The 70,811-nt window shown below is 46.9% G+C and overlaps 4 protein-coding genes and 1 pseudogene across 6 annotated transcripts; 1 reads left to right on the top strand and 4 right to left on the bottom strand.

Annotated features, from left to right (window-relative positions):
• Positions 1-31,784: 31,784 nt before the first annotated feature.
• On the bottom strand, positions 31,785-35,542 carry LOC136551464 (histidine-containing phosphotransfer protein 2). Its single transcript, XM_066543012.1, has 6 exons — positions 35,119-35,542; positions 34,876-35,009; positions 34,675-34,743; positions 33,354-33,425; positions 32,914-32,986; positions 31,785-32,102 (listed from the first exon to the last, which is right to left on the bottom strand). The coding sequence occupies exons 1-6, from the start codon at positions 35,176-35,178 to the stop codon at positions 32,073-32,075; spliced, it is 438 nt and encodes a 145-aa protein (XP_066399109.1). The 5' UTR covers positions 35,179-35,542; the 3' UTR covers positions 31,785-32,072.
• Positions 35,543-37,656: 2,114 nt separating this feature from the next.
• On the bottom strand, positions 37,657-39,353 carry LOC136551463 (cation/H(+) antiporter 16-like). Of its 2 annotated transcripts, none has more exons than XM_066543010.1 (2): positions 39,037-39,353; positions 37,657-38,939 (listed from the first exon to the last, which is right to left on the bottom strand). In XM_066543010.1, the coding sequence occupies exons 1-2, from the start codon at positions 39,274-39,276 to the stop codon at positions 37,785-37,787; spliced, it is 1,395 nt and encodes a 464-aa protein (XP_066399107.1). In that variant the 5' UTR covers positions 39,277-39,353; the 3' UTR covers positions 37,657-37,784. The 2 variants fall into 2 exon arrangements, with proteins under 2 accessions (XP_066399107.1, XP_066399108.1); XM_066543011.1 differs by having other exon boundaries at positions 37,657-38,955; positions 39,037-39,252.
• A 3,282-nt stretch (positions 39,354-42,635) lies between these two features.
• Positions 42,636-46,073, bottom strand: LOC136549667 (uncharacterized oxidoreductase At1g06690, chloroplastic-like). Of its 2 annotated transcripts, none has more exons than XM_066541046.1 (9): positions 45,773-46,073; positions 44,671-44,755; positions 44,455-44,571; positions 43,958-44,022; positions 43,760-43,848; positions 43,589-43,668; positions 43,383-43,494; positions 43,184-43,303; positions 42,636-43,060 (listed from the first exon to the last, which is right to left on the bottom strand). In XM_066541046.1, the coding sequence occupies exons 1-9, from the start codon at positions 46,071-46,073 to the stop codon at positions 42,878-42,880; spliced, it is 1,152 nt and encodes a 383-aa protein (XP_066397143.1). In that variant the 3' UTR covers positions 42,636-42,877. The 2 variants fall into 2 exon arrangements, with proteins under 2 accessions (XP_066397143.1, XP_066397144.1); XM_066541047.1 differs by lacking the exon at positions 45,773-46,073 and adding an exon at positions 45,240-45,572.
• Positions 46,074-46,147: 74 nt separating this feature from the next.
• LOC136549666 (monodehydroascorbate reductase 3, cytosolic) lies at positions 46,148-50,478 on the bottom strand. Its single transcript, XM_066541045.1, has 10 exons — positions 50,277-50,478; positions 49,939-50,010; positions 49,213-49,264; positions 49,037-49,117; positions 48,463-48,581; positions 48,076-48,295; positions 47,511-47,629; positions 47,295-47,420; positions 46,871-47,011; positions 46,148-46,659 (listed from the first exon to the last, which is right to left on the bottom strand). Exons 1-10 carry the CDS (start codon positions 50,328-50,330, stop codon positions 46,336-46,338), a joined length of 1,308 nt encoding a protein of 435 aa, XP_066397142.1. The 5' UTR covers positions 50,331-50,478; the 3' UTR covers positions 46,148-46,335.
• A 4,994-nt stretch (positions 50,479-55,472) lies between these two features.
• LOC136548473 (uncharacterized) lies at positions 55,473-64,383 on the top strand (annotated as a pseudogene).
• The last annotated feature ends 6,428 nt before the right edge of the window (positions 64,384-70,811 follow it).

The following is a 70,811-nucleotide window of genomic DNA, read 5'->3' as shown; positions in this document are numbered from 1 at the left end:
TTGCACGCTTTTTAAAGTTGTTTAAAAATCCTACCGGATGATCCCATAGCTAAACCGGCTATTTTATGTTAGAGATGGTGCATCGGCCTTCTAAAACAAACCCTAAGATCATGCCACTACTTAACCCATTTCACCCATAAAAATTGTCGAACCTAGCTTCGTCGACCCATTTTCAGACTTACGAGAATTGACGAAGCTCCAAATGGTATCGCGTCGAATTCCATTCCCGAGCTACTTGATACACTAGCTAGAGAACCCCGTCCTCGACCGCATGTATTTTATCATCGCCTACGAAGTTCATACTACAAACTTTATCAAAGTTTTGCATAAGCATTCTATAGCATTTTTGTTCAATAAAAATTCACTTAGAACCCTAAACGATATAAAGTGACATGAAATGTAGCATTTGTTTCTTGTTTCATATGAACATTTCAAGTGTCGTATATTGATTTATACCCTAGATTACACACAAGTATGATGCTCATGCGGTGTTTTAGAAAAAACTGTACAATGTAACACTGAGGGTGTTACAAGGTTACAATCGAGGGCATGTACACTAGGATCGCCGTGGAGGTCGGTCAATGCCAAGAAGAGGTCTGGTGCGGTGACCCGGCAGTGCAATGAGATGCATAGGCTTAGGGTGGATGTGAACTATAAGTCTCTGGTTTCCCTTGTTGTCTTTCTCCCTGAAATCCATGGTAAGCCTTTTGACATGGTCGGTACGTGACTTGGGTAGGTCTCGACGACAAGCTTAGGGCGGAGGCAGTGAAGAGCTGTGGCCTAGAGAAGGAGATCAGCGAGATGAAGGACACCCTCTAGAAGGAGAGCGATGAACATGGCAACCTGTGTGTTGCCGTCTAGCTGGTCTATGATGAGCTCGAGCTAGCCCTAGATGTGGCAGAACCGCCCAAAATAACACACTTATGGAGGCGCTCGTCTTCCACAAGACACTAAGCGCCCTGAGAGCGAGCTACATCGGGTGGATTCCATCGAGTACACCCTAAGGGAGAGCCTGAATAATCCACATTTTTCCCACAGGATCCAATAATGAGAATGAGTTTACATTGCTTAATCCATTTCATACATCCAGAGCTCTTAAAAATTGTATTATTACATTACCAAATTCAGAGTGCGGAATATTAGGCAGCGGAATGAAAATAAACAGTAAGTAAACATCTATCAATAATAAGAAAGGATCCATTTGTGCCGACCAGAAGAATCCTTCACACAACGGCTATGTCTCAAGCAGCACATGCAACAAGGGTAAATAACCCTGAGTACACAATGTACTTGCAAGACTTATCCAACTAGTGGGAATAATTTTTTGACTCCAAGGAATATGATAAGCTTTATGGTTTGTTGGTTTCCTTTTTGTAGAAAGCAATACTAATAGTGAATCCTTATTTATGTTATTATTAGCAGTCATGATTAATTCATTATCTAGCCATTCTATGTAAGCACCTGTTCTACTTTCAAACAAGAGTTGAGCAACCAGTTCCATTTCATCACATTTCATCTTTTAGTTCATACTACGGTGCTAGAGTTTAGACAAGCCATACCGGATTGCCTAGTGATTCATGAATCAATGTGCCTAGCTAGGTACCCTAAAACACATGCCCCGCTTGTACCCTAGGCACAATAAGGACCAACTCACCACTCTCCTGTCAAGGGGTCCAGATCCCCGTCCAAACTTCTCCTGAGTCCCGGACTTAGTGCGGTGCTTAGACCTCCACCATCACCACCTCCAATCAGTCGGTTCAAAAAGAGCCAGAACCCATGACAAGAGAGCAACAAGCCTTCCCTGCGCCCATACCCAAGTATGTGCTTAGGATAATAAATCTGTTACTTGCCTAGCGTCCATTGCAATGGCCGGTCCTTAACCAACACAGATAGGGAAAAAGTGTAACCAAGCTATGCCCCGTTGGCCACAGGACACAACCTCTTACACCCACCAGTACCCAAACCATATGCCTGCTCGGTTTCCATTTTCCTTTCCACCATTTTATCATAAGTGATAATAATCACCTATTGTGAGTAACGACAGGTTACTCATGCTACCGAACTCCTGAGCATAGCAGCTACTCGACCTATACTAGTAGGACTCATAGGTAGATATATTAATGCATGTAGTTTCTATAAAATGCCTATAACATAAATGCACATCACATATATATCCAGTGATCATTCAAAATAAAGGTTATGCCCTGGGGCTTGCCTTGGGTAGGCAATGCGTCAACAAAGTTAGCAACTGATGCCTCTGGGGCTACCTCATGAACAAGAATCTCCTCCTCGTACTCTTCAATGATCTCTTCTAAGTCTTGTTCGTCCGCAGGCATGAACTCTACCAACTCATTATCTACATGCATGAAATGATGATACAACACTTAGTAATACGGCAACAACAACTCTTAAAATACGAACACACCTATCAAGCTACTAAGCTAGCTCTACCGACTAAGATGCTAAGTTACCTATTGTTACCACCAACAAGTATGAACATGGCATGTACTATCTTAGCAACTAAAGGCATTCTTGCTCTTAATACCGATTTACTATATGTATACTAAAACAAGGAGTACTAGCTACTCTATTTAACAACCTACTCAAGGGCTACAAAAATTACCGTGAGCGCATAATAATCTAATGAACCGACCGTAAAAATTTCATGGATAAAGCTATCACCAATTTGCCACAAAAATTCCTACAAATATTAAGTAAAATAATACTAAGCTCTCCTAAATGAATAAATGAATCTATCATTATCACAGATAACTATAAACTAACTATATCAATAGCTAGATAGCATTTTTGTAAACCTAACAAATTTTATTTCACTATTTTTGGACATCTACAGAATTTACTATAATTTTTTTCAAAGTTCAACTCAAAACTAAATTGAATAAACATTTACTAATTCACTGGAAAATGAAAAACCAAAATCCACCGCGTGGCCCTTGAGCGAGCGGCGTGGCCCTCTCCCACGCATCGCGCGCGTGCATGCGCAGCATATCGGCGTGGCCCACGTAGCTCGGCCCACGCGCGATAGTGGCCCACGGAGGCAAGACCTGCGTGCGCTCCGATGCCTATGCAAAAGAGCCCTCGGCTTTCAACCAAATGGACCCATAGTCCTTTCTACTATTTCCCTCTCTCTCTAACGCTCTCACTAACCCCCTGACTTACTTTTAATTCCAGTTCCAAAGTCCCTAGCCAGAACTTATTAGAGGCCGCGGCATCTCTGGCCAAACGTCGACGAGCATGGACCTCCTCGGCAGCAAACATCACCACCGTGACACTCTTCATCACAATCACAGTCGATATAGGTATAAAACACCATGATTGGTGCCGCACAGAGGTGTGGCCATGCACCATGACTAGGTTTGGCCATGGTGACACTGATGTCGGCAAAAATGTCTAGCCCCGCGCTACCATCACTACCTAGACTCCATGCCTAGAGTATTGATAACATTCTAGAGGTCCTAGATATACCTATTCTACTCCCAACCGAGCCAGCCACGGACACAACATCTACACCACATTCACTAGAGGCGGCCACGCGCTCCGGTGAGCCTTGGCCCTCACCGATTCAACCATCTACCCTAGGAGCAGGAGGGCCTCACCAGAGACAAGCAGGACGACCTAGATAAAGTTGCGAGGCTCGACAAGGTGGTTGGCCACATGCGTGGGGTTGCTCTGGTTCACGGCAAGCACGACGACCGTGTTCCTGGTGACTCACTGCACCCCTGATGACACTATTTCATAGGAGGGGCAACCAAGTCAAGGAGACACAAAAGCACCGCTCAATTGAGACAAAGGGGCAAGGAACGATGCCCTGGCCGAGCACCCACCCCGACGACCATGGCAGACCGTCGTAAGGGAAATGCTCCGCAGTACCTCGCTGGAGGATGAATGCTCATTGGGTCGACTCCAATCATGAGCTAACCACCAGAGCTAGTTGGATGCATGGTTAATTAGACGGAGGTGGATGGTGCGAGGCCAATTAGGTGGACGACGCTATTCGGTCTTAAGGGGGTCGATGGTGGGGGACACCTCAAATTGAAGCTCGACACTGTACGGCTACAGCAGTGGTAGGCTTGGCGCGAAGCTAGGCTCCAATTCAAGCTCTAGGTATGCGCAATTACATGGATCGGCCAGGCTCTGTGGGTTGGCCTTAGCGCGTCTCGGTCGACCAACGCGATGCCATTCAAGGCGACTGTGATGGGGAGCATGGCGTGGCATAGCCACTAAATGGAAGAGGACAATGGTGAAATAGATGATGGATCCATGTGCATGTATGAGGCTGGCATGACGATGTGTGACCACAGTGCCTTGACTCACAAGATGATGGCGGCCAGGCCATGTGACGACGTAGTGGGGGCGCGTAGCAGCGACAGCGATGACGTGATGCAAGCTGCAGAGACTAGACAGAGGGATGTCGTGCCACCTTGGTGGGACATGGCCAATGGCGGATAGGTGCACATGGGGAGGTGACTTGGCCTCGGGCGAGCAGCACCCTGCTAGGACGACGACAGCGACTAGGTGGGGCCATGACGTAAGCAGAAGAAAGAGACAACAACACGGTGATGAGGCGGGCCCACTGCCAGCTAGGGCTACCCACCACCGTAACTAGCCGATCATGATTGGCATGCACGCACGCGTGGCCGATGCGCCGATGACAGCACCAGAGCACGGTGACCACATCTAGACACTAACACTGGCCAGAAACGTGGCATGCACGCAATGTAAAGCTCCCCAAAAATCAAACTCGTTACTTCAGGCACCAAACCACCTTTTCTATCCTCAAGAGGGTATGTTAGACTACTAAAACAAGTCCTAACACCCCACCATTACTTAACCTAAATCTTCTACAAAAATTGCCAAACTTGACCTCATTGAACCAATTTCCGACTTAAGAAATTTGACTAAGTCTTGCTCGGATTCGCGTCAACCTCGATTTCCAAGCTACCAACCATGCTAGCTAGGGAATTCATTTCTTGATCATAGGTATTTCATCATCACCTACAAAGTTTGTACTACAACTTTATTAAAATTCTATATATACGTTCTATAGCATTTTTGCATGATAAAAATTCGTTTACAACCCTATGTGACATAACGCGACATTGAATGTAACTTTCGTTTAGCGTTTTCGATGAACGTTTTGGGTCATAGAATTTGATTTACACACTATATTGCATACACTATCACATAAACATGATGCCCATGTAGTGTTTTAGCAAAAGATTTATAGTGTAACACCAAGGGTGTTACAAATCTATCCCCCTAAAACAAAATCTTGTCCCGAGATTTCATGTGCCTATTGTGGGAAAGGAGATAGGGATACACTTCAATGTAAGCAACTACCTTAGTGACCAGAAAGAAGGTGGGGATAATGCTCCAGGATGTAACTTTCTTGCTCCCACGTTGCTTCATCCTCCGAGTGGTTTTGCCACTGAACCATGTAGAACTTTATCACATGGTTTCGAGTCACTCTTTCTTTCTCATCTAGGATCTTGACAGGATGCTCAATGTACGTCAAGTCAGGCTAGAGAGGAAGCCCTTCAATTTCCACAGCTTCATTAGGCACCCAAAAACATTTCTTCAACTGAGATATGTGGAACACATCATGTACCGCCGATAACATATCTGGAAGTTGGGGACGATAAGCAACTGGCTACACTGCTTCAAAATTTTTGTAAGGACCCACGTATCGAGGAGCTAGCTTGCCATGGACACCAAACCAATGCACCCCTCTCATAGGAGGCACCTTAAGGTACACATAATCCCCAACTATAAACTACAAAGGCCTTCTTCGCTTGTCCACATAAGCTTTCTGTCGGCTCTGAGCTGCCTTCAAATGACTCTGAATAATACTGACTTGCTCTCAAGCTTCTTTGATGAAATTGGGCCCAAAATATCCATGGTCTCCCACTTCAACCTAGTTAAGTGGTGTCCTACATTTCTTTCCATACAGAGCTTCAAATGGTGCCATATGAATGCTCTCTTGATAGCTATTATTGTAAGAGAACTCGGCCAACTTTAGGCATCCATCCCACTTTTTAGAGAAAGAAATGGCACAAGCTCTCAACATATCCTCGAGCACCTAGTTCACCCTTTCAGTTTGGCCATCAGTTTGTGGATGATAAGCTGAGCTTCTAAGGAGACGGGTACCAAGACATTGCTGTAGTTGTTCCTAGAAATGAGAGACAAAAACAGACCCTCAATTAGAGATGATAGTAGGGGAACTCCGTGTAGGGTCACAACCCGGTCAACATATATCTGGGCATACTTCTTGGCTGTATATCTAGTGTCCACTGGAAGAAAATGAGCAAACTTAGTGAGACGGTCCACAATGACCCAAATAGAGTCATAGCCCTTGGATGTTCGGGGTAATCCCACAATGAAATCCATGGAAATATCTTCCCATTTCCAAACAAGAATGGGCAAGGGCTGCAAATATCCTAGGGTACGCATGTGGTCTACCTTAACTCTCCCACAAGTGTCGCACTCCACGACGTACTTGGTGATGTCCGGTTTCATGTTGGACCACCAATACAAGTGGCGCAATTCATGGTACATCTTGTTACTGCCAGGATGAATAGACAATTTGGAATGGTGAGCTTCATTCAAAATCTTCCTTCTTGGCTCCTCATTTGATGGAACCACCGATCTATTCTTGTACCTCACTACCCCTTGCTCATCAATGCTAAACTGAGGACCACGCCCTTCGGCAATTAATTTCTTGATGTGAGGAATTTTTGAAGGGACTTGCCTTTGGTCCCTAATAATATGCTCTAGCAAATCTGAGACTAAGGCAATGTGAGCCAACACCTCAGCATGGCTGAGAGAAAAAGGTGTTTCTTCAACCTGATATGACTTTTGGCTCAAGGCATCAGCTACCACATTGGCCTTTCTAGGGTGATAATGTACCTCCAAGTTATAAACCTTGATCAATTCTAGCCATCTCTTTTGCCTCATATTTAACTTGGACTGAGTGAAAACATACTTGAGGCTCTTGTGATCTGTAAAAATGTGCACTTTGTTGCCCAACAAGCAATGCCTCTAGATTTTTAGAGCATGGACCATAGCAGCCAGCTCTAAATCATGAGTGGGGTAATTCACTTCGTGCTTTTTTAGTTGGTGCGAAGCATAAGCTATCACACGCCCATCCTACATAAGCACACATCCTAACCCTATCTTCAAGGCGTCACAATATACATCAAAAGGTCTGTCAGTATCTAGTTGGGCCAAGATAGGAGCAGTGGTAAGAAAGTTCTTCAAAGCTTGCAAGGCTTCTTCACAGACCGGGCTCCAAACAAACTTAGCTTCTTTATGGAGTAGCTTGGTCATCAATTGAGCTATCTTGGAGAAGTCTGGTATGAAACACCGATAGTATCTAGCTAGACCAAGGAACTGATGAATCTAGTGTACTAACTTGGGAGAATTCTAATTTAGCACATCTTGCACCTTTCGGTGTCAGAACATGTCCTAAGAACTGCACTCGATCTAACCAAAATTCACACTTGCTGAATTTAGCATACAGCTTGTGTTCCCTCAATCAAACCAGTACTATCTGAAGGTGTTGGGCATGCTCTCCCTTGTTCGTGGAATATATCAGGATATCATCAATGAATACCACCACAAATTTGTCCAACTCCAGCATAAAGACTGAGTTCATGAGATACATGAAAAATGCAGGAGCATTGGTGAGACCAAAAGACATGACTAGGTATTCATACAGCCCATATCTAGTAGAAAACGTTGTCTTTGGTATATCTTGTGGTCTAATCTTGATTTGATGATAGCCTAAAAGGAGATCAATCTTGGAGAACACTTTGGCACCAGCTAGTTGATCGAACAAAGTATCAATACATGGTAACAGATACTTGTTCTTAATGGTTACCGCATTGAGAGGGTGGTAATCCACACACATCCAAAGAGTGTCATCCTTCTTCACAAAAATGGCTAGACAACCCCATGGTGAAGAGCTAGGACGGATGAATACTTTTTCCAACAACTCTTCTAACTGTTTCTTCATTTTAGCCAATTCCTTTGGGGCCTTGCGGTATGGGTGCTGGGAGATAGGAGCAGTACCAGGTTCTAACTCAATGGAGAACTGCACATCTCTATCTGATGGCAACCCAAGTAGATCTTCAGGAAAAACATCCCAAAACTCACACACCATAGGAATAGAGGTAAGATCAGGAGAGGCTTCAGCATGAGCAGCAATAGGTAAGGTTGGATCTGAGGGCATAAGAAGGGACATCCTATCCTTAGAAGAAGGAAGTTGTAACTCGACAACTCTCTACTTTAGATCCAAGACTACCCCATATACATGCAACCAATTCATTCCTAGAATTACATCAATGCCTTGCCCAGGTAGCACCATGAACTGGAGACGGTAAGTGTGAGTGGCTATCACTAAGCTTACTATGTCCATTCGAGTATTAATGCACAGCTGTGCACCCGGAGTACTAATTCTATAGGCAAAAGGTATAGCCATAAGAGGTATATTGTGCCAGTGTGCAAATCCTATGCTCATGAATGAATGTGATGCACCAGAATCAAACAACACATAAGCTAGATGGGAATCAATGGTGAATATACCAGCCATCACCAATTCATTTTGTAATATTCCCTCAGCCTCCGTGAAATTAACTTGTCCAAATCGGCTCACTGGCACTTTCTTCTTGATAACTGTCCGCTTGATTAGCCTAGAGTTAGCTGAAGGCTGAGCAGACTAGGCCGTCTAGTTTTGTGGACACTCTAGGGAATACTGGCCTTCCTTGACACACTTTAAACAAGCACCAGGCTTGTTCTCTAGTCCTTGATGAGGTGGGACCTGCTATTCCTGGGGTTGCTGATGTTGCACCTACCGAGTAGGTGCACGATACTGAGTGGAAGGTGCCTAAAAAGTCTGCTAAAGTTGTCAAAACGAATGCCCACCCGAGGGCTGGTAGGGCACCCGCCTAACAACCTATACCTTCTACGCCTAGGGATGACTAGAAGACCTATTAGCCACCTACTTGTGCTTCCATTCTGCCTGAGAGTCATGTTGCAAGCCCTCCATGGCAATAACAGCATTCAACATCGCCCCAAAGGTCTGATAGTTCCTAGTATATAACTCCTTCTGTAGGCTGCAAGAGAGGCCACGATAAAAGTGGTCTCTCTTCTTCTCATCTATATCAACATGAGTCGCGGCATACTACGACAAGTGATTGAACTTGTTGACGTAGTCCATCATGGACATACTCCCTTACCGATGGTCTAGAAACTCTATCAACTTTCCGTTGAGAACACTAGCAGGAATATAATACTCTCTGAAGGCCACAGTGAACTCCTACCAGGTCACCAACAACTATTGCACCATGAAGCCCACCCTCTGCTCATCAGTTATGGTGAGCAGCAGAAACTTTTGCTCTAGAATGCGAAGTCAATGCTCCACATCTAGAGGCTCAGTCATCAGTGTGAACATGGGTGGGTGCGTCTTTAAGAAATTCTAATAAGAGTAGGGTCCCTCAGGACTGTGACCACCACCCCTGTTCCCACCATTGCCCCCATGGCATCCATGGGCGAAGCCACCGATAGCCTATGCCAACAGCTCCATGCACGGGCTAACTCACAATGAGTAGCCAACATCTCCGCCATCATCTCCGCATGAGTCATCGGAGGTGGTGGTGGAGGAGGAGGAGGAGCCAGACATGGAGCCTCATAGCTCTCCCCATTGCCATGCTCATTGCCCTGGCCACTTTCACCTTAGTCTTCGCCAAGACCGTGGCCCACCCTGGCACTGGTGCTCCCATGACTGGACCTCAGGTTCATCTGTAACAGATAGGAACCAACCACTTAGGACAACCCTCCAGATCAAAAACAAGGGATTAGAGAATTGATAAGACATTTACTGAAGCATTCTTTTAATTTATCCTATCAATTTACTAATCCAATTTATACGTGTAGGGGGAATTTAGTTTTAGCAAGATTCTCTTATCATGGTGCATGCATTGGCCTATACGCTCACTCAAGCCAGAATATAGCGGCATTCGCAAAATTTCGGCACATCGCACACCCACTTTCCGTATGCTAAGCGATTTCATATGCAACATAAGTCAGTGTACCTACAGAAAACTAATTAGATAAAACCAGTGCCGCTATCCTAGATAGACCATATTGCTAGGGCTTATACTTATTTAGATAATTTTATCGCATCCAACTTTTCACAAACTTTTGTTGGTCAAATTTTAGGTTTTGGAAAAGAGTGATGAAACTTGTAGACTCATTATTGGCTCTGGTACCAACTGTGGTAGAACCGCCCGAAATAACACACTTACAGAGGCGCTCGTCTTCCACTAGACACTAAGCGCCCTGAGAGCGAGCTACATCGGGTGGATTCTGTCGAGCACACCCCAAGGGAGAGCCCGAATAATCCACATTTTTCCTACAGGATCCAAGAATGAGAATGAGTTTACATTGCTTAGTCAATTTCATATATCCAGAGTTCTTAAAAATTGTATTATTACATTACCAAATTCAGAGTGCGGAATATTGAACAACAGAATGAAAATAAATAGCAAGTAAACATCTATCGATAATAAGCAAGGATCCGTTTGTGCCCACCAGAAGAATCCTTCACACAACGGCTATGTCTCAAGCAGTACCTGCAACAGGGGTAAATAACCCTGAGTACACAATGTACTCGCAAGACTTATCTAACTAGTGAGAATAATTTCCTGACTCCAAAGAATATGATAAGCTTTATGGTTTATTGGTTTCCTTTTTGCAAAAAGCAATACTAATAGTGAATCATTATTTATGTTATTATTAGCAGTCATGATTAATTAATTATCTAGCCATTCTAAGTAAGCACCTGTTCTACTTTCAAACAAGAGTTCAGCAACCAGTTCCATTTCATCACCTTTTATCTTTCAATTCTTATGAAGGTGCTAGAGTTTAGACAAGCCGTATCGGATTACCCAGCGATTCATGAATCAATCTGCCTAGCTTGGTACCCCAAAACACATGCCCCACTTGTACCCTAGGCACAAGTAGGACCAACTCACCACTCCCCTGTCAAGGGGTCTAGGTCCTTGTCCAAACTTCTCCTGAGTCCCAAACTCAGTGCGGTGCTTAGAGCTCCACCATCCCCACCTCCAATCAGTTAGTCCGAAAAGAGCCGAAACCCATGACAAGAGAGCAACAAGCCTTCCCTACGCCTATACCCAAGTATGTGATCAGGATAATAAATCTGTGACTTGCCTAGCATCCTTTACAACGGCCGGTCCTTAACCAACACAGACAGGGAAAAACTGTAATGAAGCTATGCCCCGTTGGCCGCAGGACATAACCTTTTACACCCACCAGTACCCAAACCATATCCCTACCCGGTCTCTATTTTCTTTTCCACTATTTTTTCATGAGTGATAATAATCACCTATTGTGAGTAACGACAGGTTACTCTTGCTACCGAACTCCTGACCATAGCAGCTACTCGACCTATACTAGTAGGACTCATAGGTAGATATATTTATGCATGTAGTTTCCATAAAATGTCTGTAACGTAAATGCACATCATATATATATATATCCAGTAATCATTCAAAATAAAGGTTATGCACCGGGGCTTGCCTTGGGCAGGCGGTGTGTCAACAAAGTCAGCAACTGATGCCTCCAGGGCTCCCTCCTGAATGAGAATCTCCTCCTCGTACTCTTCAATGATCTCCTCAAAGTCCTGTTCGTCCGCAGGCACGAACTCTACCAACTCATTATCTACATGCATGAAATGATGATGCAACACTTAGTAATATGGCAACAACAACTCTTAAAATATGAACACACCTATCAAGCTACTAAGCTAGTTCTACCGACTAAGGTGCTAAGTTACCTATTGTTACCACCAACAAGTATGAACATGGCATGTACTATCTAAGCAACTAAAGGCATTCTTACTCTTAATACCGATTTACTATATGTATACTAAAATAAGGAGTACTAGCTACTCTATTTAACAACCTACTCAAGGGCTACAAAAATTATCGTGAGCACATAATTATCTAATGAACCTACCATAAAAATTTCTTGGCTAAAGCTATCACCAATTGGCCACAAAAATTCCTACAAATATTAAGCTCTCCTAAATGAATTAATGTATCTATCATTATCAAAGATAACTATAAAGTAACTACACCAACAGCTAGATAGCATTTTTGTGAACCTAACAAATTTTGTTTCACTATTTTTGGACATCTACAGAATTTACTATATTTTTTTTCAAAGTTTAGCTCAAAACTAAATTGAATAAACCTTTACTGATTCACTGGAAAATAAAAAACCAAAATCTACCATGCGGCCTATGAGCGAGCGGTGCGGCCCTCTCCCACGCATCGCGTGCGTGCACGCACAGCACACCGGCATGGCCCACGTGGCTCGGCCCATGCGTGACAGTGGCCCACGGAGGCGAGACCCGTGTGCACCCCGATGCCTATGCAAAAGAGCCCTCGGCTTTCAACCAAATGGACCCGCAATCCTTTCTACTATTTCCCTCTCTCTGACGATCTCACTAACCCCCCCCCCCGACTTACTTTGAATTCTTGTTCCAAAGTCCCTGGCCAAAACTTATTAGAGACCGTAGCATCTTCGGCCAAACTCCGACGAGCACGGACCTCCTCGGCAGCAAACATCACCACTATGACACTCTTCATCACAATCACACTCGATAGAGGTATAAAACACCATGATTGGTGCCACACAGAGGCATGGCCATGCACCATGATGGGGTTTGGCTGTGGTGACACTGACACCAGCGAAAACTCTAGCCCCGCGCTACCATCACTACCTAGACTCCATGCCTAAAGTATTGATAACATTCTAGAGGTCCTAGATATACCTGTTCTACTCCCAACCGAGCCGGCCACGGACATAGCATCTACACCACGTTCGTCGGAGGCAGCCATGCGCTTCGGCGAGCCTTGGCCCTAACCGATTCAACCATCTACCCTAGGAGAAGGAGGGCCTCTCTAGAGACATGCAGGATGGCCTAAACAAAGTCGCGAGGGTCATCAAGGTGGTTAGCCATGTGCGCAGGGTTGCTCTGGTTCACGGCAAGCATGGCGACGGCGTTCCTGATGACTCGCTGCACCCCTAGTGACACTATTTCACAAGAGGGGCGGTTGATAAGTTTCTTTGATTAGTGAAAATGAGATCTTGAATTTGGATGGGCACACCCTTGGCATTGAGCCTTTGGATCATCTTCTCCACCTTGTTGATAAGTTTGATTGATTCTTCATCAAGGTCGGAGGTGGAGGAGGAAGATTGATCATCATCACTTGAATCATCATCTTCATCATCCTCATCTTCTTGTTCATCTTCACTTGAGGAGCTTGAGCTTGAGCTTGTCTCAACTTGCTTGCCCTTCATCTTCTTTTTCTCACTACATGCGAGATCTTTGCCTTTGCTTGATGAAGAGGCTTCTTCTTGACCCATCTTGTGTGACATTTCAAATGCCACTATCTTGCCAATGACTATGGCTGGGGTCATGGTGCTCAAGTCCTCCATGTTGTGAAGGATGGTGATGATGCTTGCATATTTCTTTTGTGGAAGCACGGAGATGATCTTCTTCACATGTCCGCATCATCTAGCTTTGTTAATCCTATTAAATGGAGCTCATTGATAATTAGATTCAAACGAGAATACATATCACAAACAAGCTCATCATCATTCATTGTAAAAGAATCATAATTTTGTTTAGCTAGACAATGTTTTTGCTCACGGACATTAGATGTGCCATCATGGAGCTCTTAAAGTTTTAACCAAATTTCATGAGTCATATTTAAAGTGAACACTTGGTTAAACACATCCATGCTAAATGATTCAAACAAGTAATTTTTAGCTCTAGCATTGAAATGCATTTCCTTTTCTTCACTCTTTGTGGGTTTATCGGGATTCTTAATGGGTTTCATCCCATCATGAGTGACTCTCCAAACACCCAAATTAACTACCTCAAGGTGCCAAGCTATTCTAGCTTTATAATAGGGGAAGTTAGTGTCGTCAAAGTGCGGAGGCCTAGAGGTATCCATCCCAACCACTCTAAATAGCGTCGGCTCAATGGCGGTTAAGCCAAAGGTCCAAATTTAGCCAACCTGACTCTGATACCACTTGTAGGGGACCATGATGCCTAAGAGGGGGGTGAATTAGGCAACTTAAAACTCTAACTCTAAACTATGGCCTCTTTTTCTAACCTTAGCAAAATCTATGCAAAAGATAGACTATCTAAATGTGCACCTATGGTTTTGCTGGTGTGTTGCCATCTCTACCGCAAAAGGAGTAATACAATCAATGTAAATGCGGAAGCTAAAGAGCAAGGTAGAGATATGCAAACTCCTGTCGATGACTTTGGTATTTTTACCGAGGTATCGAGAAGCACGCAAGCTTGCCCCTAGTCCTCGTTGGAGCCCCTCGCAAGAAATCCCTCGCAAGGGCCAAGCTCCTGGTCGGGTAACTCTGTGGATAGCCTTGAGTCTTCCCCATACGGAAGTGGGTCTCCGACATGCCTTCTAGCAAGCCTCTACTAGATGCTCCCCACCGTCTTCACTATCAAGCTTCCGGCTGAAATGTTGCGGGCCTTGTTCCCTCTAGTACACAGTGGCAGCCACACCACAAACGCAGTTGGTGTGATCTCATAAAACTACAAGCCCCTCTGATGTACAACAATGGTGCACGCAAGCACCGAGTGGTAAGAGGTATGCAAACCTCACTAAACACTAGGCCTAAACCTAAAGCAAGCACATAAGCGGTGGTCTAATCAACCTAAGCACTTCGCAAAGCACCTACGCTAATCACCTAATGAATCCCTAAGCACTATGCAAGTGGAGATCACTAAAATGGTGTATCAGCACCCTTGGTATGTTTCCTCAGCTCCACCACCTTCAAATGGCTGGTTGGGGGTCTATTTATAAGCCCCACTGAGAAAGTAGCCGTTGGGGATGAAATCCTGCTTTTCTGCTACTGACCGAACACTGATCACGTCCTGACTAGACATGTCTGGTCGTCCTAACCATTAGAGCTATGATCAACTAATCGGATGCTGCCAGCGTCTGATCACATGCCACCGGACACGTCCGATCGCAATTTTGTCGCTCTGGAACCTTTCTGTACTCGATCGGACGCTGTAGTTCTACATCTGATCATTTTGCTGCCAGTGTCTAGTCTAGCGCCAAATCACTGCTGCTGACACCTATTTGCCGAGCTTCTTGATCGAAGCATCCGGTCACTTTCCGTCAGTGTCCGGTCCAGCATCCGGTCACCTCTGTGACCTCGTTTCTTCACGATCTTGCATATGGCTTGGTTCCTATCTTCGTGCTTGTTCTTTGCTTGATATCTTGGGTCTTCTCTTGTGCTTCTAGGGTCTTGCTTATGGTGTTGATCATCGGATCATCACGTCACCTTCATCCAAGTCACGTCTTCCACCCTATTGGACTAAAAAACAATCACTTGCAAATTCATTAGTCCAATTTGGTTGTGTTGGTCATTAAACACCAAAATCCAAAGTAAATGGGTCTGGGGTCCATTTTCCTTATAGGGAAACCAAGTAAAGGAGACACAGAAGCACCGCTCATTTGAGACAAAGGGGCAAGGAAAGATGCCCTAGCCGAGCACCCACCCTGATAGCCATGGCAGACCACGGCGAGGTCAATGCTCCATAGTACCTCACTAGAGGATGAAAGCTCGTCGGGTCGACTCCAATCATGAGCTAACCACCAGAGTTAGTTGGGTGCATAGTTAATTGGATGGAGGTGGATGGTGTGAGGCCAATTAGGTGGACAATGCCGTTCGGTCTTAAGGGGGTCAACGGTGGGGGAAACCTCAAATTGCACGGTTAATTGCAGCAGCGGTAGGCTTGGCGTGAAGCTAGGCCCCAATTCAAGCTCTAGGCGTGCGCAATTACATGGATGGGCCAGGCTCTACGGGTTGGCCTTGGCACGGCTATGCCAGATGGCGTGACGCCATTCAAGGTGATTGTGATGGGCAGCGCGGTGTGGCGTAGCCACTAAATGGAAGAGGACAACGGTGCGATGGGTGATGGCTCCACATGTGCGTATGAGCCTAGCACGACGACGTGCGACTACAACGCCTTGACTCGCAAGATGACTATAGCCAGGCCATGTGACGGCACAGTGGGTGGGCACAACAGTGGCAGTGATGACACAACGCAAGCTACAGAGACCTAATAGAGGGACGTCGTGCCGCCTCGGTAGGACACGGACGACGACTGTGACTGGGTGGGGCCACGGCGTAAGCGAAAGGAGACAGCAGCGCGGCGATGAGGTCGGCCCACTACCAGCTGAGCATGACCGGCACGTGCATGAGCGTGGATGGCATGCCAACGACGGTGCCAGAGCGCGGTGACCGCGTCCAAACGCTGACACCGGCCAGAAACGTGCCATGCACGCAATTTAAAGCGCCCCAAAAATCAAACTCGTTACTTCAGGCGCCAAACCTCCTTTTCTATCCTCAAGATGGTATGTTAGACTACTGAAACAAGCCCTAATACCCCACCATTACTTAACCCAAATCTTGTATAAAAATTGCCAAACTTGACCTCGTCGAACTAATTTACGACTAAAGAAATTTGACTAAGTCTTGCTCAGATTCGCGTTAACCTCGATTCCCAAGCTACCAACCATGCTAGCTGGGGAATTCATTTCTCGATCACAGGTATTTCATCATCACCTACGAAGTTTGCACTACAACTTTATTAAAATTTTGTATATACATTCTATAGCATTTTCGCTTAATAAAAGTTCGTTTACAACCCTAAGTGACACAACGCGACATTGAATGTAACTTTCGTTTCACATTTTTTATGAATGTTTTGGGTCACATAATTTGACTTACACACTATATTACATACACTATCACATAAACAGGATGCCCATGCAGTGTTTTAGCAAAAGATTTACAGTGTAACACCAAGGGTGTTACACTAGAGTAGGAGACAAGCCCGCTCGCGGTTCGCGCCACCTAGATCATGGACTAGGCATGTGATATGGCAAGGGGCACGCTTCACTTTGGCGTTCACCAATTGTTTGTGATCGCCCATTCTCATTGCAAGAACATCGATCTGGCGATGATGAGCCAAGGCTTCGCGCCCGTCTATACTGACGCCGAGCTAGACAACATCGAGAAGGAGGTTGTCCCCCTAGCGCATGACCTTTTTGCCAAGATAGAAGATGAAATCATCCCCCTGAGTGATTAGTTTAGTCAGATAGATCAGGCGGTACATTTGTAATAAGCGGACAAGTTCCAATCCTTTTGTTTCGTTTAAACAAGCTCGTTCTTTTGTTTCGATTGAACAAATTTGTTCTTTCTCCCTTTTTATGTGTAAAAAATGTTAATGTGTTCTGACCCTTCTTGTTGTTAAGACTATAGAGCTCGAGGTGTGGGTGAAAAACTCTGATCACGCTAGTAAGCAAGAGTGCTAAAGCTGCTTGGGTGTAGGTTTCTTGCAGTCCGACCAGTTTTACTCAGCATTCATTTTCGCAAACCTTGCCTCTAGGTTTTTAACGTGAGAAAGGGTCAAGCATGGTGACTATTTTAGAATGGACATATATATATACCCTTATTAGCCCCCGAGTGAGGCCCGACCCCTTGCCATTGCCGAGGTTAGGTTTCATTAAAGATCAAGGAGATGATAGCAAAATTGGTAAGAGAAAGCGTTTTTTTTGTTTTAGAAATGTTATTCTTAGTTTTTGTACGTACCCCTCCCTAGGATCGAAGCCATCATCCTACAACCACGCATTCGGTCTCCTTGCGAGTCCAACTTCCCTTGAGCCCTCGTGCATTGCAGGGGTCTGGTTGAGGGGTCAGCTCGTCTTTGTGATCGTCATCCCTCAAGTGTTTTTTTTCTCAATAAAATGGAGGGCTGAGCCGTGTCATGTTTTTTTCTCGATGGACGAAACATAGTGCTCGGTGAACTATTAACAGGCTAGTCCGAGTGGGGCCCTAGCTTCCCATTCACGGGGGTCCAGCATGGGTTAGCTGGTGACCGACTCCAGATTCTCAGTGGCCAATCCATATAGTTCTTGGGTCCGTTCGACCAGTCCCAAGGGCTCGTTGCCTTTCTTCGAGGAAAAACCATGGGCTGGGAATGGACCAAGACTCGAACATGGGTCAGGATGCTCGCGGCGCTCATGTGCCTGGGTACTGGCCGCTAGTAGGCCCATCCCTTTTCACCCCTCACTCTAAGGGCGCCCCAGAGCGGCTGTGAACCCGTCAAAGGGCCGGCCTTCAAACTCTTGGGCTTGAATGGGCCGTAGGAATGTTTTCAGCTCCGTATCGCTCCTTACCTATGACGGTTCTCACACCTATCTACACCAACGCTGAGCTAGATGACATCAAGAAAGAGGTGGATGACATCATGTACCTATGATGGTTCTGGCACAGGACTTACCTATCGAGATAGAGGATGAGATCAGTCCCCCAAGAAATTAGTTAGGTAGATATACCAGGTGGCGAACTTGTAATAACTAGACAAGCTCTTAAATTTCGTTATGGCCAAATAGATTTTTAGCTCTTCTCCCCTTTTTGTATAAAAAAGTTAATGCATTCTGACCCTTTCTGTTGTTAAGGCTGTAAAGCTCAGGTGCGGGTAAAAAACTCTGATCATGCTGGTGAGCAAAAATGTCATAGCCGCTGGGGCAAAGGTTTCTTGTAGTCCAACCAATTTTACTCAGCATTCATTTCTACAACCCTTGCTTCTAGATCTTAATGTGAGAAAGGGTCGGGCATAGAGAATGTCAACCGGATAGATATACTCTTTAATGCGTTCTGACTCTTTCCATAGTTAAGGCTAAAAAGCTTGGGGTGCGGGCAAAAAACTTGGATCACGATAATGAGCAAAAACATCGTAGCCGTTGGGGCATAGGTTTCTTGTGGTCTGACCAGTTTTACTTAGCGTTTGTTTCCACAACCCTTGCTTCTAGATCTTAACATGAGAAAGGGTCAGGCATAGAGAATGTCTATCGGATAGATATGCTCTTATCAGCCCCCGAGTGAGGCCTGACCCCTTGCTGTTGCTGGGGTCGGGTGTCACTAAAGATCGTGGACTCGATAGCGAAACCAATAAGAGAAAGCATGCATAGATTAAGGGTAAAAGCGACGTAGCTATTCGATGTTCCAGGCATTGACGAAGACTTCACCGTCGATGGTCTTGATCTTATAGGTGCCTTGTTGGAGCACCTTCGTGATGACGTATGGTCCCTCCCATGGCAGAGAGAGCTTGTGGCGGTTCTTGTTGCTCTAGACGAGGCAGAGCACCAGGTCCCCGATGTTGAAGGCCTAACCCCGCACTCGACGGCTATGGTACCGGCGCAACGCTTGCTTGTACTTGGCCGAGAAGAGAAGGGCAACGTCGCACGCTTCATCTAGCTAGTCCATGGCATCCTTGAGGGATGCCTCGGCTCCTTGCTCATTATACGCCCTGACTCTCGGTGCTCCATAATCGAGGTCGGTTGGGTGGATAGCCTTGGAACCATAGACCATGAAGAATGGCGTGTAGCTGGTGGCCCGGCCGGGGCCGTCCTCAGGCTCTAGAGCACCGTGGGAAGCTTCGTGACCCATCGTCTGCCAAACTTATTCAACCGGTTGAAGATCCTAGGCTTGAGGCCTTATAGGTCATGTCGTTCGCGCGCTCGACCTGTATGTTCGTGCGGGGGTACTCCATGGTGGCCCAATCGACGTGGATGTGCTATTCATCGTAGAATCAAAGGAACTTTTTCCTAGTGAACTGTGTGCCATTGTACATGACAATGGAGTTTGGGACTCCAAAGCGATAGACGATGTCAAGGAAGAACAGCACGGCTTGCTCGGACTTGATTGTAGAGATCGGTCGGGCCTCTATCCACTTTTTAAACTTATCTATGGCCACAAGCAAGTGCATATAGCCCCCGGGCGCCCTCTTGAGAGTTTCGACCAGATCAAGCCCCCAGACCACGAATGACCACATCATGGGGATCATTTGGAGTGCTTGGGCCAGTAGGTGGGTCTACCGAGTGTAGTATTGGCACCCTTCATAGGTGCACATAATCTATTCAGCGTTGGCTACTACGGTCAGCCAGTAGAAGCCTTGTCGGAACATGTTTCTGACCAGGGTCCTAGGTGCGGCATGGTGCCCGTAGACCCCACTATGGATATCACTCAGCAACTACTTCCCTTATTCGATGGGGATGCAGCGCTGTAGGATCCCGGTGTGGCTTCGCCTATAGAGCTCGCCCTCAATAACGACAAAGGACTTGGTGCAACGCGTGAGCCGCCGAGCCTCCATTTTGTCCGGCGATAGTGCCTCATAGAGGAGGTAGTCGAGGTAAGGCATGCTCCAGTCAACCAAAAAGTCAGGCTCTATCGCTGGATCCTCGTTAAGCTCCATGACTTTGGGGTCGGATGGAGCCGCCGGCTGGTTGGCCCTCGAGCCTAGGGTAGGCGGCCCGTCATCGGTCTATTTTGGCTCCTCGTAGCGGACCGAGGGCTTGTACTGATCACTAGCGAAGACGCCCGTCGGCACTAGCTCTTGGCTAGACGCTATTTTCACTAGTGTGCTGGCCGCCTCATGGAGATGCATTGGGATGTGATTGAGCTCAAGACCATCGAACTTGTCCTCCAGCTAGCGGACTTTTTGGCAATATGCAGCCATCTTGGCATTGTGGTAGCTTGATTCCTTCATGACTTGGTCGATGACCAGCTAGGAGTCACCCCGGATGTAAAGCCATTGGATACCCAACTTGATGGCGATGCGCAGGCCGTTGATGAGTGCCTCATACTCAGCCACATTATTAGAGGATGGGAAATGGATGCAAACCATGTACCCCATGCATACCCTGAGGGGTGAAACAAACACCAGCCCCGCACCAGCACCTTTTTTCATCAGCGATCCATCGAAGTACATCGTCCAATACTCTTGGTCGACGATTGCTGGTGGCATTTGGATCTCGATCCACTCTGCAATGAAATCAGCCAGCACTTGGGACTTGATGGTCATCCGAGGGGCATATGAAATGCCTTGACCCATCAGCTTGAGTGCCCACTTCGTGATTCTTTCTGTGGTATCCTAGTTTTGGATGACCTCACCGAGAGGGAAGGACATCACGACCATCACCAGATGCGACTCAAAGTAGTGACACAACTTCCTCTTGGCGATAAGGACGGCGTATAGGAGTTTCTAGATTTAGGGATAGCGAGTCTTGGAATCGGACACGACCTCGCTAATGAAGTACACAGGATGCTACACTCTGAGGGCATGTCCCTCTACTTCTCTCTCTATCACCAGGGCGGCGCTGACCACTTGCATGGTGTCCGCAATGTAGAGTAGAAGCGATTCCCCATCGGCTGGGGGGACTAGGATTGGGGCCTTCATCAGGAGCTGCTTGACCTTGTCAAGTGCCTCCTAGGCCTCGGGCGTCCATTCGAAGCGATCTGCCTTCTTTTGAAGCTGAGAGAGGGGGATATGATGAGGACATGGCACCTTCGAATACGAACAATGATTATAAGGTGCGCTCGTTCCTACATTTGCATAGTGGCTTTGGTTATAATTCACTTGGTTCCACATGTACATGTTACTATTTGATTGTAGGTTCAAATGTGTTTCATAATGGAAGTTCATCAAAGTTGAACTTTTGATTCGTCGGCAGCCCGATAGTGTCTCATTGGGAAGGCCATAACTCATCCATCTAGAGTGCGATCGAGGTCAATGAGCACTTGATGGAAAGCTTGTTTGATAAGCTTTCAAATAGATCTGGTCCCATCTCAATATCACATCAGCAAGGCCTCCAAATCACTAATATATTCTGTCGCTATTTCTGGCAGGAGCTACACTATCGTCATGGGCTTGTTAGACATCCTTGGGACCCAGGCCCAAGTTGGAGCATGCCCCAAGAAGATAGAGATCACCTAAGAGATGGCCTTGGACGTCCTCCTCCTTGGCAACCACCTTAGGAGGCCAGCAAGGACGTCCAAGCCAAGCCAGAGGCCCAGTCCAATCCGAGTTCGAGTCTGCCTCGGCCGTCAGGACTAGTCTGCAATAAAATGGACGCCCAGGACGCATCCAAACTCCGTTTTTGATGATCCACATATGGATGGAAAGCTAATTTGATAAGGAAGCCAATCCAAGTGGTTTCACGTCAAAACCTCTTCGGAATCAACAGGAATAGTCGAAACAAGTCAGCATCCAGAATCTGCCAGGGTGCTGCGACACCTACTTTTGGTCCGTTGGACCGTGTATCGTGTTTGGGCCCATTAGGGGGCGCATCCAGGGTAGGCGATGACCCTAAGAGCTTTATAATCATACGCCGCCGCCGTCATTAGGTTTTGGGTTTTTCTTAGATTATTCTATCAAGAAACAGTTTCGTCGTTCTTCGATTTGTGAGACCCCAACTCGTGAGATTAATCTTTCATCTGCAATTTGGTTGCGTTCTTTCTTGTTCTTGCTTGTGTTCTTCGCTGCGTAGGCAGGGATTAGCCTTCTTGGTGAGGTCAACCTAGTCCATGACTTGGTTGATAACCAGAGGAGCTGTGGTGCTAAGATTGCAGGGTTCGATCTTTCGATCTGAAGCCGGATCGGTGTGTCATTCTCCGCCACAACGATAGTTACCATCACCTGACGGAAGATCGGGACCCTCATCTCCATTAGGATACCTCATTCGTTGAGGCGTGAGATAAAGTGGTTGAGTGTGGTGAGGCACCCTATAACTCATTGTACCCCCTTTATGTTCTAGATTGGGCCCATCCTCGTGATGGCCAAGATCTTCTCTGGGTTGGTTTCGATGCCGCGCTTGGAGACGATAAAAACCCAGCAGCATACCCCTTGGGACCCTAAAAACACACTTCTCGGGGTTGAGTTTTATACCATTCACTTGGAGTTTTGCGAAGGTCTGCTCTAGGTCAGCTACAACCTGGTGAGTCAGTTTGAATTTGACCACGATGTCATTGACGTAGGCCTCGACAGTCTGCCCGATGAGATCCCTAAAACACTTGAGCATGTAGTGTTGGTACATAGCCCCCACGTTCTTCAGGCCGAACGGCATTGTGACATAGCAAAATGATCCAAATGGGGTGATGAAAGATGTTGCGAGCTGGTCGGACTCTTTCATCACGATTTGATGGTACCTAGAGTACCCTAAGATCGAGTCGACTACTTGGTCAATGTGTGGCAAAGGAAATGGATCCTTTGAACATGCTTTGTTGAGACCCGTGTAGCCAACACATATTCTCCATTTCCCACTCTTTTTTCATATAGAAACGGGATTGGCTAACCACTCAGGGTGGTATACTTCCTTGATGAACCTGGCCGCCAAAAGCTTCACAATCTCCTCATCGATGGCCCTATGTTTCTCCTCATCAAAGCAATGCAGGTGCTACTTCATTGCCTTGGAGCCTAGCCTGATCTTCAAGGCATGCTTGGTGACTTCTCTCAGAATGCCTGGCATGTCCAAGGGTCTCCATACAAAGATGTCTCTATTGGCGCAGAGGAAGTCAGTGAGCATGCTTTTTTATTTGGAGGAAAGCGCGGTGCCGATGCGCACCACTTTGCCCTTGGAGCCACTGAAGTCTATGAGGACCTCCTTGGTGCCCTCTATAGGCCCGAAAGACCCAGGCGACCGCTTGGGGTCAGGCACTTCTTCGATGACCTCCTCCCTGATGGTTGTAGGCTCTTTGGAGGTGACAATTATTGTGGCGTGTTCACAGCACTTGACCTCGCACTCGTAGGCGACGCTGGAAGGAGGTGTCAATGGTGATGACCCCACATGGACCAGGCATCGTCAACTTCAAATAGGTGTAGTTGGGGATGGCCATGAACTTCATGTAGCATGGACGTCCTAGGATGGCGTGGTAGGTCCCGTGGAACCTGACCACCTCGAAGGTAAGGGTCTCCATCCTATAATTGGTCGGATTCCTGAAGGTGATGGGTAGATCGATCTACACAAGTGGCATGGACTGCTTTCTAGGCACGATGCCATGGAAAGGCGCCCCAGTCAGCTGGATGTGCGATCGGTCGATGCCCATGGTGTCGAGCATTTCAGCGTACATGATGTTGATTGCGCTGCCTCAATCCTTCAGCACCTTGGTGAGCCACTTCATGCCGATGATCGGGTCGACCACGAGCGGGTATCTTCCTGGCTATAGGACACTTTCTGGGTGGTCGGCCCGATCAAAGGTTATGGCATATACCAACCATTGGAGGAAGGAAGGCACAGCCGGTTCGGTCGTATAGACCTCATGGCATGTAAGCTTCTGGCATCTCTTGGAGTCGTAGGCCGCTGACCCTCCGAAGATCATGAGGCAGCCATCCAGCATCGGAAATTCGCCATCCTTCCCCTCGGTGTTGTCTACGGTAGGCTTGGGCTCCTTCCTATGCTCCCTCTTGTTGGAGCCTCTAGACAAGAATCGCTTCATGAGGACATAGTCCTTGTATAGGTCCTTGATGGGGAAAGCATGGTTCGGGCATGGCCCTTCGAGCAGCTTCTCGAAGTGGTCTGAGGTACCCTTGATGGGCTTCCGACCCCCCTTGCGGTCGATAGTGGCCATGAGTGAGCCCTCACACCGCTGCTTGTTCTTCTTTCTTGTTGGGGTGGTTGGAGGCGCCTTCGCTGGTGTCCTTGTCCTGCTTTGCCTTGCCCTTGGGGCGGTCGAAAATTGCCCCAACTGCCTCCTCGCCCGAGGCATGGTTGGTGGTGATGTCGAGGAGCTCCTTGGTGGTTCACAGGCCCTTACATCCTAGCTTGTGAACCAAGGACTCGTAAGTGGTCCCGGATAGGAAAGCTCCTATGACATCAGCGTTGGCGACGTTGGGTAGCTCATTGCACTGCCGGGAGAAGCACTGGATGTACCCATGAAGAGTTTCCCTGGACTTCTGCCAGAAGTTTTTGAGATCCCATGGGTTCCTAGGATGCGCGTATGTGACCTAGAAGTTCCCCACAAAGATCTCTTTTAGGTCCGCCCAACTTTGGATTCGGTTAGGCGGAAGGTGTTCCAACCACATTCGTGCTGAATCGGCTAGGAATAATGGAAGGTTGCGGATAATGAAATTGTCAAAATCCGCTCCACCGGCTTAGCAAGCAAGTTGATAATCCTTGAGCCATAGTCCAGGGTTTGTTTCCCCAGAGTATTTTGGGATGTTGGTCGCCAGTCGGTACCACGGTGGGAAGATGACATTGAGGATGTGTCGGCCAAAGGCCTGAGGTCCCGGTAGGTCAGGGCTCGAGCTTCGGTCCTCGCCGCTGTCATAGCGTCTGCCACGATGAGGGTGGTAGCCATGGCTAGCCTCCTCCCTCTCATCGCCGCGGGCACGCCTATGGGCTCTAGGGTGTTGCGCGTGTCATGGTGGAGGTCGAGACGCTCATGCACCGAGGCCACGGTGCACGGCATGCTACCTCGCTGTTCCTGATGGACTGACATGTCCTTGTCGGGTTATGAAAGGATCAAGATGCCCAAGAGGGGGGGTGAATTGGGCTAATTCTAAATTTATTTGCAATAATTAAATCCTATGGTTAGCCCAATTAACCCCTTGTGCCTAGAAAGTGTTCCTAATTGTTCTACATACACAAAAGACTTGCAACTTAAGTTCCAATCCTACTCTAGCATGACAATTCTAAGAATGTAAAGACATGAATTGATTTGCTCAAAGTAAATACTCAAAGTAAATAGAGAGGGAGGAACATGGCGATGTTTTGCTGAGGTATCGAAGAGTCGCCACTCCCCACTAGTCCTTGTTGGAGCACCCGCGCAAGGGTGTAGCTCCCCCTTGATCTGCGCAAGGATCAAGTGCTCTCTATGGGTTGATTCTTCGACACTCCGTCACGGAGAATCACCCACAACCGCTCACAACTTGAGTTGGGTCACCCACAAGCACCGTCGGGTGATCACCGAACTCCCAATCACCACCAAGCCGTCTAGGTGATGGCGATCACCAAGAGTAACAAGCACGAACTCTCACTTAACCACGACAAGCCTAATGAGAAGGTGGATGCACACTTTGCTACTCTTGATCTTCACTAATGAGGGCTCTTTTTGGGATTCTCAAATCTCAATCACCTCACTAGGACCTTGCTCTTCTTGGCACTCTCTAAGGTGTTTCTCAGCTGTTGGAATGAGCAAAAGTACCCCACACATGAGCGGAGGTGGTATTTATAACACGGGCTAAAAAACAAACCGTTATGTGCCTCTGCGGGGTGACCGGAAGCTCCGGTCATGTTGACCGGATGCTCCGATCAGTATACCCCAAACTCTAGTGATTACAGTGTGACCGGATGCTGGCCAGCATCCGGTCAGCACTGACCGGACGCGTCCGGTCGTGATTTTCCCTCTCTGGAACCTTACTGGAGTCGACCGGACGCTGGCCCTCAGCATTCGGTACCATGACCTCGCAGCGTCTGGTCAAACCAGACGCAATCACCTTGGTCAAATGAACTGACCAGACCCTAAACCAGTGTCTGATCACACCGGAGCCAGCATCCAGTCAGTGTTTGACCCTCCATTCACTTCCAACTCTCGAACATATGTGAATGAAGTTTGCTCCATTGGATCATAGGGCGGTTTTGGAGCTACCTAGTGCTAGTTTTAACAAGTGTGCACCACACCTAACTCACTAGTCTCACCTAGGTCAAGCTACCCGTTCATACCCCCCTTAATAGTATGGCCAAAGGAAAAACAAAGTCCTAAACTACTCTAAGTGTCTCTCCAACTCCAATCGACACTTAGAACTAGTCCATCCTTAACCTTATCGTCCATCCTTTGAAAATTGAAATGATTTCCATTGTAGGGGCATGACAACCATGATTGCCCAATCAATCTCCATTACCGTGACCTAACTCAATTGTTTCTATAAAACACACGTTAGTCACAGTAATCACGTATTGTCATTAATCACCGAAACCCAACTAGGGGCCTAGATGCTTTCAGGTTGCTCTGAGGGCGCACGCTAGCTGGCGTCGAGCTCGCGTCGTCGGTACAGCGAGATCTCGGTCTGTTGTACCACCGCATGCTTGAGTAGCGTGCGAATCTCTCGATGGGCCCAACAATCCTCGGGTGTCGCGGGCTTTGGAAGCCCTTGGTGCAGCGATGTTCTGGCTTGCTCGGGTGAAGTGTGGGAGGGCTTCATCATCCTCGATGATCCTCCGGTTCACGTCACGGGCGACGGCACGCGCACACCACCGTCTCCGTGGCGCTCGATCTCTCACTCAAGCTCCACGCATTCCTGCTCAAGCTAGAGTCATTCTTCTTTGAGCTCTTGGTGCCCCACCCTCAGCTGCTCTACCCCTTGACCTCATCATTGAGGTTGTCTGTTGGGGTAGCCCCTCCCTCATGGATGCTTTCTATGTATCCCTCGAGAGTACCTACCATGAAACATTCTCGCAAGGGGTGATGGCCCCCCTGCTAGAGTCAAAGTCGGAGGGCGACTCTGATTCTCCTGCAAGAAGGTCGTGGAAAGATTCCATGATGTATTCGGTCATTCCCATGAACTTGTCGTTCGTAGGGGATAGGGGCATGCGCTACGCCACAAGTTGGCCAATAGTCTATACGGTGTTGCGCAGACCGAACAGGAGTGCTGTCGGGGTGCTTCGAATGAGGTATTCTAGGGAGAGCGGCTCTCCTTTGGCAAGTTGTGTCATGATGTTGGTGAACGAGAAGGTGAGGCGACGTAGGTCCTCCCGGGACTGACGGGGTCCCAGGAAGGCATCGAGCTGGCGCTCTAGCCTTCAGTAATCGAAGCCAAGGAGCTGGTCGCTCCCAGAGGCGTGGGCCTTTGGTGCGTGCAGCTGCAGCTCCTCAAGCGACTCGGCGATCACATTGAGGCTGGTGGAATGGAGAGCCTAGACAGCGGTGGGAACCTGCACCAACTCTCCCTCCGTCGTAACAATGAAGTCTAGGTTCTCAAAATGCATGTGCGCGCCTGGGACCCAGCTAACGTCGTGACTAGCCATCCAAGGCCTGATGTGGATGTCGAGACACGCAAAAAGCCCCTACCTAGCACGCCAACTGTCGGTGTTTTCGGACCACCGATGAGTAAATTTGTATTTGCGCGTCTGGCTCAGATGGTGTGCTCAGAGGACACAAGAGTTTATACTGGTTCGGGCGGAATGTCCCTACATCCAGTTCGCTGTTGCACATGGTACCGGCTCTTGGTTTGCAGTAGGGGTTACAAACAGGCGAGAGAGGGAGAGGATCCCAAGTCCCTGGTAGAAGGAGTGAACGGGTGCCGAGAGCTCGTTTGCCGCTTAGCCGTGTGCTCATGTCGTGCTCTTGTGTCCAGATCCCCCCCCCCCCTCTTTCATGGGGCGCCCTGCTTCACCTTTTATAGGCAAAGGGAAAGCGTAGGTTACATAGGAGGAAAATGAGAAGGACGAGAGAGAGAAGAAGGCTTCTAGGGTTGTCGGGTCTTTTTTCTCCTTCATGCGGGTCCCGCCGATCCTATAGATGTCAATAGGGACGGCTCCATGTCGTGGCCCTGTTCGTCACTGGCGCCATGCGCAGGCGTCATCTGCCGGTCATGGCGTTCCACTTCGTTCCGGCGGACGTCGTGGTGAACTGACACGCCTGTCAACGTCCATACGAGGATTAGGTAGAACAGCAATGGCACACCCGACACTGTTCTTGATGTGAATCCCCAGGTATGGCCTGTTATGACCACAGGTTACATCGAGGCGTGCCAGCCTCTTCCCTAGCATCAGAGTTTTGACCCAGGCCCATACGCTTGGACCTAGAGTGTTTGACGGCGGTATGGGTCCCCATCGGATGAGACGGAACCCGCGTCCTCGAGGTCGGGTGAGACGGAGCCCACGACCTTGGGCGAGACGGAAACCGCGTCCTTGGGGTCAGGCGAGACGAAGCCCGCGGCCTCGAGGTCGGGCAAGACGGAGCCCGCGGCCTTGGGCGAGACAGAACCCGCGTCCTTGGGGTTGGGCAAGACGGAGCCCGCACCCAAGGGGTCGGGCGAGACGGAGCCCACGGCCTCGAGGTCGAGCGAGACGGAGCCCGCGGCCTTGGGGTCGGACGAGACCTTTTAATACGTCTCGAGCCATCCGTGGAAGTCAGCGTACGTGGGCGCAAACTTCCTTGCTTTGGGTATCCTTAATACCAATACCCGACACATGGTGTTGGTATTATGGCAACTGCTAGCTTTGAAGAGTTCATTCATGCTTGTGTTTCATTGTGTTGTAACCAACCAGTTAAGTACTTGTCCCTGGCTCTCCAATCGCTAGCAGAAATGAAGTAGGGATCGTGCCGCAACAAACATATCAGTTGTTGGGAAGACCCTACAAACTACAAATACTCCATCGGTCTTAATAAGCAACAGGTAATGCATTCTCTAAACACGTCCATGCAGTAGTACTAGTGTTGAAAATAATTAAATATATTCTTTGAATTTTAAGGTGGTTACGCCTAATATATAGTAGGACTGAGGGAGTACTAACTTTGAATAGATTTAATTACTCCCTCCTTCCCATAAAGGGAGTTGTTCTATCAGTTGGGAGAGATATCAATGCATTTGGCAAATGATCAAATACCTCTATAAAAGTTAGTCTATAATGTCTTTTCTAGTGGAGTTAAATACATTGGCGTCTCTTAAACTTGTGGCTCTACACCACTTAGGTCCATGAACTTCCAAAATCATAATCTACCCCCCTAAGCTTGTTTAGTCATGCACCGTAGGTCTATAACCCCTAGAGGCACATTTAGGTCCATAAATCTGGCCTTGCAAGGGAAAGATGACCTAATTATGTGCATTTTCTGATCTTGCCAATCCCAATGGTGGATTAATTCGTTATCTATTTATATGCTGATACATGATAGAGAACTCGACTTCAAGCGTGCATGTCTTTTTTCTCATCAATCATCATGACGTTGTTATTATGACAACTACAAGTTGTGAAGCTAGCGTTCATTCATGCTTGTGTTGTATTGTAACCAACTAGTTAAGTACTTGTCCCTGACTCTCTAATGGCTAGTAGATATGATGTAGCAGTTGATGGGAAGACCCTACAAACTACAAATACTACTTCCTCCCTTCCTAATTATAAGACGTTTTGTTTTTTAGCTTTATTTTGCTATATACAATATGTCTATATACGTAGAAAAATAATGTATCTAGAAAAGTCAAAATGTTTTATAATTAAAACGGAGGGAGTAACTCTTATTAAATGTATATGCTTCTATGAAAGTACTCTTCAAGACAAATACATACACACGTGACTTTTTTGTGTTTTCAAACTCAATACTACTTCGACTGCTAACAACAAACAACAACAACAAAGCCTTTAATACTACTTCGACTGCTATGTTTTCTAAAACAAAAACAATATTCGACTGCTATCGACGGTCAAAGTTTTAGAAGCAGGAACAGATTTAGTCAGTATGCCGACTAATGATGACCCTATTCTACTAGTAATAAGCAACACTGCAACAGGTAATGCACAACAATCATGTACCACATCATTTCAACGGAATGGGGTTTAGTATGATGGAAAAATCCCAGCTAAACCTATACAAAATATTTTAAAACTAGCTAGCTAGATCAAGGAGTGGTAAAGCGGCTATATATTCAAATTCAAGCAGCAAATTGGAGGAAGCTGTGGGTTTTTTCAAGAACGTGCTTAGCACATATTTCATTAAGAAGAGATTAGAACGTGAGAAAGCTGTGCTGTGCATGACTGCAGCATTCCGGAAAAGGGCCACCTACTGCGCTTCAACTTCAAGCATCGTGTTGGCATGGATCAAATCGACTATTTGATCATTTTCGGCATCTGCCAGAGAGCAATATTCTTGGAGATCTGCATTCCTACCTGTCTCTTCACCATTTGTTCTTGTTCCCGGCAGCACCATCCTTCCTATCATTCTATCATGATAATAATACTATATGGTATCAGTCAATCAGCTGCTTCTATACTGGTATCATTTGCTTGCAACATCATACAAAGAACCAGTGCTACCCCACCCCCACACAGACACAGGTGCAGAGTGTTTTTGTCCCACAAGGATTGTCTCATCTCGAGAAGGAGAGCGCGAGAGAAATTAGACACACGTCAAGCACCACTTGGAAATTGGAATCCGGCATAGCAGGTCCGGGTGTCCAACACAGCATGAATACATTTGTGCAGAGAACAACTAGGACGTGATTGGTGGCCTGTATTGTATCCGGTCTGATATGATCTGATCCGGAGCATGCTGGAATCTGCAGTTTGGTTCCCTGCATGACTGCCACGGCCTGGTCGTCCGGATGCAAAACGCCTCGCCGAGCCAGGCTCCCGTTTCTCTCAAGCTTAGCTCGGACACGCGCAATGGCTTGTGCTGGAGAGAGCAAGTGCAGCAGCAGACAAACGAGCAAGCAACCAAACAACTGATGTGCTCATCCCACATATATTAATTCAATCAACCAAACATCACGATCTTGCATGCACTAGGTCTGTCCTACCTTGGTCAGGCTGGTAGGAGCAAGCCAGACTCTCCTCATCATCAAACCAAATCACACACCCTGGGTGTGCAGAGTCACATATCTCGAGTCGAGAGGGTATCCCTTCGAATCTGAAGCTCTCTGCAGGCTTCATAGTGGACCCCAGCTAAATGAAACAAAATGACTTTCTGTTTCTGTGATGTGACAGCATTCCCCAGATTTCAAATCCATCGCGTATGTGTACAAAGCAGCGAGCAATTTCAAATCCATCACATACGTGCACAACAGCCCAAGCAACATTTTCACAACTCAAACTCAGACAGCACAAAACGATTCAGATGAATCATACGTCGTCATATGTTTCCAAAACCCCAGAAATTCGCTCGCAGGGTTACCAGTTACCATTTACCAGCAGGAAACCGATAAAAGTTTTCATACGATGGTCGATGGCAATCCAACACAAACGGGTGGAGTAACAGGGACAACGTTAGACAGTCATTGTTATAGCTAACAGTTACAGGCTTGTGAGCCAACCTCAATAACGATGATTTCACACGATTGCGGGAATACAGCGAACATGGTCTGCATCTTCAAAGATACACTTATCATGTGAGATCACATGCAGCTACGCTCTTTCTGCTTCACTTTATTGTTGAGCCTGGATTTGCTGCTCAAGCTGCATCAAAAGATGATAATAGGTCAAGAATGCAAAACTGGAGCGCTAATATAAAGCTAATTAGCTGCGTACGAGCATTAATAATTTACATAGTTTTGCAAATGTGCTGCTATTATCTTATCAAGATAACTTGTAGAAATTCAATTTAAGCTGAAAAATTGAACACTTTTGGTCACTCAATGCTATACAGAAAAACTCGATCTACGGGGAAAGACCGCTCCCGCGGCATTGCTTTAAGAAACTTGTCGTGCATGGGCCAAGAAACACACTGAAGGCACCAGCTAGCGCCAAGGACACATGCTTGTGGGCATATGCATCTGGCTAAAAGCGAACTCAGGTAGTTATACGTATAACTCAAGAACACAGTTTACAGGGTGTCAGAACCAGGACATGAGGTGAGGAGCCTGCTTGGTAGTTTTGCTGGCTACTGTGTTGCCTCACCAAGTAAGAAGTTGGAGCACACAAGTTGTTTGGTTGGCAAGCAAGGATACCTAGATTTTTATGGTGTCAAGATTTTTCTTGCTGCTCTAGGTGAGCCAAATTGGCTAACCTGGATGGGCAAGGTTCTCGTGGCTTGTGCAAGCTAAGCAAAGCAAGGCAGCTGAGAAACCAAGCAGCCCCTGTGACCACTAGGCCACAGACCCGTTCGTGTTCATGTAAGCATAAAACAGTTCTGCTATACAAAATTCAAGAGTGAGCAAGGGCAGGGCTATTATTTTTGCCTTATCAAACATATGATCCATTTTCACTAAGTAGTTACCGGCTAGTAAAAACTTATAAGTAAAGTCGTGCAAGCATATATGGTATTTACCTGAAGCATAGTCTGAAATTTATTGCGCAGATCATAGAACTCATTTCTCACAACAGCCAATGCCATGATGCACCTGAAATTATGAAGATTAGTCATATTCACTAAAACTTGCAGAGATTGATAAAGAAAAACTCAATACATCTCAGTATTTAGTCACTGTATATAGTAAAATCAGAAATCTGGAACCAGCACAATTACATGAGAATAAGCAAGAATCAGCATGTTCAGATAATGAAAAAAGAGCAACTGATTTTCTTCTTACAAATATTAGTGACTAAAGATTTGGCGCAAGCTAAAGGTATATCATGCAAGACAAATTCGGCTAGCAGCCTAGGCACATGTATGAATTATGAAAAATTAAACAACATAGAGTCATAGAGAATGCGGACTAAAATCATGGTATGACATATATACTATAAGTCAAGTTGCTGAGTACTGACCCGTCTCTGTTCTTATCCTGACATAACTGACGAAACTGCATGCAAGTAAACTTCACTTTCTGAGCGCCAACACTGGAACAGGTGAAAAAATAACAGATCAGACAAATACCAGCAAAATGGTTCAGTTACAAGGATTCTGGAAAGCAATAAAGCCACCACATAACGACGAAATAATAAGTTTTAACTTTAAGGCTCAACTCCGCAGCAAGTTGACAACTTGACTTGCTTAATGTAGTAGTAACAATGGTCTGCCGTACCAGTTCTGGGTAAGCGTGATAAGAATTTTCTATAGCATGCCACAAACATGACAACAATTGCCAGTTCATCTGGTAAGCGCACAACCACTGAAGATGAGGCTCTGGGCTTGATGAACATAGTACCAATTTTATATTGGGAGGTTTGAGATATGATCCATCAATCCAAGATCCAATCTACATCAAAAGGTCATTGTTGCACGTGGCTCATAATTCCCAAGGCAGGAAAAACTGAAATGCTCTACAAGCAAGTAATGTTTAAGGCGTCCTACTGTCGTCATATTCCAGTTGGTGTAACTAGCATTTCAATATCTTACAATTTTGTATCACCATTTTACTTCAACAGTAACATGGGAAGTGGAAAGAATATTCAGAATTCCAGTGCAAAATGTTGAACAGAGTTGTATGATCCTCCTAGACATTAGCCTATGACAGCAGCCACAGAAAACAGCACGTCTACTCATCTAGGCACGTCTACTCATCTAGGCACAAGGCACAAATACATGGCATGCAGAGTCATCAAATGTGCGCGTCTAATGGTCTACATCTAGGCACGTCTAATGGTCTACATCATCAAAAGGTCAACGTTGCACGAGGCTCATAATTCCCAAGGCAGGAAAAACTGAGATGTTTTACCATGACAAGCAAGTGATGTTTAAGGCATCCTACTGTCGTCATATTCCAGTTAGTGAAACTACCATTTCAATAGCTTACAATTTTGTATCACCATTTTACTTGAACAGGTGTAACATGGGAAGCCGCAAGAATATTCAGAGTTACAGTTTGGATGATCCACCTAGCCATTAGCCTATGACAGCAGACACAGCACCAAACACTATAAATAAACAGTAGCACGTCTACTCATCTAGGCACAAGGCACAAATACATGGCACGCAGAGTTGTCAAGAGTGCACGTCTGCTAGTTTACATCTAGGCACGTACAGTCACACACACACGGACAGCTAGCACCGGGCTGAGGGGGCACACCGCACACAGAGAATCAAATCTTGCCACAAAAATAGAAAGTGCACAGAAATTGGGGTCAATATCAGACGTGGGGTGATCACCTGGCGCTGCTCCCTTTGAGCTGATGCACGTAGGCATCCACCTTATCAAAGTCCACGATGGGCTGCTCCCTGCAAGCAATGCAAATCCCAGAGCAGGGCAAGGGCAAGTCAATTGATCCTGTATGTCTGCATAGGGCAGACGGTAGGAATCGACAGCAACAACAATAAAGGACTGGGTAGTCAGGGAAGAAGAGGGCGTACAGCAGGGCGGCGAGCTCGGAGATGATCCTGTCGGCGTCGTCGCAGAAGAGGGTGACGACCTCGGCGACGAAGCCCGGCGTTCCCCCGTCTTCCTGCAGCATCTGCAGCTGCTGGAACTGGTCGTCCACCAGACCCTACACGACAACCGCGACATATACAGACACACACAAAAAAAAATCACTAAATCATTCATCCCAATTCGATCAATCAGCACGGGGGAACACAGAGAGAAGCCGGACTCACCGAGGCGAACATGGAGGAAAGGAGGGCGTTGAGCTGCTCCCTCAGAGCGGCGGCCGCCATGGCAGCTTGCTTGCTTCAGGAGCCGGAGCCGGGGGGCGGAGTGGGCGGCGGTGGTGGCGTAGGAACTAGGCAGAGCTGGGGAAGGAATCGAGGGGGTGGGGTGGGGTAGGTGAGTTGAATCCGATCCAAGCCGCGACGACCGCGATAGTGACGGGGGAATCTATTTATAAGCGCGGGCGCCGGTGAGGAGTGGTGGGGGATTGGATTCCTGAGCTGTGGCCACGGCGAGCCCCGCCGCCCTGCCCGTGCCCGGTGGTCGACTAGATGGATTCCTCCTTGCCTTCCCCTTCTGCTGCCGCGACGACTGTCGATGCTTCTTCTTTCCTTCCCTGATTTCCCTCTCTTCCTTCCCTTTATTTCCCTCTCCCCGTTTTCCTTTTTCTTTTTTTCTCGGGGTCTTCCTTTTTTTAAGCCCTTGGTTCGATGCGCCTGTACACGTGTACGGCTGCTGTGGCATGGACCATGTATAGAGGAAAAAAAGGAGCCGTTGGCTGATTTCCTATTCGGCGGTTTTTTGTGTGAATAGCATTGCTAGACTAGCTCCTTTTATATCTGATATATGGCTATATGGCAGGTTTTCATTTGAAGGATAAAATATAATTGCCATCATGGTGCCAATAAAATAGAAAGTTAGTACAACATGGTTATTCTATAATTTATACTTTATATTGTGAAAAATAAGATTTTATGTTTTATATATACGAAAAATAGGTTTGTGGTGCCAGTGAAACATCTTATGCCAAACAGTGTTTTTGACTCACACCAAATCAGCCAGCAGTAAATAATCCACGATCGTTTACGGCCTCCCGAACAAGCTGAATGCTTGTAAAACTTATCCACTATGTGTCAAAAAAAAAGAGTTTACATGAAGGCCTTACATCCTTAATATGCCAACAAAACATTAGGATCTAGTTTAGGCCTTTGTTTGGTATGGCTTATGCTTATCTTAAAATGGAGAAATTAGGAAAATCTATACTTTTATGGTTTCATCTTCTAGATAAAAATGGTTTTGAGTTCACCGATTTTCGTTTCTCAAGGCGTCGCGTGTGCATATCAAAAACACTACTGAAGAGGCCCTTAATGTTCATCATAAAATATTTGATCTGACTATGTGCCGGCTAAACTTTTTAATCCATAATTCAAAGATTTCCGTTTAAAGTTGATATGCGATATGTTAGCAACTTCTAGTCGTAGTTAATATTTTACCTAGAAAACATGGTCGCAATATACCAGCTAAAATCTTTTATGTTTTAGTTTAATGTCTGTCCTAACATATATACCGGCAAACTTTTAAACACCCTTAAATCAGTATCCTTCTTCATGTAATATGGTGTATTCTAGCATTAAAAAATTATACTTGAATATAAGGGATTTTAGAGGGCAAGAGTTATTTTTCATTAAATAGTCACGAAAATTTTGTATATATTATATCGATAGTTGTCATTTATCAACTAATTTTTATTAATCACGCTAATGATAACGTTAGATTAGAAAATAAAGTGAGATCACACATGTCTTTTGTGTTATCTCTTAATCTATCCTAAAATCTAGGATGTGGGGAGTACATGTCATTTGACAACTATTTTTATTAATGGGAAACACGTCATCCATGATATGCGTGAAATATTTTATATTCACCATAAAATACTATTGCCAGATTGCCCAGGCACATTCTTATGATACCTGGTTTCAAGTTGTCATACTCTAGAATGCCACATGCCATGCAACGCTAGGGAGACACCTTTGTGTTGTAGTTTAATGTGAGCCCATAAATCTTGATCAAATACATACCTTAGTAATTATGAAAACACCTATGGAATAACTTATCCCCCCAAAAAATTACCCAACCATGTTCACTTGATATTGTAGATGTTAATATAATTTTATATAACTTAGTTAAAATTAGACAGGTTTTATTTAGGATAAAGCGAAAACGACTTAAAGTTTGGAACGAGTGCGTAGAAAATACTATCAACATTTACAACTTCAAATAGATATAATATGAAAATATATTTCATAACAAATCTAATAATAATTCTTTGGTAACTATTTGGTTCGATAAATATTTGCATTTTTCATTTAGATTTAAAATGTTTTGACTGCCTAGAACTTACTTTCTCTGTCTCAAAATAAGTGTTGTTCTCGCTTCTCGAGGAACCAACCACTTTTTACTTTGACCAAATATATACAATAAAAATATTCATACTCATAGTCATAGTACATAATTAGTATCATTAGATAGGTCGTTGAATATATTTTCATAATAAACTTATTTAAATATATAAATATTATAAATATTTTTTTTATAAATCTAATTAAACTTAAGAAAGTTTGACCGGCACAAATATCATGCCAACACTTATTTTTGGGATGAGAGGAGTATGCTGTCGTTAAAAGTTTAAGAGTTAAATGCACCAGAGATCTATTAACTTGTGAGGAAGTTTCAGTTGAGTCCATCAAATTTCAAAGTGATTTTTTTCGGTCCATAAACTTTTAAAATGGTTCATTGCAGTCCATACCTATTTATTTAACCTTAAATTCAAAGTACATTTGTAGAAAACCCGTTCCCACACGCATGCAGTGCATGCATGGCTGGGTTTAGTGCTTTACTTGCTCGTGCCTTCCTCCACGTACGACCGGAGCACGAACGTCTCGTACCGCGCCCTGTCGTCCGCGCCGGCGGCGACGACCTCGCGCACCAGCTCCCGCGTCGCGGGCGCGCCGCAGCTCGGGTCCAGGCACCGCAGCACCAGGCACCGCGCGCCGTCGCCCACCGCCTCGTGGATGTAGCTGCTCCAGCACTCGCGGCAGTAGTAGTGCGCGCAGCCCGCCGAGATCATCTCGCCGGCGGAGCGGACGTCGAAGCATATGGCGCAGGTGAGCGGTCGGTCGTTGACCGCCGTGGCGGCATCACCCTGGTCCGCCGTCAGGCCCACGGCCTCGCGGATGCGCCGCTCGTCGGAGAACCACTCGTTCTCCAGCCGCTCGGGGTCCCACCGGCAGTGCCGCAGGAAGACGGCGGCCGTGCCCCCGGCGCCCGAGCCTGGCGATGGCGCCCCCGGCGAGCCGTGCTCCTGGCGTTCGTAGGTGGCGTGCAGGCCTATGATCTCGCCGGCGAAGCTACAGACGATGGTGGTGAAAAGCACGGCGACGAGGCGTGCCTCGCAGAGGAGGCCGCCCTCGGGGACGTCGCGCATGAGGCGCAGGATGGCTGGGCACGCCACGAAGGCCAAGAAGCCAATGAAGATGGCGGAGGTGAGGAGCGACAGGAAGCCGATCCGCTGGACCTTCTCCGATGGGCTGGACGCGAGGAGGTAGGACGTGATGCCCGCGATGGAGAAGGTGTTGGCGAAGTCACCGATGAGCGCGGCGGACATGGCGAGGCGGCCCAGCTTGGAGGACAGGAGGTTGAGGTCGCCCAGCGTGGTGCAGACGACGATGAAGGCCGAGAGCGACCACCACACGTTGAGGTTGGTGAGCATGAAGTTGGCCTTCCACGGCGCCGGCACGCGTGCCCCGACCGCGGCGGCGTACATGGTCAGGTGCGGCCCAACGGTGCCGAAGAAGGCGATGGCCACGGCCTTCTTCCCGGACTTGACGATCATGCCCAGGTACGTCTTCACGCCGATGACGAAGATCTGCAGCGCGAAGGCGTACGCGCCCACCGTGTTGAGCTGCACCCACCCCTCCGGCGTGGCGAAGAGCTCGCTGGCGTGCGGGAGCACCTGGCCGAGGAGCGACGGCCCGAGCAGCGCGCCGGCCTGTTGTGTGCACACGCTGCAATTAGCGCGTCGGCCGTGTACTACATCCAGTATTTGGCACGCATGCATCATGCAACGCAAGTACTCCTCTACGTACCACGATCTGGGAGATGACGAGGGGCACGTTGGCGCGGCTGAGTAGGGCGTGCACGCCGCGGGAGAGCGCGAAGACGGCGCAGACATGGTAGAGGAGGAGCGGGAAGTAGAACTTGAGCGGGTCGTCGCCGGTGAAGACGCCGGCGGAGGTGGCGACGGAGTTGAGTGGGAAGCAGAAGCGGCTCTTGTTGACGGTGACCTCCCCTTGCAGGTGCGGGGCGGGTGGTGCCTCACGCGACATGGGCGGCCGGGCCGAGGCTCGGGCTCGGGGAGGACGAATGCCAGGGAGGATGGGGCGCCGGGAACAACGAGGAAGAATTTTCCATGGCGCGCCGCGAATGCATGCAATGCAGAGATGGTGCGCGCGCCAAGGACGACTAGCACGGCACCGGGACGACGCATGGCATGGTTAAGCGATAAACGTGGACCGCCGGCCACGCCTTGTATTGTAGGTACACCATTACTCCTAATTCAGTATAGTTGCAGTGCAAGTAGGGGGTTCTGCCCATGCACAGCTGCCAGGGCTCGGGCGCCGGGGGCGTGGCTCGTCGGGCGACGACCGCCAGGAGCACGGCTCGCCGGGGGCGCGGCCGCCGTCTTCCTGCGGCACTGCCGGTGGGACCCCAAGCGGCTGGAGAACGAGTGGTTCTTCGACGAGCGGCGCATCCGCGAGGCCGTGGGCCTGATGGCGGACCAGGGTGACGCCGCCACGGCGGTCAACGACCGGCCGCTCACCTGCGCCATATGCTTCGACGTCCACTCCGTCGGCGAGATGATCTCGGCGGGCTGCGCGCACTACTGCTGCCGCGAGTGCTGGGGCGGCTACATCCACGAGGCAGTGGGCGACGGCGCGCGGTGCCTGGTGCTGCGGTGCCCGGACCCGAGCTGCGGCGTGCCCGTGACGCGGGAGCTGGTGCGCGAGGTCGTCGCCGCCGGCGCGGATGACAGGGCGCGGTACGAGACGTTCGTGCTCCGGTCGTACGTGGAGGAAGGCACGAGCAAGTAAAGCACTAAACCCGGCCATGCATGCACTGCATGCGTGTGGGAAGAGGTTTTTTACCAATGTGCTTTGAATTTAAGGTTAAATAAATAAGTATGGACTGCAGTGAACCATTTAAAAAGTTTATGAACCCAAAAAGCCACTTTGGAAGTTGATGGACTCAACTGAAACTTTCTCATAAGTTAATGTATCTCTGGTGCATTTAACTCAAAGTTTAATATAAGCAAAACAATGATCCACAGTACAGGTAGCTCGACAAGATGTGCAGAATCTTTATTAAAAATGCTGTGTGATCTGACCGTTGTTCAGGACGGGATATGCTTGTTCGGGGGAAGTTCTTCTCGTTGATGGCCACTATGGTGCTTTCGGTGAGGCCATGATTCTGCCTGTCGCACTGCCTCCATGGCTTTGGACCTTCACATGATTGTTGCGCCTCCTTTTCTGTTTAAAAGTCGGCCTGAGTGGTATCTGCGTCAGGGCACACAAAACTGCAGCACATGCTGGGATTTTCTCTCAAATGATTGGAAAAGCATGTTGGCTGCAGTGCTGTTTCACAAGTACTATCTAAAATAGGCTTTCTACTTATCTGTTTAAGTACCTCTCTGTTTCATAGGAGCCTGTTTTGTGCGGTTAATTTCAACAGTATTATCTAAAACAGGGCTCCTATTCTTTTATAGAACCCAAAATGTTTCTAAATCACCTCAACCCTTTCAAAATTTTCTCTCTCTTGTAATTTTCTTTTGAAAAAATTGGTTTCATAGCGTCGAAAGATCATGACATTCGAAAAATACCATCGAAAGACATCCGTCACGTAAAATACCACCGAAAGAATAAATTGTTACCTTCAAATAGCATTCCGTCACGGTGGCCGCTTTTACCGTGAATTCCTCCGTTGAGGCACATTTGTTCCCCCATTTTAGAGAATACACACGCCGGCGTACGGGAACAACCCGATTCGCCCTGGAGAGGGCACAGCGGCCAAAACGTGACTGACTAGCTGGCGGCCTTTGCGGTGGCCGGGCACATCTATCGATGTCAGTGGCGTGGCCTGATATGGCTCATAGGAGCATGGCCTTGTGCCCGTGCGGCATGCAACACGGGAGACGCCGGCGGCACCCGACGACTACAAGGTTAGCGCGGGTATACGTCAGGTGCGTGGGAGTGCTTGAGGGGTTGTTCTGGGCATGGCTTGTGCGGGGTTGAGTAAGAGTGATGGAGGCGGCTCACCATGCGGAAAAACAAGCCTCTACAGCCGGCGTCGAGCAGGACAGAGGCGCCCCGCGAAGCAGGGCTTTTGGCGGAGTTTCGACCGAAGGAGGTGCACGCGGTGGTGGTGGACGCGACAGTGTAGCTAGCTTGGTGGAGGCGCCTCCGATTGGAGCTGTCCGTGGGAGTTCCCCGCACGACGGCCATGGCGAGCAGCAGGAACAACGCACCTGGCGGCGGCAGGATCTAGCGTCCCAGAGCGGATTTGCCCAGTTCAGGTGAGCCGCGGTCGGAAGAAGTCCGGACGGACGTGGTGGTACACTCGGTCGAGGCGCTAGTGGTCTGCACCCACGGGAACAGCGACGACGGACCGAGAGCCGGCCATGGCGGCGGACAGCAGCAGTTTTGGCGACATGGCGTGGCTCCGCCCTGGAGTTATTTGCTATCGTGCGCAGGGGTGAGAACATGCTGGCAGAGATGGTGGGCACACGGCTCGACAGTGGTACGGTGGTGCCAACGGTGGGGAACGATGGTGGTGAGAGCTGAGACCAGATCGGCGGCTCCGAGCTTGGCGTCCAGGCACTGGCACAGGCGAGTGGACCAGGCACAGGCAGCCGTCGTCCCAGGTCCCAGCCATCGCGAGTACTCCTATATGCATGCACGCAAACTCGATTGCTCTTGCATGCGCCGTGAGCTCATTGATAGATGATCCATGCACGTACGCACAGTCGCACACAGGGCACTGGTCTCCTGGCAGTGTCCACGAAGCTGAGGGCGTGAGGCAGCTGCGGCCTCTGCCATGCGGACCCGACGCAGTTGGGATGTGCGCACGGTTGGGCCGTGCGAGGTAGCCACGCGACGTAGGGTGTGTGTCGCTACCTATCAGCGTGTCCATGCCCAACCAGGCAGCTGGGTTGAGGAAGAAAGGTGTCTCGACGGAGAAATTCACGGCAACAGCAGCCATCGTAACAGAATGCTATTTGAAGGTAACAGTTCGTTCTTTCGGTGGTATTTTACGTGATGGACGTCTTTTAATGGTATTTTTTGAATATCGTGATCTTTGAATGCTATGAAACCAAATTTTCCTTTTCTTTTTATTCCGCTCTCCCAAATGTAGATAGCCTGTTAGAGGCTGGTTTTTACTCCACTACCCAAATATAGAGTAGGAGTAAGAGTCTGCTGAAGATGCTCTTACACCCAAAGGTTAAAAGATATGGCAGCCAACTGATTATTGAGCTCCAGCTGAGAAGGTTAGACACCTGATATTTGTAGTTCGTTAATAAGCACTCCCTCTCCCAAAATAAATGCATTTTTAGCTATGTATCTAGATAAACACTTGTCCAGATACATAGTCAGAAATGCATTTATTTTGGGACAGTAATAGCTAAAAAGGATTATGAACAAATTACCACATTAGCCATCTGCATAGCTGTGTATTTACAGTTTTATAACTGGAGTTTCCTCCGTGGAGCACTGGAGAGTACATGCTAGCACCTGAATAATAGGCATTCAGGTATAGGCTTGCCTCAACAGTGCGCTGAGCCGCTAGACTTAGCGCAAAATAGCCAAAATTTTAGAGCTGTGGAAAAGTGGGCACGAGTATAGGTCTATAGGAGCCCAGCAGCAGCATGAACAACTAAGCTCGGTACTCGTCACCACAATCCCCAATAATATCCATCAAATTTCTGCCCTTCTTCGATACTTCAGAGATGCTGTTCATGTCCTCTTCATCCAATTCAAGTGAGAATATGGCATTGGTGTCTTTGATGTGTTCAGAGAGTCCCAATCTCACACCGACCATGGAACCTGCAACAGATGTCTGCACCAAACCACAAAAACGACGGTCATATTAACAAGAGTCAAGAATTGAGGAAATGCTACAGATAATAAAGACATGAAAAATCTTGAAGCCAATTTGATGTTATGATGCTAAAGAGGATACCTGGTTCAGTATGTATCTCACAGCAACCGTTGCAATAGAAACACCATGTTTCAGTGACACCTTCTTTAAGGTTTGAAGCAAAGTCTGGAACAGGCTCCAGCCACCCCAAGCATCGACCATCTGTCAAAACCTCAAGAATGAAGATGACATGAAATGGAAAGCAGGCTAAAAGTTCGACCACAACAATACAGCTGCTCACCCTCTTATATTTCTGCAAGGATGGGGTATTTAGAGGAGGACCAGCAAAAGGTATTGATACATTGGTGTCAAGAAACTTTTCAGACAAAAGACCACCCATCACTGTGCCATACCTGCATCAAGCGATAGTGGGTTTAAGCTTTTAAAAGTAAGTAATAAGTTGTACATAGGCACAAAGGCTGAGAGATATGAAGGGACAGAGCAGACGTTATAAGTTTAACTCCAGTTAGCTGGCAAAGCTCTGCCATTCTCTGCTGAGGGCGCATATCAACGATAGAATGTTGAACCTGACAATTGCAACCATCTCTCACTTATCTTAGGGCCATACAATAACAGACATAAAAGATCCTCCATATAGAGGTATATGGATGAATATACCTGGTTGCTCACAACTGGGATTCCATTTTCTAGAATTATTTGCAGTCTGTCTGTATCGAAGTTTGTCAGGGCCACAGTCTTTATCTTGCCTTCAGAATTTTTGGAGCAAAAAGGCATGATGTCGAATTCATTCATACTGAAAAGGCATGGGAGCCTAAAAGATAAGATCTACACTCTGGTATAAGTTTAGAATGTTACCTTCCTCCTTCAGGTCTGTGATGTGCTTTAGTGCATCCAAGTATCCTGGATTTGAGTATTCCCACCTATTTTGTTTGAGGATATAAGGTCAGCAGAATTATAGGTTGTTGCACTAGCCATGTCATAAAATTTTAAAATTCTCTGCACCACTCAGGAGTACCCACAGTATCAAAGTAACACAAGTTGAAATCAACGTGGCATCTCTGAAGTTTTGGGCTTCTAGTACCAAACAAGCAAATTTTTCAAAAGAAGTACTGAATCATCAACATTACTTCCAGTGTCATTCAAATTGATCTCTCATGCACAACTAAGAGCAATGGCAATTGGCAAAGGCGCAACTACGAATCCACTTACAACACATTTTTATGAATAGTCTTTTTTGGATGATGCAAATATAATGAAATTGTCCTACAAAAGTCAATAGTGGCATTGAAGATGGCACACACAAAATGCAACCAGATATATGACCGTTATGGTAACTTTATGAGTAAACATACCAGTGGAACTGCAACATGTCCAACGCAGCAACATCCATCCTCTTCCTGGATCTGTTGATGTTATCCTCGACATAACTTCTTGTCATCTTAACCGGAGGTGGTACCCACTTTGTAAGCCTGCACGACTAAGTCAGAATCAAGTAGAGACAGCAGAAACAGCTAAGATGCATATAAGTGGCATAGAGACAAGAGACACAAGAAGAATTGCTCGCTCACCCCTTGATGTCTTCAAGAAACTCAGGTGGGCGCTCCCGCCTAACTCTGTTGATGAACATGCCATACAAATCCTCTGCTGGCCCATCTGCCAGGGCAACAATTATACATCAGTGTCAAACTGAAAACAAGCTTAGTGCTCCTACGTTATATGTTAGGATAAAAAAATACGATTCAGTCTACACATCTAACTATAGCAGCCGCAGTTCAGTTCCCATCTAATGTCTAATGAGTGTAAAATTTAACACTTACTGATTGCAGCTAAATGAAGTACATAAAACGTTGCCTATTTCTGAAGATGTAGGAATTGGACATATGAACACACTGTACAAGCTCCTAGCTGAAACAAAATAATTTCACGCCGTTTCATTAGCAGTTTCAGCTACGTGCAGCATTTGCACATCAAATGGTAACACCCAACCGGGATCAGAAAATGTAACATCGCTAGATATAGCAGCATTTCACCACAGCAAAGAAGAATAACGCATGCACGCTAGGTGTTCGTGCGAATGCCGGGCCATAGAGGGCGCAGAGATATTGGTAGGACAAGGGGGAAGGTTAAGAGCGAGTACAGTGGTCAGCCATATCGAAGGTGGAGAGTCCGGCGTCGGCGTACGCGAGCATGGCGTCAACAGCGGCGTCGCGGTCTATGCGGCCCCACCCTCCGCTGGTCTGCCACATGCCGTTGAGCACCCGGCATATCGCCAGGGAGTCCCCGCGGTTGCTGACGGTAGTCACCCTAGTCGGCCCCGCCGTGGCCGTCGTCTCCGCCGCGGCGGCTCCGGCCGTGCACCTCGAGGGCCTCAGGCGGCGTGGAAGGAGAGGAAGCGCCGCGGCCGCCGGCGGGACGGCGCGCGCTGCGGTGGACGACATGGGACTTCCGTTCGTGCGAGCCGTGCGCGCGCGCCACGGAGACGGAGGCGAAGGGATAAGGCGCTGCTGGCCCAAGGGCCTCGAATTGAGTTTGGCCGTTTGGGGCTTTGGGCTGCTTGGACCTTCCCGCGGGGGAAAAAAGTCTTGCTGTATTTTTTTGTGACAGCTGAGAGAGCCTAATCCACATCCGCAACGGGACACGCGGGGCCTTACAATAATCTGAACTCCTTACATATGTCAGCCATGTCGAACGTGGTGAGGCCGCCGTCCGCGTACCGGAGCATGGCGTCCACGGCCGCCGCCGGCTGTGCGAGGCCCCACGACGCGCCGCTCACCTGCCACATACCGTTCACCACCCGGCACACCTCCAGCGCGTCCCCCGCCTTGCTCTGCACCGTCGTCTTCCTCCCGTCCACCGCAGCGGCGCACCGGTGCACTGCCGGACGTCGCGGATGCCAACCCGGCCGCCTCGAGCTCGCGGCCAGCGTTGTTAGCCTAGGCGATGAAGCGAGGCAGCTGGTGCCCGCCGCCATTTCAGTGCCTGCCAGGACGCGAGCGACCGGGCGACAGAGTAATAACGAGAGGGCTATCTGTGCAAAAACTGTGCTATTTGAACCCTGAGAGGCTGCAGACTTTATTCAGATCTCTCACGTGTGAGTGTAGTCACGTACAGACATCACAATTAGAAAACCGACGTATGCATGGCAACATCTGTAGCAGAACATTGCAACCATGAGTAGAACTCCAGAAGAACCTAAATGATGACACGGAAATGTACATGGAACGGGGAGCGTCTCAGATCTTGCTGGCGAACTGGAGGCCCTCCTCCTTGAGCTCCTCGAGGTTGGCGACTGGCGGCTGGGTTTTCGCCACCTTGGCAATGGCCTTGTTCTCGTCCGGTGACCCGCCTTCCAGGAAGGCGCCCAAGACCTTGTCGTCCTTGATCCAGTACGAGCCGAACTTGGGCTTGCTGGAGGTGGGGTCACTGTCGCCAAACAGGATGGTTTCACCAACGTTGTCACCATAGAATTGCCACCCCAGGTCGAATGATCGGGAGTAGAAGTATGGCAGGTAGTCATACTCTGGAACTGGTTCACCAGACTCTTTGCCCTTGATTGCCTGAAATAAGAGGCGATAAGTTCACACTACTTTGGGGGTTCAGGCATTTCACTCTAGGTGAGAATTTAACACAAAGCCAACTAAGTTCACATAGTGCTTGAATGCGACCGCAGTACTGTATAATTGAGTTTTGATCCAGGTTAAAGGCTTTACGAGCTACAGACACTAAATTGGAAGACTGAAGTCATGAGATAATGAAGGATAGCCACACCTTTACAGCCTGCTCTGCAGACTTCCTAGAATGGTCAACATGTTCCACTCTCCTCAACTCATTGTACATCTTCAAAGGGAAGGTAGCCACATCACCAATGGCATATACTCCAGGAACACTTGTTTCAAAGAAAGCGTCAGTCTGCATGAAAATTTTGTGCATGTCAGATATTAAGGTATAAACAGAAACAAGCTTGGTAGTTGAGTATTATCAAAAGGAGAACCAGGAGTGAAACCAAAATGGAGAAAAACTGAGGTGAATGCTGTTGCTCACAAAAGAGAACAGTGCATGTGTAAATAAAGCTATTAACAAGGAAACAAAAAAAAACATCATCACTGACACATGTTTTATTGAAACAACTCTAGTATTATCTGTGCAGTGACCAGCACTAAGTTGAATTTAGGCAAATCGGAAGCAGACTAACCTTGATTCCACCCTTCTCCTCAGCAACTTGACCTTTGAAGAGAGTAGTCAATGGTCTGCCTCCAACACCGACAACAACAATATCAGCTTCAAGTACTGTGCCATCCTTTAGCTTAACTGCAGTGACCTGTAAGCAAGAAACAAATTAAATCAAGTAAACCTTTGGATCTACAGTTAGAAATTTACAACTGAATTGGGATTTGGAGATTTTACATACATCACCATTGGCATCAGCATCAAAACCAACAGCTAGTGTTCCCTTCAAGATCTTTACACCTTTGTTAGTATAGTAAGCCTCATAGAAAGCAGCAATATCAGCAGTGAAGAGCCGAGGCACTACAAGAAATGGCAGTAAGCATAGTTACTTTGTTGTGTCAATAGTTCTTGCCACTACAATATCATTTCACTGCATTATCACATGCTAATTGCATGAGCAAAGTGATTTACATTTCGTTGTCGCATAGAATGCGTACTCCCTATGTTAACTTTTATAAGACATACTATTTTGATAAGAGAAATTCAAGCATCATAAGTTTGGATCGAGGATTAATCAAACTCTATGCAAATTTATTGTGCAAAAGTAATATCATAAGATTTGTACTTCAAAGGTACTTTTAATATGTTATTATTAATGATTTTGTAACAATTAGCCCAGTATTATAAAAAAGAAAACTATGTCAAGATATGCCTACAAAGACCTTCCCAACTTAAAATAAGCACTATAAAAATGAAAGGAGGGAGTACAAAAGTATTAGTCGCAATATGTGAATGATGACACTTACTGCACCAAGGTTCAGGAAACACCATAGTGACATCAAAGTCATTGATCTTCAGGGCTGCACTAAGTTCAAGGCCAATATAACCTCCTCCAACAACCACTGCCTTGCCACCCTTCTTTGCCTGGATAGCTGCAACCAGCTTGTCAGCATCATCAATTTCCCTTAGATATAGAATGTTGTTAGAATCAGCCCCTGGTGTGCCAAAATCAGTGAGCTTTATGACCTGGAAAGCAAGTGGAAATAGTTTTCATTATTTATGCCAAAAAAATAGCAGCAACTAGTAATCAGTGAACAAATCTTTAATAGCTTCGGAGAGCAACATTTTGCACCATCATCAACAGATAGTCAGGAAACAAATACATAAGCAGCAGAAGGGAAATAAAGGCATACCGAGGAGCCAGTAGCAATGAGCAAGATCTCATATGTAAAGTTTGCTCCAGCTGCACTAGTCAGAGTCTTGGTGGAAAGATCAGCTTTGATAATTTCTGTACTAAGGATCAGCTCAATACCTGCCAATAGATGTAATAATATATGTGATCAGTGTCCAAAAGCATAACATAGCAACCATATGAATACTCTTGAAGCACCAAATAGACACTGGACATGCTGTACTCAGGGACCCAGTTTCGATACTAACAAAATTAAATCACCATAGTTATGATTAAGATGGCATTCAGCCAAACAAAAATATCATATTGTAGAACGAGCACCTGATCAGTGAACTAGATATTTGTAAGGGTAACCAACTAAGGTACCCTCATACAGCGCAAAAAACAATGAACTGGGTATATATGATAGCATTATTTACACACTAAGTAGGAAATTTTGAGGTTCCATCAAGTATGCTCCATAAAAGGTTGCCCAGCGGAAGTTTAACAGTACAAAATGAATGATGCAACTCTGATGATCACAAATAAAGCATTCAAACATGGTTTAACATGTAAGAAAAAATTGTGAATTGTACCTTTCTCTGAGTACCACTCAGGCAATAGCCTCTCTCCACCACTTCCCACACATACATAAAATCCTGGGAGTCTTGCAGCATCTATTCACAGTAACACATAACAGAACTTTGCATGAGTCGATGTGTTAAGTAGATGGGAGACTAAAGGGAAAGAAAGCATCGCATCAAGGACTTACTCTGAGGAAAGAGGTAACCTTTGCTGAGGGCAGGACGCTCGTAAGGAGCCACCTGTCGAAGAAATTGTGGTTAGAAATGTGTAGCCTACGCATTAAGAAACACGAACGGTTACATAGAACTTGTAAAGGCTAGACTATCATTAGTAGAATGACAAATGCGTTCACAGATTGAGAATACAAGAATTATTATTTTTGCACCCTTTCCTGCAAGGTTGCGGCATCCCTGATCCTATGTGTTTGCTCTCACTTATTGACTGCCTACTCAATTCACTGTATTAACCATACATCCCTGATCCTATGTGTTTGCTCTCACTTATTAACTGCCTACTCAATTCACTGTATTAACCATTATGTAGGCAACAAGGCTTGCTTGAGCATTTTATGACAAATCCATCCGTGACTGGTAATAACAATACTAACAAGCGGGAGTTCAGTGGATTGGAAGTCGTGACTATGAAAATAAAACATGCAAAAGGAACGAGGATAATAAATAAGCAAATATTTCAGCAGAGCGCCATGCCTAGCTATTACAGAGCCGCAGTCCCTTCACCCGTTATCAGTTCATGTACAAGTTGCCAAGTTCAACTGCATCTGTGAGGCGCATTAGGTATCCACTAGTGAAACAATTTGCAGGTGTCAAAACCTCTTTGATCGGTCAACAAGAAAAAAGATTAAACAGGTCTGGCATGAGGCTCAGGCCTCAGGGCGGGGGAGAGAGAAACATACAGCCTCCTTGGAGATGATGGCAAGCTCCCCAGGCTCAACTCCCTGCTTGGCGAACTCCCGCGCCGCGTACCCCTGCAAAATTCACTCGGAAGTTGAGCAAAAACGAGTTCGCATTCGAGATCTAAGAGATGATTCAATGGAATACGAAAAGGGATTGAAGAAATCGCTGGGTACAGGCAAACAAGCATGACACATCAGACACGCACGAAAAAAACAATCTCAGTCAATTTTGAGTGCGAGTAAAGCTATCGATCTCTAGGGAGAGGAGCAAGGAAGGAAGGAAGGAAACTAATCGGAAACTAGGGAGGCGTAACGCAGGGAGGAGCACGGGCACGCACCGCCGCGACGCCGCCGCCGAGGATGACGTACTTGAAGTGCTTCTCCGACGCCATGCCTCCCGCCGAATCGAACTGTCCAGCCCTACTCGGATTCGATCGAACTACAGTGATTGACCAGTGAGTCCGCTCAGCTTCTTCCGGCCTTGTGAGAGATCGGAGAGGAGGACTTGGGGAGGGACTAGGAGGGAGAAGACGAGTGGGAGAGCGGGTGGAGGCGGCTCCAGCGGCGATTAATAGCAAGCACCCGCTCTGGCTTGGTCGAACGACTGCCACGCGGGCCCGAGAAGCTCCGGGCCCAGATGTCGGTTCGTCTATCCAGCAAGGTAGGAACTAGGAAGCGAACGCGGAAGGTCCATGCGCGCCTCTGCCGTTGTGGTGGCTGCCCATTGGCTGATTTCCTCCAGGTAGATGGAACACGTGGCGCGCCTCACGTCGTTGGGATCCGTGAATCGTGATGTGTCTCGAGCGATCAATTTAGGGGTTGTTTACACACAACAGCCATGCCAAAAGTTTTGGCATCAAACCTTTTAGTGCAAAAGTTTTGGCATTCTAATTTTAGGCTTAGGCTTTGGTCTATCAGCGAGGCCGGGGAGGAGGACCTGACTCAGGGCGGCGACGTAGGAAGAGTTGAATCTGGGCCCGAGGAGGAGGAGCTGGATCTAGGGGCGTAGAGGAAGAGCTGGATCTGGTTGGCCGTGGAGGCTCAGAGCGAGAGCGGCGGCGGCGGCTGAGGCGGCATGCGAGAGCGAGAGCGGCGGGCGGAGCTAGGGTTCGCGAGAGCGAGAGCGATGGGGAGTGACTGCGGGGGAATGGATAGGGTCCGAGCGACGGGGTGGGTGGGTGCAGGGGTAGTGGGCGTCCGGCTCTTCCTCCACACGTTTTTTACAAGTTTTGGGCCTCTTGAGTCCCAAATGTCAAAACTTTTGAAGCCCCACTTTTGTTGTTTTGGGTATACGATGTTTAGATCCATTTTGCAAAAAAAAAAAGGCTAAAACACTAAAACTTTTGACAAAATTAGGAACCTAAACACCCCCTTAATGAATTCCATAGACACAGACGCCAGCCTCACAACAGTAAAGAACGGGGACGTCTGGAGCAATCTAGATGTCTTATTAGGGTACAATGATTCTAAAATCTGAATTCTCAATAAAAATAATTCTTGATGTTTTTTTATTTTGTGCCTGTGTGTCAGAATCATCTAGAATTCTAGAGTGTTTTTATGAGATTTTAAGGTTTTGAGAGTTTTCCTATCCGGATTCTAAAAATCCCTATGCCTTACCAATTGGTGGTATTCTTAGTTCTTGTTTTACATATCGTTGCTCACTTTGTTCTCACCGTTCAAAAGGAATGGACCTGTTCACTGCACCTCGAAGCCGTAGTTGCAGTTGCAACAGCTTTCATCCTCATGCCAAATACTATAGCTAAAGCTGACACAGTAACACATTGCCGCTGTTACCACTCTCATTTATTAAAAGTCAATTAATTTTAAGTTTGAGTAAATATATAAAATATAATGTTGTTATTTATTATTTGTGAAATTTTACGACGCTTGGAAATATTGGGAGCCCTGGTTTCGCTAGATCTGATGGTTTAAAAATAGGAGGAACCAGGTAGAAGTAACTTAAGTTGTGGGCCGAAACCAAATAATATGTGGACCCGGAACTGGTTTCTAATTAAATTTAGAGGGTACAATAGTATTTTGAGCAGCTGCTTTTCTGAATCAAAGAAAATGAGCTGCTTCTCCCCCAGCTTCCTTCCTCTCAACGCGTCGGCGGCCCCTTGCGTGGATTCCGATGGCCGGGCCTGCAGCTCCCTCCCTCTCCTAGGCGGTCGGCGCGGCGACCCTCCCTCTCGACGCGTTAGCTCTCGTTGTCCCGTTTCCTCTCTACTTATTTCTTATTTCTCCCCCACTCTTGTGCTGCAAACACCCTGATCCCGTTCTGCATCAGGGCCGACGACCCGATGCTCTACATCAAAACCCCAATTCTTGTATCTAAGGGGTGCATGCTCTTGAGCTCAGTACCTTTGAGTATTTGTGTACTTGTAGTCTGATCTCTGACAAGATATTGCACACCTTGAAGGCGACATGCTTTGTAGATCATGTGCTTCTGTCCTTCTAAAGTTGATATTAATTATTTCTCGATTCAGTATAGCGAGAGGCCTAAATTGTTATAGTTTCCTTCAAATTTTTTTGGTGATGTGAGATTCAGAAGAAAGAAAGTACGAAGTCTAGTGAAAGAATTAGATGCAGCCGGTGACGACAAGCCCTTACAGGCGGCCGGAGGCACTCCTAGGCGGCCGTCAGTGCGCCTCGTGTAGGTGGAGGTGCGCGGCGCCCGTTATCCCTGTACCGGCTGAGTTGCAGGCCCTTGCATGCTAGCGCTGGCAAGCCCTGTAGATGGTCGGCGTTGAGCCCTTGCACGTGTCCGACGGTGAGACTAGGACAGGCAGCCGTCGTCGAGGCGCTGTGTGTATATAGGCAGTAGTGGCGAGCCCCTATTCTGTCGGTCAAGCATCTAGCTCATGTGACGGCATGATGCGAGGAGGAAGATGTCAATCAAAATTAGTGTCCACGGTAAAAAAGACAACACTACCCATAATTAGACATAATCAATTCTTTTTTAATCACACGGCTGCAAAAAAAAAAATATCTTAAGAGAGGAACCGGTGGTTCATCCGAGCACCGTAACAAACCTCTTATTATTTAAGGTGCATAATAAATGTTATCAGGTTTAATTTGTCAAGTGATGATTTCCTTAGTGAACCTTTTGTTAAATGAATTTGATACTATTTTGTACTAATAAATCTAATTAAATTTGAGGCTGTTCAATTTTACGGAAAGCAAGATTTTTTTTTTGTGTGGCTGATGCCTTTCATTCCTTCTGGACTTGACCTTTTTCCAATACGGTCTGAAACTCTTACTATAATTCGCTTAAAAAAGTGTCGAGGGCACGATTTGATGAACTGGATCAAGAACATGTTGGAGTCTTTTGCCGTCCAAGTTTTACTATTTTCAAGCGCAGCGGTCATGTAAAAGGCGTCGATGGAAGAGAGAAGACGAGATGGGAGAGAGACGATCAGAAGAATCCAGAAGAGAGAAAGGCAGGAACGCGACATATACCACCTACGCGGACAGAAGATTCCTATCACGCTAATCCGTTCACACCTGATAGCTAGGCTGCTTAGAGACAGCGACGGCCGACGGCTAAAATTAGGGGTTGTTAGTTTAAAAAAAGATAAAAATAAAATTAGGGGTTGTTCGATGCAATGAGCTCATTATTAACTGTTAACTTTTACTCCCCTGTTTATGAAAAAATAGATTTTTAAAGTTGTCTTAAGTCAAGTTTTTTAAACTTTGACCGAATTTCTAGAAAATCCGTCAAAATTTATGACATAAAATTAGTATCATTAGATATATTATAATCATTTTTTGTCATAAGATGTTGTTACCCTTTTATATAAATTTAGTCAAATTTAAGATAACTTACTTGTACGGATTTTAGAAATCGATTCATTTTGGAACAGAGGGTGTCAGGTTCATAAACCCGGGGTCCCTAATAGAACCGCTTCCCTACAAAACTCGGCCCAGCAGCAACAGCACGTGTCTGGGCCGGCTCAGATACACAATGACAAGTCAAGACCAAGATCCGATCCCCGATCGGCACCTTCGGCCAGCAGATCTGATCGGAGGTGCGACCAGAAGGCCTGGCCGTGGTGGGACCGTAGTTCGACTCCGACTTCCTTTCTTCGACCGAGGATACATCGGATCTCTGGTCGCTGCTCTTTCCCGACCAACACGGTCGGCCCGATTGGAAACGACTGATCGGGGACGCCCGTTTGGTGTGGGCTCGGGGAGCTGGCAAAGCAGATAAGGTAAGGCACTCAAGTCAACCGCAATACCGAGGATCGTACCTTGACATGCCCTGTGCACCTATAGGACGGTGCCATCGGGGCATGTCAAGCGAACACGGTAGAGCCTGCCAGACGCGTCAGAGCATAAACAGTATAGTAGGCGCCGTCGTTTACCGACTAGGCGAATATGGTAGAGTCTGCCAGATGCATCTGAACATAAACAGTATTATGAACGCCGACAGTCATCCCGTACCCGATGGTATGGGCAACAAGACTATGCAGCGCACATATACGCTCTCTCTCTTTTTCTCTGACTTGTAAGGCTATCCCCTTCAACTATAAAAGAGGATGAGCTCTCTCCTTAAAAAAGGAGGCTTCGAACCCCCCGAAGCCCTAAAGACTGAACAACTCGAGGACTCGACAGCTCAACAGCTCTAGAGCTCGACAGCTACACAGTCTACATGCTCTCAACAACTGATAAGCTCGGACACACAGAGCATATGTTCCAATACTTAGCGTACGTTTGAGCATCTGTCACTCTCTTCCACTTGGTTCAGAGTCCGTCCGGACCTCTAACACCCTCTTCTCATTCTTCACTCGTTTGTAACCCCACAGCAAGCTTTGAGCACCTAGGCTCAGAAATAAAGTCACCGACCAACTTCAACTGGACGTAGGGCCTGTTGCCTGAATCAGTATAAATCATATGTCATTGAGTGCTAGGCCACATCCGATCACAACGCACGGCAAAACTATAAATATTTACTTGTTGGTCATATTTCGCACCAACAGTTGGCACCGTCCGTGGGGAGGACGCATTGCCTTCACGTTTTTGGTCATCGGGTGGCCCACCTTTCCACCATCTTTGGCATGGCGGACTCAAGCGATACGATTCGCTTCGGCTTGCTGCAGTTTCCCACGCTCCCACTTGCTGCGATGTGGGCTCGTCCCATCTTCGTGCCACTCTAGACCTTCCTCTTTGGGAGTCTGGACTTTGTCGCCGATCAGCTCGGCGTACTCCGCCTCCGCGAGGAGGTGCTTGTTCCGGCACCTACTGGAGGAGGAGCGCCCTCCACCAGCCCTGGGCCACTCGACGACCTCAATGTCGAGACACCCGCGCTTCGTCTCAAGCCTATGCTGGGCTCAAACCCCACAATAAGTGATGCACATTTTGTTCTTTACTCACTATTTAACATCTTCCGCCAACTCTCTGGAGGGAGCCCATTGTCCCCACCGTAACCACCGTGCGACTGGTTCCCCTACAGCTTTGCGTCCCTCGTGGACACGTGTGTGCGGGGACTCCAAAGGATGCGGACGCCGCCCCCTCTCACGTCCGAGTTCGTGGGGATGGCGGGCTACGCTCCCGCCTCCTTCCACGACCTCGTCGATGACAAGGTCGAAAGCAATGGCTCTAGCATCGGCGACGTCATGGCACCTGGCCACCCTTTGTCCTAGGAGTGCGCTATGGTAGATGCCTTGGGATAGCCACCGAAGGTAGTGGAGTCTCTACAGACTCATACCCCTCTGGACCCCCGTGCGCAGGCCCTGGCACATGCACAGCAGCACGATGAAGAGTTATGGCAAAGGCTGTAGAGCCAGCCGTCACCTACATTGGAGCGCCTGGCGCATCACGCTATGCCACATGAGCATAACCCAATGAGCGGCACTCGGGGTCATGCCCGTCAGGTCTAGCGTAACATACTGGATAGAGGGGATGACCCCCCTTAGTTTACTCAGGCTGACTAGAACATCGTTGCTATGGTGATGCTTCTGCACGGCCTCCCTAAGCCTACCGACCCCTAGGAACAGGCAATCCACCGGAACCTTCGGGCATAGGTGGAGACCGTCACCGTTCAGTAGGCGGAGAGCTTCACATCTTGACACCGGCTCGTGACCTCCTGCCCAACAAGGGGACTGGGGCTACCCCAGTCGAATTGCTCTGTCCACTCACCATAGCAGTTGTCAGGTGAAAGGACCTAATGGCTAGAGGAGGGTGAATAGCCTAATAAAAATTTCTACAACACTTAACAAACCAATTAGACAATTATGAGATGAAGCAAGTGTTGCGCTAGCCTACTAAAAATGCAAGCCACCTACCATAATTCTAGTTTATATAGTTTCTATCCACACAATAGCTATGACACTATACTAAGTTAGTGTGCTCTCAAAGACTAACTAAAGAGCTACACTAACCAAACTAACAAGCTCTCACAACTAGCTACACTAAAGAGCTTAGTAACTAGTTTGCAATAATGTAAAGGGAAAGAGTAAGATAGTTATACCGCCGTGTCGAGGAGTGAACCAATCAATCACAAGAATCAATATCAATAAAGACTAATCACCTCGAAATCAAATGATGAACATAATGATTTTTTACCGAGGTTCACTTGCTTGCCGGCAAGCTAGTCCTCGTTGTGGCGATTCACTCACTTGGAGGTTCACGCGCTAATTGGCATCACACGCCAAACCCTCAATAGGGTGCCGCACAACCAACACAAGATGAGGATCACACAAGCCATGAGCAATCTACTAGAGTACCTTTTGGCTCTCCATCGGGGAAAGGTCAAGGACCCCTCATAATCACCACGATCGGAGCCGGAGACAATCACCACCCTCCGATCGATGATCCTCACTGCTCTAAGCCATCTAGGTGGTAGAAACCACCAAGAGTAACAAGTGAATCCCACAGCGAAACACGAACACCAAGTGCCTCTAGATGCAAACACTCAAGCAATGCATTTGGATTCTCTCCTAATCTTATAAAGATGTTGAATCTATGATGGAGATGAGTGGGAGGGCTTTGGCTAAGCTCACAAGGTTGCTATATCAATGCAAATGGTCAAGCCCATGAGCTTGAGCCGGCCATAGGGCTTAAATAGAAGCCCCCACGAAATAGAGTCATTGTACCCCTTCACTGGGCACAACACAGGGTGACCGGACGCTCTGGTCATATCGACCGGACGCTGGACCTCAGCGTCCAGTCACGTGATGCATGCCACGTGTCTCCTCTCTTCAAATGTCGAGCGCCCAATCCTAATGGTCAAGTGATGACCGGACGTGCTGCTACGAAGTGACCGAACACTAGACCTCAGCATCCGATCGTTTCCAGTAAGCATCCAGAAATGATTTTTCACTATCGGACTCACCCAGCGTCCGGTCACTCGGCGTCTCCTCTGTGCACTGCCACGTCAGCAGGACCGGATGCAACCCTCCAGCATTCGGTCAGAGACCGATGCTAGCATCTTTGCTGCTTCATCTGACCGGACACACCGGTCCTACCGAGACCAGCATCCGGTCACTTATAGTGACCTTCATCTTTTCTATCTAGGGCGCTGGTGGCACCGTCAAACTTTTCGCACTCTATGGGCAGACATTCCGCCGGTGAAGTTCCTAACCCTTGCTCAAATGTGCCAACCACCAAGTGTATCACCTTGTGCACATGTGTTAGCACTCTACTAGATCCTAAATACATATGCAATGAGTTAGAGCATCTAGTGGCACTTTGATAACCGCATTTTGATACGAGTTTCACCCCTCTTAATAGTACGGCTATCGAACCTAAATGTGATCACACTCTCTAAGTGTCTTGATCACCAAAACAAAATAGGTCCTACCATTTATACCTTTGCCTTGATCCTTTTGTTTTTCTCTTTCTTCTTTTCAAGTCCAAGCACTTGATCATCGCCATGGCATCACCAACATCATGTCATGATCTTCATTTGCTTCACCACTTGGAATGTGCTACCTATCTCATAATCACTTGATAAACTAGGTTAGCAGTTAGGGTTTCATCAATTCACCAAAACCAAACTAGAGCTTACAATCTCTCTCTTTTTGGTAATTGATGACAACCCTTTCACAAAGATATGAATTGAAATTTAATTGAATCTATGTTGATTGCCCAAGCATATTTACCATGTGTAAAAGGATATGGACAAGTTTCATGAATCCCATATGGTAGCAATTGCTCCCCCTACATATGTGCTAAGAGTTTGGATTGTAGCTTGCACATATGTTTAGATAGAAAATATAGGAGACAATGTCTACCAAGTGATGCTAATGTATAAAAGATGGACCTTTGAAGCATGATACTAATCGGAGTGCACTACTATACCATCCTTAGCACCATGGTTAGCTTGATACCACTTGGAAACACTTGGAAATGAAATCACTAGATAACCTATGCATACTAGATTTTCATTTCATTATTCAAACCTACAACTAGCATACACCACACAAGCATGGATATTGAAATTCAAAACATGTGCCAAGCAAGCAAATATATGAAATGCACATTCAAATGCACCATACAAGTTCATGAGCTTGCTCCCCCTACTTGTGTGCTCAAAATTTTAATTGATCCCTTTCCTTTGTCATATCTCTCCCCCTATGTCAAGTTCTCCTCCTTTGTTGTCTTTTGATTATCTTAGTACACTAATATCTTTGTTTTTCTCCACATGTACTAATATCACTAATATCTTTGTTCCCCCCTCCCTTTGTCATCAATGACCACATAGGTTCAAAATGTAGATAGGTTGAGATTATCAAAGTCAATCAATAGGGTGAGGATCATTTTCCTATTTTTAGTCCAATCTAGATCATTTGCCAAAGATATTTAACTCGGTTTGATCCAAGGACAAGCTTCTTCACACATCCAAATAAGGGTTATCTTGTACCATGCTGAGTTAAACACTTAGAGCTCATTTACTAGATCAAACACTAGGTTTACAAGCCCACAAACATGTCATATGCTACCACTAGATCAAAATAAGCATAGAAGCAATAGTGATACCATACAATCATCAAATTCATTTGATTTTCATGAATGAGCCTATTAAATGTGAAAGATGTCTAGATGCACTAAACATATCCTTAGCAAGGATGTATGCCATACCAATCAACTTTTACCTTGGATTGCTCGAAGGAGAGGCATGTCATATGAGTGGGGGGGTGCATCAACACATATTTGAGAAATCCAGTATGTTAAACTCATTACTTAGCTTGCAAAACCTTTTCTCATCCAATGGCTTAGTGAATATATCAGCAAGTTGATCTTTGATGCCTACACTCTCAATGCAAATGTCCCCTTTTTGTTGGTGGTCTCTTATGAAATGGTGGCGAACATCAATGTGCTTTGTTCTTGCATGTTGAACCGAATTGTTGGTCAACTTGATTGCGCTCTTATTGTCACATAGCAATGGCACTTTCTTGAACTTGATTTCAAAGTCACTCAAAGTGGCCTTCATCCAAAGTACTTCTACACAACAACTACCTGTGGATATGTATTTGGCTTTGGCGGTTGATAATGCAACACTATTTTGTTTCTTTGATGACCATGAAATAAGTGATCTTCCCAACAATTGACATGTTCCTGAGGTGCTCTTCCTTTCAACCTTGCATCCCGCATAATCCGAGTCGGAGTAACCAACTAGCTCAAACTTTGCTCCTTTGGGATACCACAAACTAATATTTTGTGTATGCTTCAAGTACCTTAATATTCTCTTTGTAGCCTTCAAATGACTTTCTCTTGGTGAGGCTTGAAATCTAGCACACATGCATACACTAAACATGGCATCTGGTCTTGATGCGGTCACATAGAGTAGGCTTCCAATCATAGACCGATACAATTTTTGATCCACCATATTTTCACTTGCATCACTATCCAAGTTGCCATTTGTTTCCATTGGTGTACTAATAGTTTTGTTACCACTCATGCCAAACTTATTGATCATGTCCTTGATATACTTGCCTTGACTCACAAATGCACCATTCTTCAATTGCTTGATTTGAAGACCAAGGAAGTAACTCAACTCTTCAATCATGGACATCTCAAACTCATTAGCCATCATCTTTCTAAACTCATCACAAAAATCTTGATTGGTTGATCCAAATATGATATCATTAACATAGATTTGCAACACAAACAAGTCTTTACCAATCTTCTTGATGAAAAAAGTGGTGTCAACCTTGCCCATTATGAACCCTTTAGAGAGTAGGAAGTCCCTCAATCTCTCATACCATGCTCTAGGTGCTTGCTTCAAGCCATACAATGTCTTCTTCAACTTGTACACATAGTTGGGCTTCTTATCATCTTCAAAACCGAGAGGTTGCTCAACATATACTTCTTCATTGATGTAACCATTTAGAAATGCACTCTTTACATTCATTTGATAGAGCTTGATGTTGTGAGTACAAGCATAGGCTAGCAAGATCCTAATTGCTTCCAATCTAGCAACTAGGGCATATGTTTCTCTAAAGTTAAGACCTTCAACTTGTGTATAGCCTTGTGCTACCAATCTTGCTTTGTTCCTTACAACTATCCTATCTTGATCTTGCTTGTTTCTAAAGACACATTTGGTTCCAATCACATTGTGTCCCTTTAGTCTCTCTACTAATTCCCATACTTGATTTCTTGTGAAGTTATTCAATTCTTCATGCATAACATTCACCCAATCAACATCCTTTAATGCTTCATCTATCTTCTTTGGTTTAATAGATAACACAAATGAGAAATGCCCATAAAATGAAGCCAATCTAGATCTTATTTGTACACCTCTAGAAATATCACCAATTATAGTGTCCAATGGATGATCCCTTGCAATATTGGTTGGTTGAAGGATTGGAACTTGATTGCTTGCACTTGCTTGATCATTGGGTTGAGATGATGTAATAGCCACTTGATCTTGTTTATTATCATGAGAGCCACTTGTATTAACTTGATTTGTATCATCTTGCACATTTGAGTTAGAGAGCACTTGCACTTGATCATCTTTATCATCATTCACTTGCCTAGGCCTCAATTCACCAACATCCATGTTCTTTATGGTATTTGAAAGTTGAATGCCTCTAACATCTTCCAAGTTCTCATTCTCTACTTGTGAACCCTTGGTTTCATCAAATTCAACATCATGAACTTCCTCAATAGTACCACTATCTAAATTCCAAACTCTATATGTTTTGCTTGTAGTGGAATAACCAAGTAGGAATCATTCATCACATTTCTTGTCAAACTTGCCCAATCTAGTGCATTTCTTCAAGATATAGCATCTGCAACCAAAAACCTAAAAATATGCAATGTTGGACTTTCTACCATTCAAGAGCCCATATGGTGTCTTCTCTTTCAATGGGTGACAATAGAGGCGGTTGCTACAATAGCAAGCCGTGTTGATAGCTTTGGCCCAAAAAGATTGACTCACATTGTACTCACTAAGCATAGACCTTGCCATATCAATGAGTGTTCTATTCTTCCTCTCAACAATGCCATTTGATTGTGGAGTGTACTTGGCCAAGAATTGATGTCTAATTCTAAATTCATCACACAACTCATCACACAGCTCATAGGACATCTTTTGTGATACAAAATCCCTCTCTCTAGTTGCCCAAGCGGCATTAGTCTCATTTGTCTCCCTCACCGGTGCCATAGGCTTAGTGGGACACTGTGAGATGACTACCTAGTCCACCTCAGCCAAGATGAAGGCCATGTCAATCTTTTTCTTCCACTCCATGTAGTTGTCACATTTGAGAGTGGGGATGTCTTTGATACAACCCATCAAGTTGTATCCGCCTGAAAACACAATTCATATAGAGTGAGAACATAAACATAATAATAATAATTGCATGCCTTAGTTCCAACGTTGGTCAAAATTGAAACATATAATTGTCCTCTACACTAATTCTACATCACCGTTGGGCAGAAATAGAATTAATGCATGACAAAACTCATAAATAACATCATAATATTGTTATTAATCAACGTTGGTCAGAATAATAACAATATTATAATAAACTAAAAATATATCCATTTTTTAAAATTAAATTCTCCCGTTGTTTTGAATTTAATAATGAAAATAACAACTTTAAATACGCAGCGGAAAGCGTAAATATTTTCATTATTATTTTTCCAGAAACTTTATAGTACTGTACTTTTCTCTGAACAAAATTATCGTTGGATCAAAATTGTGCCGAGTTGGACATCAAAATTCAATTGAAATTCATATAATATGTATCAAAAAGTTTCTGGAAAAATAAAACGAAAGAAAATTCTGTTTCACTGTGTTTGTGGCCATTTCAGCCTAGCAGAGCAAAAACGCAGCCCATGGCCCAGCGTGCAGCCGCGCTCCCCCGTGTCCTAGGCCACAACCTGGGTCTGGGCCAGGATTCTCCAATCCCGCCTAGGCTCATTTTGGCCTGAGACGCTCCAGTCGTCAGATCAGATCCGACGGTCGTCCGCTGGCGTCGCTCGATCAAAAAGGCGATGACAGCGGCTCCCCTGAAACCCTAACACCATTCGGTTGCCTCCCTTCCTCTCTCTTCGCCGCGCTCCTTCCCTCTCAGCGCAGCAACAGCGAGCGACCGAGAGCAAGACGCGAGACACAGTGAAGCATGGCATCGTCACCGGCGTGCGCTCCCCACACAGGTGAGCGCGCCATCAGTCGAGCGGACTAGCGGCGGTGCCCTTTGCCAGAGCTCGCACGGCTCGGCCATCTTCCCGCACACCGGCGAGGCGGCAGCGCGGTGAACGGTGAGGTTGGCCCCTTCCCCTTTTCCCCTTTCTCCTTTTCTTCATCTATTTTTGGATCTTCTTCTCTGTTCTTCTCGGATTTCATCCGATTGGGGATTAGGGTTAGGGTTAGGGTTTGATTCACTGGAGTCACTATTCATCTTTCCTAGCGAGTGCTACGTGGGTTAGGGTTTGGCTTTGCATGCCGAGACCCCTTTCTCTTCTCATACCGCTTTCATTCACCCTGTTAGGGTTAGGGTTCGGTGACCTCTTGTTTTCATTCACCCTGTCAGGGTTAGGGTTTTGTTAGGGTTAGGATTAACCAGATTTATTTTTTGTTCACACGATCTAGATCTAAAAGCCCTAGAAGACCTGGCTCTAGTACCATTGTTGAGATTTTTTCTAATCACATAGCAATAGATCTAGCCGGGTACATCTTGTAAATGGATAACATGTCCTAGTACATGAACTAGACATAGATTAGAGGGAGGAGTAGTGCTAGGTTATCGACCATCGTAGGCCTTCGATTCAGAGGCGTCGATCATGGTCGTTGTGTCGTTGTCTATGCGAGGGCAGCGACGGTCGGTGAGGACGGTGACGGTGATGGGCAGTGGCGATCGGCGGTGAAGATCAGTGGTGGTGCAGTGTAGTGGTGGCGGTGCTTTCTATCACAAGCTGCTCCCCTCACTAGATCGGGTCAGGGTTTATCGGTGGGGTGCTCGGCTCAAGCGAACCTCGTACTCAGAGCCGTCGGCCCCCACCTCTATATATAACACAGTATAACAAGGGCCCTCCAGCCATAGTGGGCTGGGCGCCCCTGATTAGGGTGTGGATCAAAGGCTCAACTGGGCCGTTGGGCCCAGTTTGGGATTAGAGATCAATCTAACAACCTAGACGCGGGCGCCGCCGTTGCCGGGGCGGGCGTGGCAGGAGGGCTGACCGGGATCGTGCTGGCCATCGACGACGGGTCGTCCTTGGCGCCTCCACTGCTGGTGGCGGCGGCGCTGATCGGCACACTGCGCCAGACGGCCCTGGCCCCGTCGCCCGCGCAGCAGCTCCTGCAAAAGAAGCGCGGGACGCGGTCCTACGTCACCGACACTGGCACGACGGTCTCCATCTACTAGGACACGGTGGAGGCCAAGTACTACCCCGCGGGGACGGCAGAGCCTTCCCAGGACTACCACCTCGCCGTCGTCGTGGACGACAAGCTCGCCTTGCTGCTCGGCGGCGGCGGCGAGGCGGCGCGCGACATCCGGCGCTGCTTCGCGCCCATGCCGCGCTGCGCGCTGCTCAGCCGCCGAGAGCAGGTCCGCGGGCCCTTCTCTCCTACCCTCCTGCTGCTCCTTCGCTCACCGCTACGCAGGCGCAGCTGGTCCACACGACGGGCTGCAGGTTCCGCGACGATGGCGCCGAGCACGAGGTCACGTCTCGTGCCACGGGGACGAGTGGGGGTCCTGGGACAGCGAGGTGGCCGTCAGTGTCGACGGCAAGAAGGTGGTGGAGGTGCGCTGGGTCAAGTGGAACTTCTGCGACAATCGGACCGCCGTGCTGGGCGACGGCGCGGTCGTGGAGGTCATGTGGGATGTGCACGACTAGTGGTTTGCCGGCGTGTCCAGCGACGGCGGCGGCGGCGCGCAGTTCATGGTCAAGGCGTGTGGGGCGGCGGCCAGCGGCCGGGTGTGGATAGACGAGGAGATGGCCAACAAGGCCCACCCACCCGCCGGCTTCTTCCTGCACCTATAGTGCTACCGGCGGTGACCGGTCAGCTGGCCGGGTCGGGTCATCATTCTTGCCGGCCTGTGTCCCTTTCCTTCCCAGTTCCCACTCTTCTCCCACTCCTCTGTCAGCACATTATTCCATTCGTTGCTGTTCCTGACGTTGATACTTCTGCTGCTTGTTTAAGCCTAGTTCCTCTCCTAGAGTTTCCTCCCTATCATATTCAATGTTTGTACACGTATTAAATATAGACTAAAAAATAATTAATTATACAGTGTACGACTAATTTACGATACGAATCTTTTAAGTCTAATTATTCCATGATTTGACAATATGGTGATAAGTAACATATGTGCTAACGATGGATTAATTATGCTTAATAAATTCGTCTCGCTTCTGTAATTTGTTTTTTTTTATTAATATTCGAATAACTCATACGACATCTCCATGTGACACCCTAAAATTTTACCTCTGCATTTAAACAAACATGAATTGATGAACAATGGATGGATCAAGAATGGTCGTTTCAGTTTTTTGCGCATCTCTTGCTCGTTGCGTCCCTTTGCATTGATGAATTCAATTGTGGTGAGTGCGAGGAGATCCATGTCCTGTGATGACGAGCATGCTGCAAGCCTGTAGCCGAGATCCTATTCGTTTGTTTTATAATCTGTATTTTTTAATTTATTTTTTTAACTAGAACAGTATTTTTTTATAATAAATTAGTTAAAATAGTGTTTTGGTTTTATTTTTTCAGCGAACGGGGCCTGACACAGCCTGGCCATGGCCATCCTTTTGAGCAGAAGAAGACCCTGTTGGTTACTTGTTTGAACCTGCGGCTGCTGCTCCTGTCGGCCTCGCCCTGCCGACCAGCCCCATGTACTGCAGCATCACGAGGCTCATGGCCAGGAGGACCAGCAGCCTCGTGGTCCGCTCCGCTCTCTCTCTCCTGCTGGTAACCGGTTGTTTATGGTATTGTTGCTGGTTTGTAAAGAAGAACTGTTGATTAGTTTATGTGAGAGAAAAATACTTATTTTGGTTAAAAAATTATGATTATTTACAATAAGTCATAGCTAAACGAATAGACTGATGCTTTCTGGTGACCGCCATTAACTTCGAGGGGGTCAGCTGCAGCCGCACCTGTTCGGCTGCCGGATCTGATTTGGTGTATTAAAATTGACTGATAAATTGATGAAAACTATTTTATCGCGAGAGAAAAATACCGTTCAATAATAAACCGGCTTATAACTTCAAGCGAGCCGATCCCGGGAGGTCATGTCCGCGCAGCATTTAAGACTCATAGGACGGTGAGCCGAGACATGCCACGTCCATGACCGGCGCTGCTTGCGTGTCAGAATTTCCCGTCGGGAGCTCTGTCTTTGACTTTTGTTGCGGCTGGGCGCCCGTCCTGGAAAGTGAAAACGTGCGCGTTTGTTTCGGCTCCCAAGGTCTCCGGCTCCCACAGGCAGACACTGTACATACTGTATATCCCTGTAGCAACGCAAAAACCAGCTCCAGCTCCGGCTCCACGTAACAACCGAAAACGAGGAGGTGCCGGAGCCTCGGACTTAGGGTTCCGCCGGTTCCTACAGTGCCAATATGGGAGCTCGAGCCCACCAAAAGTGTCCTAAGGATTTGTTTGGCAGATCTCTGACTCCTTTAAAAATGGTTGTGGCTTTGGCTTCTCTGAAGGAGCAGCTCCTCTGAATGAGCTGAAGCCGTTCTGGAAAACGTTTGACAAAACGGCTTCTTCGCATTAGACGACGTGAACCCACAGCAAGGAGCCGCGCGAAGCTCGTTTTTGAGGCTTCTCCTGTACAGGTAAAAAATGGCTCCGACACTTGACCGGCTCCCCATGCAGAGCCCTTTCTAAACAGGCATTTGGTACAGTTCTCGCAGGAGCCGAAGCTAGCCTCTACAGGAGCCCTGCCAAAGAGACTCTAAGTACCAATGTTGTGTTTAGTGTTAGGAGAACAACAATAGAAATTGTTCTGGTATTAGAGTCTGTTTTGGACGAAGAAAATTGCGCGCCTGTTTAGTTAGTGGCTAAAACTTGCCATGTCTAACCGTTGGTAAACTGTGGCTGTCAAATAAAGTGTGACGACCAAAATCAAAGCCACACTTGTGGCAAGATTTAGCATGAAAATGAGTCTATGACGTAGGGCAAGGTGCTAAGAAAGTGTTACGTACCATATGTGTGGTAGTGAACCAAACAGCTATCGAAGAACTGTGACATGACAAATCTTTAGTGTGGCAACTTTTGTTCACCAACCGAACAGAATATTTGGGACTCCAAACATTACGCTTCACAATTTTGCCATTCGTAACGTGGGCTTTGCAAAAAAAAGGACACTAAACATGTAAAACTTGATTTCTATGCCATTTTGTGTATTTCCTCTCTTCTCCGGTATCTCTTCCTATATTTGGCTCATGAAAGGACAATATTGCCCTTATGTACATTTGCACCTTCATGCATACGAAAGAGAAAAAGGCCGACGTTTGGTAGCCTAACTTAAGGATGGCAACGGGGTACCCGTCGGGTATCGCCGGAACGTTCTCTTCCCCGCTACTGAGAATTCATCCCTTCCTCGTCCCCGTTAACTATCTCGGGTATAGATTCTTGCCCATCCCCGTACCCGTCGGGCATCGGTCGGGTAACAGATACCCGACGGGTACTGCATACCCGATAAACAAGGACACTTGGGGTCGCAGCTTTGTAATCGGATATATTTTTTCTTCACCCGGGTATAAGTGTCGGAGTCTTGGAAATGCCGAGGAGAAGGAGCAAGGTTGCGAGGAGGACGAGCAAAGGTGGTAGAGAGACCGAACTGAGGAAGCGAGGGGCATGAGCGCTCGTAAGGCAGACGTGCTTGTGCTGCTGACGGAGATGGTGAGGAAAAATTAAACTCAAGTTCCTAGAACATACAAACTATATACTCCCTTCATTCCTTAATATGAGCCATATAGATTTCTAAAGAAAATTCCAAAATATAGGCACGTATCAGCTCTCACGCTGATTAGTTTGGAAACCTTTCCACCATACATATAGCACATGGCCCAACCAATCCCTTAGATTTAGGAAGCAATCTGATTGGAAGAGAGAAGATGGTCTGATTTTCCATTTTTTCCTCGGTCTCACATCCTTCCCCAAGCTGTGCGTTAATATTGGTGCTAAAAACTATATGGCTTATATTAAGGAACGGAGGGAGTATCTGATTGTTCAGATTTGGGCCAAAATATCTATGTTGAGCTTCTTTGGGCCTAATACTCGCATGACAGTTCAAATAGTCGAGTTCCCCAACGGGTAACGGGGACAGGTAAATAGGGAATGTTCCCATACCCGCTATACCCGTCGGGGATGGATTCTTGCCCATTTAGATGCCCGTGAGTAAAGATATGATCCCATTCCCGTTCCCTAATGGATCAAATACCCGTCGGGTATCGGGACCCGTTGCCATCTTTAGCCTAACTCCCCGACGCTCCCAATGATCTCAAACTTGACGTGCCTCTGGCCATGGACAGCCAGCTGGCAGACGATGGGGAGGGCCACCCGCTCGCCCAGGCCACAGCCCTTGACGCCCTGGTCGCGCCCATCGATGTCGCGCCGGCCTCTGGCCTAGGTGCACTAGGCTTCACCCAACTCTGACTTGGTTGCGCTGGTTGCTAGCCTGGCCGTGTCTGGTTCTGACCTGGCTACCCTGGCCTTTGACCTGGCCGAGCCCGCCGCCATGGCTAGCTAGCCAGCCTGCCCAGACGTACGTACGCAACAGCAAAAAGTGATCGGATAAATAGAAGGGAAAAAAGTCTTTTCAGGTGCCAAGTACAAGGAGAAATACTAGAAAAATAGAGGAAATATGTAAAATAACATAAAAATCAAGTATCACATGTTTTGAGATCTATTTTTACAAAGTCTATGTTACAAGTGGCAAAACTACGAAGCGCAATGTTTGGAGTCCAAAATATCCAAAATTCTCGTTTGGCTAGATAGACTATTAGACTAAGAGCTTGTTTAGATTGGCTAAGGCTAATTGTTAACCACAACTTAAAAATTAGTCCAACCAAAAATTAGTCTAGCAAAAATTAGCTGGTGTGTTTGGATCCTGGGCTAATAATCACTCAGAGAACAATGAAAAGACAAAAATACCCTTTATCTATCTCTGACCACCTAATCCTCTTCACCTCTCCCACTCGGCTAGCTCTCTCCTTGTTCCCCGCATGGATCTCCCACTTCTCTCCCTCCAATCATGATAGGAGCTATGTCATGAAAGGATGCAATCGAGGGCCAGAAGGTGGCACCTCCTGACAGACTAGGGTCTTAGGGGTTCCCCATGGGGTTACTACTTGGATGGGCCCTAGGATGCCCATGATCTGTTGAAGGATGTGAGACAAGGTGGCGTGGACTTCAAGCTATTCCAGATCGACTTAGTCGGATTACTATGAAAGCTAGATTCTGTAATAGGAATATAACTCTTCTCTTGTAATAGACTAGGACTAGATACGTGCCCTTACCCTCTCCCATATATAAAGAGAGGTACAATGCACCCCTTGTAACCCTAACAATCATACAATCAATCCAACGCAAAAGGCTACACGTCAACTGGACGTAAAGACTATTACTCGATAAGAGGGTCTGAACCAGGGTAAATTGTTCGTCTCTTTGCGTTTACTATCATGTTCTGCGTACGCCGAAGCCCTTAGAACACCATCCTAGGTACCCCCGTGATGAGTTGCTGGTCATCAAACACCGACAGCTAGCGCGCCATGTAGGGGCTTTCAGCGACTTTGCGATCGAGCGCTCGGCGGACCTCGACGACGTGATTTTCTCAACAGGTGTCACCTTCATCTTTGACTCCTGAATCTACAAGGCAGATGACAATGGCAAGCTCCAAAGTTGTCTCATGGAGATCCTGGCACCTTGAGTGATGAGGACATCGCCAAGATGGAGTCGAGGATGACTCCAATTCGAGAAGGGGAGGATGATGAGGATATCGCCACGCTGGACACACCGACGCCATGGTCTTCCCCAAGTTCCAATTCGTTCCCAACTCAGCTGCCACGTCGCCCTCGGATTCAGCAGACACGTCGTCACTATTTCGGTCATAACTTCCTCATACGACATCGAAATGGGCCGTTCTTGGATGCGTTGGAAAGGGGATGATGACGCCATCGTTTTGGATCTGGTCCCAGCTCTAGAAGGTCCGTGGATCATTCTATGTGACCACGGCAAGGTGCTGCGTCACCTATTTGGGCCAACTTGGCCATGTATCGTGTCGGGCCTTAAGCCCAAGTTGTGGGCGCCCAACCCCTGGCCGTCCCCAACCCTAGGTTGAGTCTTAGACTATAAACACAGCCGCCGCCGCTGCTACACAATTAGGTTTTGTTTAGAGTTTAGTTTTCCATCGAGGAACTGAATCGTTCATTGTAACTATGGTGACAAATCCTTTTACAGTGATCCAGGGCCCCCGTTCTTGATCTCCTCCACTGTGTCGATTAGTCCTTTGGAACCAAGTTCTTGAATCCTTTATTGATATTCGCGTCATTCATATTTGCAATTTCAGATTGCGTGTTTTACCTTCTTGCTTGTGCTCTTCGATTCGCTTGCAGGAAAAGCCTTCTTGGCGAGGTCAATCAAGTTGTGCTTGGTTGATAACCAACGGAGCAATGGTGTAACGGTTGTAGGGTTCGAATCATGTCTGATTTGAAGCCGGATCGCCAATGTCGAGATCTCCACAAATCGAACTTACCGGCTACCTCTCGGAAGATCGGGCCTGTACTCATCAATTGGTATCAGATATTTCAGGTTTACCGCGAGGTATAATCTCATTTGCCTTAGATTCATATTTGTTCATTACCTAGAGTCCACAAAAAGCCTAAAAATATTTCAATTTCCGCTGTCCTATCGCCCTTTGTGCCTTTGCAATTTTGTTTCAGATTCGTGTTGTTGAGTTTGTGTCCGTGGTCGAGTCTTATTGCTGGTTTAGGATTGTGTTCGTGGTCGTAGTCCAATCGCCCGTTGCTGTGATTTTGTTTTCCGCCGCTATCCCATCCACCGTTCCCAAACAACAAGTCGAAGCCACCACATTACTCGACTTGCCCCGCTAGCCGCCTTGTGTAACTTCTCACCGTCGCGCAAACCCTAGATAGGTTGCCAGCCGCTCTTATTTTGCCTGCATCGCAGCCATCCTTATATCATCAGGCGAATACCTACTGCTGTGATCGGTGTTAGAGTTTAGGGATGCTTTGCCCTAACTGCCGCCGCCGGGTTGTGCCTCCCGGAAAACATACCTTGAGATACCTTCGGTAAAACAGGCATAACTTTTCGCTCGTTTATCAGAAAAATCTAAAATTTTTTCAGCAGCTTCTTGACACCATTTGGACCCGACCTAAACTGGGCTTTGCCCTGTTTGGTTTCATTAGAATTGCCAAAAAAATTCGGGAAAATATAGAAAAAAAATTGTCAAAGTTTTTGCACG

The sequence above is a fragment of the Miscanthus floridulus genome, chromosome 4 (genome assembly GCF_019320115.1).
Source record: "Miscanthus floridulus cultivar M001 chromosome 4, ASM1932011v1, whole genome shotgun sequence".
Lineage (NCBI taxonomy): Eukaryota > Viridiplantae > Streptophyta > Magnoliopsida > Poales > Poaceae > Miscanthus > Miscanthus floridulus.
Note: the sequence above shows the minus strand (reverse complement) of the source record. Positions and strands in the feature narration are given on the sequence as shown.

Coding starts and splice junctions, on each gene's coding strand:
- LOC136551464 (XM_066543012.1), bottom strand. CDS start 35,178: ATGGCGGCCGCCGCTCTGAGGGAGCAGCTCAACGCCCTCCTTTCCTCC. Junction 34,744..34,875: donor TCCGAGCTCGCCGCCCTGCT/GTACGCCCTCTT, acceptor CATTGCTTGCAG/GGAGCAGCCCATCGTGGACT. Junction 33,426..34,674: donor CTCAAAGGGAGCAGCGCCAG/GTGATCACCCCA, acceptor CACCTGTTCCAG/TGTTGGCGCTCAGAAAGTGA.
- LOC136551463 (XM_066543010.1), bottom strand. CDS start 39,276: ATGTCGCGTGAGGCACCACCCGCCCCGCACCTGCAAGGGGAGGTCACC. Junction 38,940..39,036: donor TCGTCATCTCCCAGATCGTG/GTACGTAGAGGA, acceptor TGCACACAACAG/GCCGGCGCGCTGCTCGGGCC.
- LOC136549667 (XM_066541046.1), bottom strand. CDS start 46,073: ATGGCGGCGGGCACCAGCTGCCTCGCTTCATCGCCTAGGCTAACAACG. Junction 44,023..44,454: donor GACATGTTGCAGTTCCACTG/GTATGTTTACTC, acceptor CAAACAAAATAG/GTGGGAATACTCAAATCCAG. Junction 43,304..43,382: donor CCTTGCAGAAATATAAGAGG/GTGAGCAGCTGT, acceptor AGGTTTTGACAG/ATGGTCGATGCTTGGGGTGG.
- LOC136549666 (XM_066541045.1), bottom strand. CDS start 50,330: ATGGCGTCGGAGAAGCACTTCAAGTACGTCATCCTCGGCGGCGGCGTC. Junction 50,011..50,276: donor TCGGCGGCGGCGTCGCGGCG/GTGCGTGCCCGT, acceptor TGAATTTTGCAG/GGGTACGCGGCGCGGGAGTT. Junction 47,012..47,294: donor AGGAGAAGGGTGGAATCAAG/GTTAGTCTGCTT, acceptor ATTTTCATGCAG/ACTGACGCTTTCTTTGAAAC.